The sequence below is a fragment of the Triticum urartu genome, chromosome 3 (genome assembly GCF_003073215.2).
Source record: "Triticum urartu cultivar G1812 chromosome 3, Tu2.1, whole genome shotgun sequence".
Taxonomy (NCBI): Eukaryota; Viridiplantae; Streptophyta; class Magnoliopsida; order Poales; family Poaceae; genus Triticum; species Triticum urartu.
Window position 1 is genome coordinate 612,101,640 of NC_053024.1, and position 72,089 is coordinate 612,173,728.

Consider the following 72,089-nt stretch of genomic DNA (forward strand, 5'->3'; position numbering starts at 1 on the left):
TGAACCGGGACAATAGGCCCTTTTTCTACTAGTGATGGAGACTATGACTCCCCCACAAGTCGGGATGAGACTCCGGATGAAAATAAATAAAAGAGGCGAAAGAAGCCCAAATAAAAAAAGAGAGAAAAGAGGCCAAAAAAAGAATAGAAGGCCCAAATAAAAAAATAAAAAATGAGAGAAAAAGAGAGAAGGGGCAATGCTACTATCCTTTTACCACACTTGTGCTTCAAAGTAGCACCATGATCTTCATGATAGAGAGTCTCCTATGTTGTCACTTTCATATACTAGTGGGAATCTTTCATTATAGAACTTGGCGTGTATATTCCAATGATGGGCTTCCTCAAAATGCCCTAGGTCTTCATGAGAAAGCAAGTTGGATGCACACCCACTTAGTTTCTTTTTGAGCTTTCATACACTTATAGCTCTAGTGCATCCGTTGCATGGCAATCCCTACTCACTCACATTGAGATCTATTGATGGGCATCTCCATAGCCGATTGATACAGTTGATGTGAGACTATCTTCTCCTTTTTGTCTTCTCCACAACCACCCTTCTATTCCACCTATAGTGCTATGTCCATGGCTCACGCTCGTGTATTGCGTGAAGATTGAAAAGGTTTGAGAACATTAAAAGTATGAAACAATTTGCTTGGCTTGTCATCGGGGTTGTGCATGATTTAAATATTTTGTGTGGTGAAGATGGAGCATAGCCAGACTATATGATTTTATAGGGATAGCTTTCTTTGGCCATGTTTTTTGAGAAGACATGATTACTTTGTTAGTATGCTTGAAGTATTATCATTTTTATGTCAATATGAACTTTTGTCTTGAATCTTTCGGATCTGAATATTCATACCACAATTAATAAGAATTACATTGAAATTATGCCAAGTAGCACTCCACATCAAAAATTCTGTTTTTATCATTTACCTACTCGAGGATGAGCAAGAATTAAGCTTGGGGATGCTGATACGTCTCCAACGTATCTATAATTTTTGATTGCTCCATGCTATATTATCTATAGTTTTGAATGTTTATGGGCTTTATTATATACTTTTATATCATTTTTGGGACTAACCTATTAACCCAAAGCCCAGTGCCAGTTTCTGTTTTTACCCTGTTTTAGGGTTTCGAAGAAAAGGAAAATCAAACGGAGTCCAATTGACCTGAAACTTCATGGAACTCATTTTTGGAAGGAAAGAAGCCCAGAAGACATGGAGTGCATGTCGAGGAACCTACGAGGAGGTCACGAGGCAGGGGGGCGCACCTACCCCCCTGGGTGCGGCCTCCACCCTCGTGAGCCCCTCGTGGCCCCTGACGTACTTCTTCTGCCTATATATCTCCATATACCCTAAAAACATCCGGGGGCGCAGTAGATCGGGAGTTCCGCCGCCAGAAGCCTCCGTAGCCACCGAAAACCAATCTAGACCCGTTCCGGCACCCTGCCAGAGGGGGCAATCCTTCTCCGGTGGCCATCTTCATCATCCCGGTGCTGTCGATGACGAGGAGGGAGTAGTTCACCCTTGGGGCTGAGGGTATGTACAAGTAGCTATGTGTTTGGTCTCTCTTTCTCGTGTTCTTGATTTGGCACGATCTTGATGTATCGCGAGCTTTTCTATTATAGTCGGATCCTATGTTTCTCCTCCCCCTCTTCTGTCTTGTAATGAATTGAGTTTCCCTTTTGAAGTAATCTTATCGGATTGAGTCTTTAAAGATTTGAGAACACTTGATGTATGTCTTGCGTGGCATACCCGTGATGACAATGGGGTATTCTATTGATCCACTTGATGTATGTTTTGGTGATCAACTTGCGGGTTCCACCCATGAACCTATGCATAGGGGTTGGCACACGTTTTTGTCGTGATTCTCCGGTAGAAACTTTGGGGCACTCTTTGAGGTCCTTTGTATTGGTTGAATAGATGAGTCTGAGATTGTGTGACGCATATCATATAATCATACACACGGATACTTGAGGTGACATTGGAGTATCTAGGTGACATTAGAGTTTTGGTTGATTTGTGTCTTAAGGTGTTATTCTAGTACGAACTCTAGGGTTGTTTGTGACACTTATAGGAATAGCCCAACAGATTGATTGGAAAGAATAACTTTGAGGTGGTTTCGTACCCTACCATAATCTCTTCGTTCGTTCTCCGCTATTAGTGACTTTGGAGTGACACTTTGTTGCATGTTGAGGGATAGTTCTGTGATCCAGTTATGTTATTATTGTTGAGGGAACTTGCACTAGCAAAAGTATGAACCCTAGGCCTTATTTCCACACATTGCAATACCGTTTACGCTCACTTTTATCATTAGTTACCTTGCTGTTTTTATAATTTCAGCTTACAAATACCTCTATCTACTATCCATATACCACTTGTATCACCATCTCTTCGCCGAACTAGTGCACCTATACAATTTACCATTGTATTAAGTGTGTTGGGGACACAAGAGACTCTTTGTTATTTGGTTGCAAGGTTGCTTGAGAGAGACCATCTTCATCCTACGCCTCCTACGGATTGATAAACCTTAGGTCATCCTCTTGAGGGAAATTTGCTACTGTCCTACAAACCTCTCCACTTGGAGGCCCAAAAACGTCTACAAGAAGAAGGTTGTGTAGTAGACATCAGGTACCGCGAATCGAAGGCGAGCAAGCGCTTCGTACGCAGCAGCTTCTATGGCCATTTGCGGAGTCGGCATAGATTCCCCCACGGAGGAGACTTTCGTTGGGTCTTGGTTTAGGTTTGCGGGAGGGATGTGCACAACTGCTCAATATTTCGAGGTGGATGGGGTGATCCTCGATTTGAGCAACTTGTACTGGGGTGGATGGGTAGAACTCATGGTACTGCAGGTAAATCCCAATATATTTTAACAAAACTACATGGGTTTGCATCTGGAGTTCTCAGATAAATACTAGGGCTTGGCATGGCAAAGAAATGGCTGTGAGAGTTGTGCACAAGGTGAGGGATACTTGGTAAGGTCACGAGGTGGACTTTTATATAGCATCTGGGCTGGGTCATTTATCGTGGTGAGGGGCAACTAGTTTGTCGGTTCTGCTCTATGGGGTCGGGGTCAATGCCACAGATACACATATCTCACAAAAGTGACGTATAACTGTGGGTGTCGTCGGGGGTGGTTTTTGGTAGCTACGTCCGGAATTAAAAATGCAACTATACACCAACATACTTATGCATGGCTATTATTTAAAATAGGGGCGCACAAGCAGACATCATTTAATTATGGCGATACAAGATCACACAATTACAGGGCGTGGACATACTAAGACTCGGTACTACTCGAGTGACTTAGTCTACCTCGTTAATATCTAAGCGGGCGTGCCTTGTGGACGTCGAGGCTTCTCCACGGGTTTCACCGTCGGGGTTAGCTGGATGGAGTTGAGGAGCTGCATGGTCGGGGTAGCGATGATGACCATCGCGGGGGTTGTTGGCCACAATCCCGTTGGAGCGTGTTCCCAAAAGGCGACGAAGCACTTCTGGGGACACCAAAGCATTTTGGTCGATGGCTGGGGCAGACCTCAAGGACTCGATCGGTTGTCTGAACAGCACGACTGGGTTGTCAGCATCGGGCTCATCCCCTCCTCTTGCCGGGGCTCGGCGAACCAGTTCTCCACGAGCTGCGATCAGATCAAGGGTGATTTGATCGAACAGTTCCTCTAGTGCACTTACATAGCGCACCAGATGCAACAATGCAGGATCTGTTTCGTGATCTCCGTTGGCAACCTGGGGTGGCCTACCATACCCGTCACAGCTGGGGTAGTAGTAGAACGAGCAACAGTTAACTCTGGGCGACAAGTGCCGGAGTTGAACTACAGCCTCTCGAGCAGCTAGTTGGATAGCTTGTGGCTCAAAGGAAGTTGTCCTTCCGGTGAACCTGTAGGGGTGTTCTGGCGATAGACCCCGGCCATAGACGTGCATAGTGGCCCAGAATTGATGGCTCTCACCGCTCATGGGCCGTTGGTACACAACATACTCTGGGGGCTCTTCTAATGCAAAGGCACGGCGGGTGAGGTTTGCTAGCATGGTCACAAAACCTCTAAGGTTGGTTGCTGTGGTCTCATTGTGCACAATGGGGCCAGGCATTATGGTTCGGTTTGGGGAAGAGGCTATGCTGTGCTGGGTTGACGCTAGCATGCCCTTTTTATAGAAAAATGGGACGGAGTCTTCCTGCGCACGCTTGCGAAAGAGACTATTTAGGTGTCGGTCACTGGCGCGTGATCGACAGGCTAGGCTGATAGGTTGGGCACCGACTGCCAAAAGGTGTCCGGGTCACTGCGTGGCTATCTTACACGAGAAGCTTGGCTGGGGCTAGGTTAAGGTCTGGTGGATTGGTTAATCTAGGTTTATTGACCGGGCCAAGATAGGATTAGCCAATGGTCAGCCTGGCTCTGACACCAAGGTTGTCGTGACCGGATTTTCAGGATATATTTCCCAGAAAATGGTCCTTGTGCCCACCAGCCCCAGGATTACTGGTAGCTGATGAGGCACCAACTTGATACAGAAATTCCAAGCAAAATACAAAATATGTAGTACAAGACCATTCTGGCCTATGAGTGCAACACAAGGTTTCTAGTGGCTGATGGCGGAAGCGGTTTGTGGTTCATCAGTGTCTATGGGACTCCATTTCCCACAGGAACAGCTGACATGGATAACTCCTATCTTCGCAAGGCTGCTATCACCATTGCATAGGTTCCGGGGCTGTCATCGCAACGCTCCTCTCCATGCAAGAAATCTAGCCAAGACAATAGCCAGGGACAAGCCAGTGAGTACTTTGAATGTACTCGCAAACATTATGAACTCAGGTATAATATAACAAATGAAAGTCATGCTCTGAAATATTCCATGATCACAACGTCAGTCACGAAGTAAAAATCCATGATGCACGCAAGCAGGTTATTCATGTCAAACATGAATATGCAATCAGAGAGTAGAATTAGGATGCACCGATCGGGTGTCTGAAGCGACGCCTCGAAAGGATAATAATGTAAAGCATGCCTCAGTCGGGCGTCTGAGCGACACCACATAAAGGGCTTACAAATAAAATAAATAACAAGCATGCCACAGTCGAGCGTCTGTGCGACACCACATAAAGGGCTTATAAGTAATTTAAATAACAAGCATGCCACAGTCGGGCATCTGAGCGACACCACATAAAGGGCTTATAAGTAATTTAAATAGCAAGCATGCCACAGTCGGGCGTCTGAGCAACAGCACATAAAGGGCTTATAAATAATTAAATAGCAAGCATGCCACAGTCGGGCGTCTGAGCGACACCACATAAAGGGCTTATACGTAATTTAAATAGCAAGCATCCCACAGTCGGGCGTCTAAGCGACACCACATAAAGGGCTTATAAATAATTAAATAGCAAGCATGCCACAGTCGGGCGTCTGAGCGACACCACATAAAGGGCTTATAAGAGAATAATCACAGTGAATATCCAGGAGGTAGAACCGCTCTAGGGATACTCAATAATTCAAATAATACCAATGGTTAGGCTATAGTAATAATAATCATAATCATCATATGTCCCAAGTCATGATCAATGTTCTGGTTTAGCAATTTTTCCTCCGAAGACCGACACTTGACCCATCCCAGACTGTAGTCCTTAACTACGGACACGGTTATCCGATTAGATATAACCTCTGCAGAGGGTGTACTCTTTACCCACGAGTAACGGATTCCTTTAGTCCATCGGGGCTAATTCCGTCTACGGTCTTTTAATTGAAAACACACCTGACCGCACACACCGGCCTAACTTACCGGTGTCTGGAATCACCCATGAAACCCGTTAAGCGAAACTCTAAGTGGGGCGGCTACAACCTCCACTAGCATGGGATCACAAAATTTATAACGCGCGCAAACTAGGGTTGCTTCCCCCTCGGCTCCAACCGGAAACACCCATGCCCACGGACCAGGTGGCATGTCTACCGGATGCAGCCGGTATCTTCCACCATGGCCTCTCTGTATGGTGTGTGCTAGGAAGGGGTTGGCAACTTACTGAACCATACCCTACCTATGGCAGGGACTAGTGGTAGTACGAAACAAGTATGGGGGTTACTGGAACAAGACTCGATCTACAGTCGACTCAGGATATTAAGGTATTCCCTGTAGGATTAGTATAACAAATATATTTCACACCAACAAACAGAATCACCACTCATCATACCTCACCATGCCTTACCGGACATAATCGTCTCAATGAATTATTAGAGACAAGTTCGTGTCTACCCAAGACAGAGACTTTCCCGGATTCCTCCCGATAGGCATGAAAGGCATACGAGGGTGATTACTATCAGAAGCATATCAAATGCCAACAGCAAGGAATCATCATTATGCACTCATGAATATGATCATAACACCACATAAAATACCGGACCCTTCATGTCAAGGTGGTGTCGTATTAGCATCGAACAACACACAACAAATCTTATGTCGGGGCTCAGAATGCTTGCCTTCAAGAGTATGCAAGTGGGGGTGCACTTTTTGAAAGTTGCTTCCTTCTTCAAAATCCTATTTTAAGAAAATTTAAATTAACACATAGTTTCAAAACAGTACAAAAAAGTTGTTTGGAAAATTTTCAAATAAATATGGAAATAAACTAGTTGAAATTTGGGAAACAAAAAAATCAGGTCAAACGGAGTTATATTTAAAAAGTTATAGCTAGTCAAAGTTTCAGTCAAAATCTGTTTTTAAATTAAACAGAAAAGCAAAACGGTTCGAATAAGAATACGCTTTCGAGACAGAGAAGACGTACGCATGTGTTTTACGTTTCCACTTAAAACACGTCGGTAGAGCTGGGGTCACTGGCAGGTGGGGTCGTCGGGACCACTGGTCATGTTTGACCAGTCGCCCGCGCCCTCCTTCCTTCTCTGGCCGAGCGGTGGTGGGGCCCCAGCGATTGCCGCCGACGAATGGCGGCTCCCCGCGGGATTCTGAGGGCGGGGATGGATCCGCTGGTCCAGGGCGGTCCTCCAAGTGGTCGATAGGCTGGCGGGGGTGGAGGGGGTCGCTGGCGGCGAGCTCCGCGACGGACGGTGGTTTCGGGTGGATCGAAGTCTCGAGCTATGGTGGCTCCCGATCGGGCTAGAGAGGTGGGGCGGCTCCGCACGGTTGAGGGTAGTCGGATGTTGGTGCTGGAAGATCTGGGGAGGCCCTGTTCGCGACGTACGGCACCGGAGCATGGCGGCGGCCGAACTGGCCGGAGACGAGGCAGACGGCTTCCCTCCATCGATTGCTGGCTATGGGAGCACTAGGGAGATGGCCTGAGGTTGCCTGAGGGTCTGGACGAGCTCGGGGGCTCCTTTTATAGGTGGTCGAGGTCGGTTCCCGCGGCTGCGGATAAGAACGCCGGTGAACCGCCATTCTGTTGCTGGCAGGGCGACGTGGCGGCGACGGGCGCTAGCGGACGGGCTCATGGATGAGCTCGAGCTGTTCCAGAGGGCAGCTGGCGGGCGGTTGTGGCTTGGGCGGCGCTGCCATGGCAGGGGCGTGTTGCGGACACCGGCGTGCCGCCAAGAGGGCTCTGACGGCGGTGCTGTAGGGCGCCAGGGGCGGCTTGGAGGGTTCTGGCGAGCGGACGGGAACGGGGCGCGGCCCTGCGGGCGAGCAAAGGCCAGGGGCAAGACGCGGCGGCTCGGTTGCGCGCGTGTGCAAAACGTGCGCTCTGGGCGCGCCCAGACCACGCACGCTACATGCTCGACAGAAAGCCAGGGTGGCCTAGAGGGCTTGGGTGAGGCTGGCAATTAACATGTCTAGCTTAGAGGTGGCTAGGAGATTAGTGGACATGGTTGTTAGGTCAGGGGATCATGTTCACAACGCAAACTAAAAACTAAGCCAAAACTGGCCATGCCCACAAGGTGCTCGACAGAATGCCATGGGCTTCTAGGCATCTCTTCTGGTGGCCCAAATCTCCAGGTTGGGATCTCTTTAGGTGCAAGTGATGATGGCAAGGCTATTTGGGCAAAACCAGAAACTTGTTAGTGCAAGTTTTGCAAATCTTCAGTTCTGGACAGAAAGTGAAGGGCATTATTGCATGGACCAAAAATACTCCAATGGGTCCAATCTCCTGGACTTAAGGGTTTGGTAGGCTGGTCTATAAGCAGGAGAAAAATCAAGGGTAATATGGCAAGATAAAACATGGTTGCAGTACAAAACACCAAACTGGACCAAAATGAAGATGAGGATGATTGCTCAAATTTTTCAAAGAACACCAATGGGTTTTTGCATAAAGTTGAATTATACACTACTACTAACATCCCCCAATTTTGGTGGAATTTTTAAAGAAATATTTAAATAGGTTGTAGTGCAAATGGAACTCTAAAACTTATGAAAAAAATCATTTTTTAAAGAAATAAAGCTCAGGAAAATAATTGTAGAAATAATTCCACTGATAAAAAGAAATGGTCTTGGGAAGATATACAAGTCCAACAATATTTTTTAAAGGTTTCCACCTAGAAGGAAAGAAACTAAAAAATTCAGAGGGATAGAGTGATCTGAAATTAAAAGATAAAACCAGGAAATAAAAAAAATTCCTGGCAAAATTTTAATTAATAAATCAAGGTCAAAATTTTGGGGTATTACAATCCCGGTGACCAGGCATTTTCTCGTGAGTGAGGAGCGGAGTCCACTCCTCTTGAGAATAACCCGCCTAGCATGGAAGATACAGACAACCCTAGTTGACACATGATCTATTCGAGCATACAAAACAGAATTTCATTTGAAGGTTTAGAGTTTGGCACATACAAATTTACATGGAACGGCAGGTAGATACCGCATATAGGAAGGTACGGTGGACTCATATGGAATAACTTTTGGGGTTTATGGAATTGGATGCAGAAGCAGTATTCCCGCTTAGTACAAGTGAAGGCTAGAAAGAGACTGGGAAGTGACCAGCTAGAGAGCGACAACATTCATGAACATGCATTAAAATTAATCAGCACTGAATGCAAGCATGAGTAGGATATAATTCACCATGAACATAAATATCGTAGATGCTTTTCAACTACATGCGTGAACATGTGCCAAGTCAAGCCACTCGAATCGTTCGAAGGAGGATACCACCTATCATACCACATCACAACCATTTTAATAGCATGTTGGCACGCAAGGTAAACCATTATAAACTCCTAGCATATTAAGCATGGCATGAGCAACTATAATCTCTAATTGTCATTGCAAACATGTTTCATACATAATAGTCTGAATCAGGAATGATGAACTAATCATATTTAAAAAAACAAGAGAGGTTGAGTTCATACCAGCTTCTCTCATCTCAACCAGTCCATCATATATCGTCATTATTGCCTTTCACTTGCACAACTGAATAGTGTGGATAATAATAATAATAGTGCACGTGCATTGCACTAAGCTGGAATCTGCAAGCATTCAATTCAAGGGAGAAGACAAGGTAATATGGGCTCTTTGTTAGATCAACAATAATGCATATGAGATCCACTCAACATTTTCATCATGGTCTTCTCCTCTTGGCCCCCCAAAGAAAAAGAAAAGAAACAAAACTATTTACACAGGAATGCTCCCAATCAAGCAACATAAGAACGAGAAATCTTTTTTGGGTTTTCTTTTTAATTACTACTACTACAGGCATGGAAAGTAAACTAGCTAAAAGCTACAACTAATTTTTTGTTTTTCTTAAGGTTTTTCAAACACACAAGAAGAACGCTTAAAAAGAAAATAAACTAGCATGGATATTACAATGAAAAAGTATGAGCACCGACAACTGGCATGAGTATGTGAACATGAATGTAATGTCGGTGAGAAATACGTACTCCCCCAAGCTTAGGCTTTTGGCCTAAGTTGGTCTATGCCCACGGATCAAAGTTGTTATTATGGATAAAAACATCATAAATAACAGTAAGAAAACATGAGGCAAAATGGACGTATCACTATGCAGAGTGTTTCCGCAGTAACAAGACAACCCTTAGCCGACGTCTCGGTGCCCGGAGGTGATTGTGTTAGCGGAAACAAGGCAATCAGATATGCGGGCTTTATAACTTTAGCTTAGTCATAGGAGCTTCAAGTTGGGAGGCTAGTTACTAGCCCTAGGTTAGTGTTCAGCGTCAGTCAAGGTCAAGCCGTTAACACTTCGGCCAATGTTATGAACGGCCCGTCATTTATCACGGGTGACCTCCATCGATCTTATAGTTTAACACAATCATCGGATCGCTGACCAGTTTACGCTTATTGTGACAGTCAGTTTTCGGCTTTCTCCACTGAGGCGCTTAACCGTGCGAGCTGGAAGCACAATTGCAGTGGTTCTCCCTTTCCACACCGAGCCAAACAAGCGAAACATAGGAGGCAAGCACAGGAGCCGGGCAATCCAACTGTTGACTGAAGACACAATTCAAAACGGATGCATATAAAGCAATGTCTGCGGATGCTTTACCGAGTACTCCATGGGGTACCTTGGTTTTGGTGGTTCGGCTGTAGTCTCAGCCCCCCGTTAATATTGCCAATGCTTGAAATGCGTTTGGCATTGCACTTCTCAGGAACTAGTCCCGATATGGCGTGCATTTTGTCCACACTGAGGTGTAGTTTGTCGAGAAAGATATCGACCTGTGGGTCAGAAAAGATCTCCCGAGTTGAATTAGAATGCAGGGCACCTCGGTCATGAGGATGTCCCGCTTCCTGAAAGAAAAACATACAAATAGCTAAACAAGTAACATAAGCTCAAAATCCAAAGAACTTATGTAAAAGCTTGACGTCCGAACTAATCAAGTCATTTGGTGCCTATCCGAAAATTGGTCTTAAAATTTTTGTGCTTCTGTCGTGCATTAATATGACACATCCGATCTCAAGACTTCAATCGGGCCAGCCTACGGCTGCAACCTCCTATCCCGAAGGCGGAGTACTTCTCATTATGCCATTTTAGCGAACTAAAAGCGTCTTTGAGAGAGAAACTAGGATCGCCGGCTATTGACCACACACTCACATCGAAAAAGGAGTGATAGAAAAAGACTTGCAACGACTAAGAAGAAATAATTTATCATAAAACGACTCATCTAAATTTAAGAGCCCCCAGTTAACTTGGGTAGAGAAATGTTTTTAAGAAATAACATTTTTAACAAACTAAGTTTTTTGTTTAACACAAATATAATGCTTGGTCAAACCGAACAAAAATTAAACATTAAAAAAATTGAGCATGAAAGCGACTTAGCTAGTTAATGTACTCGGTATAGATGATGCGGTCCGAGCTTACGGCGGGATGAGGTCCCAACGCCCAAGCCGGTCCCGAGGTGACGGAGTGAAGAGCTGTGCACTCCAAAGTGGCGATATAGCACGACCAATGCAGGCTGGCAATGTGACACCGAAGTCCCCGGTGTGGGTTAATGAAGTGATGACGAAGCCCCCGGTCCAGCCGAGGTGACGTGGTACGTTGGTACGCTGAGGTGACAACACTGCCCGACCCGGATCATTTACTTGTGCACAGAAAATAGTGCAAGCCGGAGATAATAGTAATAATAATAAATTAAAAAAATTTGTTGCATAATTAATAATTTATGCAAAGTGAGTAATAAAAGAAATATGGCCCGTGTGTCGAACACCCGATGAGGTAGAGCTCTTTCAGCGATGCTGAAGTCCCCGAGGCAATAGAACATGTCGGTATGGCAATTCGACCCACAAGGTGATCATGCGGGCCGATTTATGCCGATTGGGACGATGACGTCGGCTTGCCGAAGAGACCGCGTGACGCAGTCGAAGTCGATAACCTACACATATAACATAGAGCAGTCCAAAAAATAATAATATAAATACATATAAAAAATCCTCGCATAATTAATTTACGCAAAATATTTTTTAAACAGATGTGGCCTGGCGTCGAAGCTAATGTTGATGCGGGGCATCGGTGTGACAAAGCCTGAATTCACAGGGCGATCCGAGTCCCTGATGAGGCGTTCGCCGAACTGCGGATGGGAAACTGACCGAACCATCATGCAACCATCGTTAATGCGGCAACCATTTGATAGTCCTGTGTACAGAAGATGGAACAAACCAGAGTAATAATTTCTCAGGAAAAATAAACCCAAGCAAGCAAAAATTACTAGGATTAATAGCTCCTAGTTTATTTGTTGTAGCCATACGAAGAGACACATGTGGGTGCTCATGGATTTGCATCTAGGAATAGTACTAGTACCAGTGCGCTAGCTCCATGGTGTCCTCGGGCTGAGCATCGCTGGTCGGACTGCATTTTCTTTTTCCTTGGGTTTGGCCCATGTATAGCAAATCTAGTTGGCTACCTACATTTGCACCTCATCTGGAACCCTTCGGCTAGGACGACGACATCAGCTTGAGGAGTCGACGGCATGGTGCGGCCACTGTTAATGCTAGGATGCCAGATCGTTGAGATATGTTGGCCGCAGTAGTCTACATACAGAAAAGAAAGCACACCAGCAAAAAGGATATACTCTGGACCAATAATCCATACAGAGTAATTAACTGGAACCATGGCACCTAATGATTCATCTGCTAACAGGTATAGCGGATTTGGAGCCGACAGCATCACGTAAGCACACATCAAGTCAAACCGGACTAGCACACGTGAAATGTACACGTAGAGACAACTACCCAAAAGTGTAGCCTCCCTCCAAGCATATAATTTAATATGGTAAATAACAAAGTAGAGGAAGGAAAGATGGAATCCATGTCGGTTAGAATCCATGTCGGCCAACCCACCTTTACATAGCAAATCCTCCAAAACTAGGCTATTGCGTGCTTCTTCTAACCCACCATGGCCATGCAAGTGTAGTTCGTCGTCATCGGTTAGGTCTGCTACTAGTAGCTCCATAACAGCTCGGATCTGTCGTACCGCGGATCGTTGGGCATGACCGCTAGAAGTTTTTTTGATTTTGATCTAGCACTGCGAACAAATAGTACGAGGCGACAACAATAATCTATAGAAAAGATAATTTACATAGAATAGATCTGACTGAAAATATATCACCTGATCATCCCATCGATCCATGGCTATCACCCAACAGGCTCTCAATGAAAGCACCAATGTCGGTGTCAAATACGGCATATCTCATAGTAGGGGTCCTAAGCTAGGCGTCTTGGAACGATGGTAACATGGACACAGGATTTTACCCAGGTTCGGGCTCTCTTGAAGAGATAATACCATACGTCCTGATTTTGATTGTATTCATATAGGGTGTAGTACAGAGTACATGTATCTACCACGCGATTGATCTAATGAATATGGGATTATCTATTGACTAGCCTGGCCTTGGTTTATATAACACACTGGAGGCCTAGGGTTTAGGAGAGTCCTTGTCCTGGTCGCCAAGTCCTTGTGGAATCTCCCTTGTATGCGGCATGGGTTGCCCGAACTGGCCCAATAGTGAACCGCCATGGGGGTCCTCGGCCTAACCCACTGGTCGGGAGACGACGTGGTGAGTACCCCCTTGTCCAGGACACTGTCAACTATACCACCCCACTCCGAAAATAGGTAACTCTACTATCAACACCACAAATGTCATTGTAGTTGCACCAAACACATAAAATTCCCAGAATGCAAGTCTTGCTCATCCTCCTACCAACACAACTATGGAAGCTGAATGGAAGGTCACCGTTCACCAGATGCAGTTGTTGCAGCGCTGCGACAGGGCATTACCCTTATTGGTGTTGACGTTCATCATAGACTATTCAATCATCTTCTCTAACAGATGTGAAAGAAATCATGACCACACGTGTTACCATCTACACGCACACATTAACTGTTTTAATACTTGGCAATTAGGTTGTTGCAAGCAATTGGCAAATGGTGGTAAGTGTAGGATGGTTTTTTTCCTAGAAAAGGAGGATCACCCTTGGACTCCAATGCACATAGCTCAAGAGTATGAGGGTTGATGATCGCCGTCACAGTTGGCCAACCAAGGAGAACAACTAAAGGCTAGTCAGACTCTCAAGAAGCGAGCCATGATGGTGGGGATAGGATATTGACTTCTTCAGCATTGCAATGGGTGACTACCGTCAAGTCTCACGGGATCCCACGTAACCATTGATTTGAATAACACAAATTTCACTAGATGTAAACATTACTTAAATGCTTAAATTTCACTGACGCAGCAAAGTGTGCCTACGTGAGTAATGTGTGTCAGCTCCACTTCTTCATAAGCAAACAAAGGAGAAGACTCCTACACACACATCCGAAATGCACCACACACATAGCATCGCATCATAGTAAAGCACGAGCGCACATCAAAATATTGCTAATTTTCTTTTGTTCCATCTGTCTAAAGTTTCTAACAAACCCATCATTAGCTATAAATAGTAATAACAAAGCAAGTTCACTTGCTTGACTAGATAAACACTGACATTTGGGTTGTTCTGGGTTTTAGGTATTACTAATAAATTGCTATACCACCCCCCTTCAAAAAGAAAAGGTAACTACTAAATTTTCATTGTAGTTGCATCAAACACACAAAATGGCCAGAATGCAGCTCCTCCTCATCCTCCTACCAACACAACAATGGAAGCAAAATGGCGTGTCACAATTCTCTAGAAACAGCTGTCGCAATGCCGCAATAGGGCACCACCCTTCTTGGTGTTGACATTCTCCTTGGACTCTTTCATCATCTTCAACATCGGATGCAAAAAAATCACGACCACATGGTGTTACCATAAACACACACCCGTTTACTATTTTAAGACTTGGCTATTGGGTTGTTGCAAGCAATTAGAAAACGATGGTAATTGCATGAGGGTTTTTTTCTTAGAAAAGGAGGATCACTCCTAGCCTCTGATGCACTATGTGACTAAACTCAAGTCGTGTGTCATCTCCACTTCTTCAGAAGATAACAAAGGCAAAGACACCAACATAAACCGAAAATGGACCACACACATAGCATCACATCGTATTAAAGCGCGAGTACACAAGACGTAGAATATCTAGTCCCGACCTCATATCCTCTCTAGGTTCAAACTTTGACAAATGTTTTCATGCTTGCAAATTTCATCCCAAAATAACATTCACGAAAGTCATGCCAAAAAATTGAATGTTATTTCGGGATGAAATTTACAAGCAGTGAGAACATTTGTCAAAGTTTACACCAAAAAAAATCAGAGTTTATTGACGTATTTTCATTTTGTTTAATTTACCGTTCATCCTGGGCTCAATTAAGCTCAGAAGTAGAAGGGGACTTTCGGAGTACACATCAACATATTGCTAATTTTTTTCCATTTGTTTGAAGTTTTTCTCACAAACCCATCATCACCTACAAACAGTAACAACAACACAAGTTCACTTGCTTGACTAGATAAATGTTGATATTTGGGTCTTTATGGATTTTAGGTACCACTAGTAAATTAATATATCATCCCTCTTTGCAAAGAAAACGTAACTGCTATCATCACCACCATTGTTGTTGTAGTTGCATCAAACACACAAGACAACCAGATTCAAGGCTATGGAAGTTGAATGGTGGGTCACTGTTCACCAGATGCAACTACCGCAACAGGGCGACACCCTTCTTGGCATTGATGTTCTCCTTTGACTGTTCCATCTTCTTCACCATCTGTAAAAATATCTCGGCCATAGGGTATTACCATCAACACACACATTAACTGTTTTCAGACTTGGCAATTAGGTTCTTGCAAGTAATTCGCAAATGTTGGTAAGTGTAGGAGGATTTTTCTGAGAAAAAGAGGATCACCGTTGGCCTCCGATGCATAGTCGTAAGAGTATGAAGGTTGATGATCGACATCATGGTTGGCCAACCGGGAAGCGCAACTCAAGGCTATCCGGACCGTCAAGCAGTGAGCCACGATGGAGGGGAAAGGGAATCGACTACCCAAGTGTTGCGAACGGGGATCATCGTCAAGTCTCATGGGATCCCATGTGACCACTTATTTGAATAGCTCAAATTTCACTGGATTTAAAAACTATTTGAATGGCTCAAATTTCACCGATGCGAAAAAGTGTGCCTACGTGACTAAACTCAACTCGTGTGTCATCTCCAAATCTTCAAAAAAGAAGAAAGGCGATGACCCCATCAGAAATGGACCACACACATTGCATCACATCATATTAAAGTGCTAGTACACATAAACATATTGCTAACTTTCTTTTGTTCCATTTTCCTGAAATTTCTGACAAACCTACATACCTATAAACAGTAACAACAACATATGTTCACTTGCTTGACCAGAAAAACACTGCATTTGGGTCCTTATGGGTGTTAGGTACTGTTGAAGAACGTAGTAATTTCAAAAAATTTCCAACGCACACGCAAGATCATGGTGATGCATAGCAACGAGAGGGGAGAGTGTGATCTACATACCCTTGTAGATCGACAACGGAAGCGTTTGGTTGATGTAGTCGTACGTCTCCACGGCCCGACCGATCAAGCACCGAAACTACGGCACCTCCGAGTTCTAGCACACGTTCAGCTCGATGACAATCCCCGAACTCCGATCCAGCAAAGTGTCGGGGAAGAGTTCCGTCAGCATGACGGCGTGGTGACGATCTTGATGTACTACCATCGCAGGGCTTCGCCTAAGCACCGCTACAATATTATCGAGGACTATGGTGGAAGGGGCACCGCTCACGGCTAAGAATATGATCACGTGGATCAACTTGTGCGTCTAGGGGTGCCCCCTGCCCCCATATATAAAGGAGCAAGGTGAGGAGGCCGGCCGGCCCTATAGGCGCGCCAAGGAGGAGTCCTCCTCCTAGTAGGAGTAGGACTCCTACTAGGAGGGGGAAGGAAGTGTGGAGGGAGAGGGAAAGGGGGGCGCCGCCCCCCTCTCCTAGTCCAATTCGGACTAGGGGGAGGAGGAGCGCGGCCCACCTTTGGCTGCCCCTCTCTCTCTCTCCACTAAGGCCCACATGGCCCATTACTTCTCCCGGGGGGGTTCCTGTAACCCTCCGGCTCTCCGGTTTTCTCCGAAATCACCCGAAACACTTCCAGTGTCCGAATATAGCCGTCCAATATATCAATCTTTATGTCTCGACCATTTCGAGACTCCTCGTCATGTCCGTGATCACATCCGGGACTCCGAACTAACTTCGGTACATCAAAACTCATAAACTCCTTCGGTACATCAAAACTCATAAACTCATAATATAACTGTCATCGAAACCTTAAGCATGCGGACCCTACGGGTTCGAGAAAAATGTAGACATGACCGAGACACGTCTCCGGTCAATAACCAATAGCGGAACCTGGATGCTCATATTGGCTCCTACATATTCTACGAAGATCTTTATCGGTCAGACCGCATAACAACATACGTTGTTCCCTTTGTCATCGGTATGTTACTTGCCCGAGATTCGATGTCGGTATCTCAATACCTAGTTCAATCTCGTTACTGGCAAGTCTCTTTACTCGTTTCGTAATACATCATCTCGCAACTAACTCATTAGTTGCAATGCTTGCAAGGCTTATGTGATGTGCATTACCGAGAGGGCCCAGAGATACCTCTCCGACAATCGGAGTGACAAATCCTAATCTCGAAATACGCCAACCCAACATGTACCTTTGGAGACACCTGTAGAGCACCTTTATAATCACCCATTTATGTTGTGACGTTTGGTAGCACACAAAGTGTTCCTTCGGCAAACGGGAGTTGCATAATCTCATAGTCATAGGAACATGTATAAGTCATGAAGAAAGCAATAGCAACATACTAAACGATCGGGTGCTAAGCTAATGGAATGGGTCATGTCAATCAGATCATTCACCTAATGATGTGATCCCGTTAATCAAATAACAACTCCTTATTCATGGTTAGGAAACATAACCATATTTGATTAACGAGCTAGTCAAGTAGAGGCATACTAGTGACACTCTGTTTGTCTATGTATTCACACATGTATTATGTTTCCGGTTAATACAATTCTAGCATGAATAATAAACATTTATCATGATATAAGGAAATAAATAATAACTTTATTATTGCCTCTAGGGCATATTTCCTTCAGTCTCCCACTTGCACTAGAGTCAATAATCTAGATTACCAAGTAATGATTCTAACACCCATGGAGCCTTGGTGCTGATCATGGTTTGCTCGTGGTAGAGGCTTAGTCAACGGGTCTGCAACATTCAGATCCATATGTATCTTGCAAATCTCTATGTCTCCCACCTGGACTAGATCCCGGATGGAATTGAAGCGTCTCTTGATGTGCTTGGTTCTCTTGTGAAACCTGGATTCCTTTGCCATGGCAATTGCACCAGTATTGTCACAAAAGATTTTCATTGGACCCGATGCACTAGGTATGACACCTAGATCGGATATGAACTCCTTCATCCAGACTCCTTCATTTGCTGCTTCCGAAGCAGCTATGTACTCCGCTTCACATGTAGATCCCGCTACAACGCTTTGTTTAGAACTGCACCAACTGACAACTCCACCGTTTAATGTAAACACATACCCGGTTTGCGATTTAGAATCGTCCGGATCAGTGTCAAAGCTTGCATCAACGTAACCTTTTACCATGAGCTCTTTGTCACCTCCATATATGAGAAACATATCCTTGGTCCTTTTCAGGTATTTCAGGATGTTCTTGACCGCTGTCCAGTGATCCACTCCTGGATTACTTTGGTACCTCCCTGCTAGACTTATAGCAAGGCACACGTCAGGTCTGGTACACAGCATTGCATACATGATAGAGCCTATGGCTGAAGCATAGGGAACATCTTTCATTTTCTCTCTATCTTCTGCAGTGGTCGGGCATTGAGTCTTACTCAACTTCACACCTTGTAACACAGGCAAGGACCCTTTCTTTGATTGATCCATTTTGAACTTCTTCAAAACTTTGTCAAGGTATGTGGTTTGTGAAAGTCCAATTAAGCGTCTTGATCTATCTCTATAGATCTTAATGCCTAATATGTAAGCAGCTTCACCGAGGTCTTTCATTGAAAAACTCTTATTCAAGTATCCCTTTATGCTATCCAGAAATTCTATATCATTTCCAATTAGTAATATGTCATCCACATATAATATCAGAAATGCTATAGAGCTCCCACTCACTTTCTTGTAAATACAGGCTTCTCCAAAAGTCTATATAAAACCAAATGCTTTGATCACACTATCAAAGCGTTTATTCCAACTCCGAGAGGCTTGCACCAGTCCATAAATGGATCGCTGGAGCTTGCACACTTTGTTAGCTCCCTTTGGATAGACAAAACCTTCTGGTTGCATCATATACAACTCTTCTTCCAGAAATCCATTCAGGAATGCAGTTTTGACATCCATCTGCCAAATTTCATAATCATAAAATGCGGCAATTGCTAACATGATTCGGACAGACTTAAGCATCGCTACGGGTGAGAAGGTCTCATCGTAGTCAATCCCTTGAACTTGTCGAAAACCTTTTGCGACAAGTCGAGCTTTGTAGACAGTAATATTACCGTCAGTGTCAGTCTTCTTGAAGATCCATTTATTCTCAATTGCTTGCCGATCATCGGGCAAGTCAACCAAAGTCCATACTTTGTTCTCATACATGGATCCCATCTCAGATTTCATGGCTTCAAGCCATTTTGCGGAGTCTGGGCTCACCATCGCTTCTTCATAGTTCGTAGGCTCATCATGATCTAGTAGCATGACTTCCAGAACAGGATTTCCGTACCACTCTGGTGCGGATCTCACTCTGGTTGATCTACGAGGTTCAGTAGTATCTTGTTCTGAAGTTTCATGATCATCATCATTAGCTTCCTCACTAACTGGTGTAGGTGTTACAGAAACAGTTTTCTGTGATGCACTACTTTCCAATAAGGGAGCAGGTACAGTTACCTCGTCAAGTTCTACTTTCCTCCCACTCACTTCTTTCGAGAGAAACTCCTTCTCTAGAAAGTTTCCGAACTTAGCAACAAAAGTCTTGCCTTCGGATCTGTGATAGAAGGTGTATCCAATAGTCTCCTTTGGATATCCTATGAAGACACATTTCTCCAATTTGGGTTCGAGCTTATCAGGTTGAAGCTTTTTCACATAAGCATCGCAGCCCCAAACTTTCAGAAACGACAACTTTGGTTTCTTGCCAAACCACAGTTCATAAGGCGTCGTCTCAACGGATTTTGATGGTGCCCTATTTAACGTGAATGCGTCCATCTCTAGAGCGTATCCCCAAAATGATAGCGGTAAATCAGTAAGAGACATCATAGATCGCACCATATCTAGTAAAGTATGATTACGACGTTCGGACACACCATTACGCTGTGGTGTTCCGGGTGGCGTGAGTTGCGAAACTATTCCACAATTTTTCAAATGTACACCAAACTCGTAACTCAAATATTCTCCTCCACGATCAGATCGTAGGAATTTTATTTTCTTGTTACGATGATTTTCTACTTCACTATGAAATTCTTTGAACTTTTCAAATGTTTCAGACTTGTGTTTCATTAAGTAGATATACCCATATCTTCTTAAGTCATCTGTGAAGGTGAGAAAAATAACGATATCCGCCACGAGCCTCAATATTCATCGGACCACATACATCTGTATGTATGATTTCCAACAAATCTGTTGCTCTCTCCATAGTACCGGAGAACGGTGTTTTAGTCATCTTGCCCATGAGGCATGGTTCGCAAGTACCAAGTGATTCATAATCAAGTGGTTCCAAAAGTCCATAAGTATGGAGTTTCTTCATGTGTTTTACACCGATATGACCTAAACGGCAGTGCCACAAATAAGTTGCACTATCATTATCAACTCTGCATCTTTTGGCTTCAACACTATGAATATGTGTGTCACTACTATCGAGATTCAATAAAAATAGACCACTCTTTAAGTGTGCATGACCATAAAAGATATTACTCATATAAATAGAACAACCATTATTCTCAGATTTAAATGAATAACCATCTCGCATCAAACAAGATCCAGATATAATGTTCATGCTTAACGCTGGCACCAAATAACAATTATTTAGGTCTAATATTAATCCCGAAGGTAGATGTAGAGGTAGCGTGCCGACTGCGATCACATCGACTTTGGAACCATTTCCCACACGCATCGTCACCTCGTCCTTAACCAATCTTCGCTTAATCCGTAGTCCCTGTTTCGAGTTGCAAATATTAGCAACAGAACCAGTATCAAATACCCAGGTGCTACTGCGAGCATTAGTAAGGTACACATCAATAACATGTATATCACATATACCTTTGTTCACTTTGCCATCCTTCTTATCCGCCAAATACTTGGGGCAGTTCCGCTTCCAGTGACCAGTCTGCTTGTAGTAGAAGCACTCAGTTTCAGGCTTAGGTCCAGGTTTGGGTTTCTTCTCTTGAGTAGCAACTTGCTTGCCGTTCTTTTTGAAGTTCCCCTTCTTCTTCCCTTTGCCCTTTTTCTTGAAACTAGTGGTCTTGTTGACCATCAACACTTGATGCTCCTTCTTGATTTCTACCTCCGCAGCTTTCAGCATTGCGAAGAGCTCGGGAATAGTCTTATTCATCCCTTGCATATTATAGTTCATCATGAAGCTCTTGTAGCTTGGTGGCAGTGATTGGAGAATTCTGTCAATGACGCAATCATCTGGAAGATTAACTCCCAATTGAATCAAGTGATTATTATACCCAGACATTTTGAGTATATGCTCACTGACAGAACTGTTCTCTTCCATCTTGCAGCTATAGAACTTATTGGAGACTTCATATCTCTCAATCCGGGCATTTGCTTGAAATATTAACTTCAACTCCTGAAACATCTCATATGCTCCATGACGTTCAAAACGTCGTTGAAGTCCCGATTCTAAGCCGTAAAGCATGGCACACTGAACTATCGAGTAGTCATCAGCTTTGCTCTGCCAGACGTTCATAACATCTGGTGTTGCTCCAGCAGCAGGCCTGGCACCCAGCGGTGCTTCCAGGACGTATTCTGTGCAGCAATGAGGATAATCCTCAAGTTACGGACCCAGTCCGTGTAATTGCTACCATCATCTTTCAACTTTGCTTTCTCAAGGAACGCATTAAAATTCAACAGAACAACAGCACGAGCCATCTATCTACAATCAAGCATAAACAAGCAAGATACTATCAGGTACTAAGTTTCATGATAAATTTAGGTTCAATTAATTTTCTTAAAGAACTCCCACTTAGATAGACATCCCTCTAATCCTCTAAGTGATTACGTGATCCAAATCAACTAAACCATGTCCGATCATCACGTGAGATGGAGTAGTTTCATTGGTGAACATCACTATGTTGATCATATCTACTATATGATTCACGCTCGACCTTTCGGTCTCCGTGTTCCGAGGCCATATCTGTATATGCTTGGCTCATCAAGTATAACCTGAGTATTCCGCGTGTGCAACTGTTTTGGACCCGTTGTATTTGAACGTAGAGCCTATCACACCCGATCATCACGTGGTGTCTCAGCACGAAGAACTTTCGCAATGGTGCATACTCAGGGAGAACACTTCTTGATAATTAGTGAGAGATCATCTTATAATGCTACCGTCAATCAAAGCAAGATAAGATGCATAAAAGATAAACATCACATGCAATCAATATAAGTGATATGATATGGCCATCATCATCTTGTGCTTGTGATCTCCATCGAAGCACCGTCGTGATCACCATCGTCACCGGTGTGACACCTTGATCTCCATCGTAGCATCGTTGTCGTCACGCCAATCTTATGCTTCCACGACTATTGCTACCGCTTAGTGATAAAGTAAAGCATTACACACAGTCAAAAAAAAGTAAAGCATTACAACGCGATTGCATTGCATACAATAAAGCGACAACCATATGGCTCCAGCCAGTTGCTGATAACTCGGTTACAAAACATGATCATCTCATACAATAAAATTTAGCATCATGTCTTGACCATATCACATCACAACATGCCCTACAAAAACAAGTTAGACGTCCTCTACTTTGTTGTTGCAAGTTTTACGTGGCTGCTACGGGCTTAAGCAAGAACCAATCTTACCTACGCATCAAAACCACAACGATAGTTTGTCAAGTTGGTGTTGTTTTAACCTTCGCAAGGACCGGGCGTAGCCATACTCGGTTCAACTAAAGTTGGAGAAACTGTCAAACGCAAGCCACCTATGTGCAAAGCACGTCGGGAGAACCGGTCTCGCGTAAGCGTACGCGTAATGTCGGTCCGGGCCACTTCGTCCAACAATACTGCCGAACCAAAGTATGACATGCTGGTAAGCAGTATGACTTATATCGCCCACAACTCACTTGTGTTCTAATCGTGCATATAACATCAACATATAAAACCTAGGCTCTCATACCACTGTTGGAGAATGTAGTAATTTCAAAAAAATTCCAACGCACACGCAAGATCATGATGATGCATAGCAATGAGAGGGGAGAGTGTGATCTACGTACCCTTGTAGATCGACAACGGAAGTGTTTGGTTGATGTAGTCGTACGTCTCCACGGCTCGACCGATCAAGCATCGAAACTACGGCACCTCCGAGTTCTAGCACACGTTCAGCTCGATGACGATCCCCGGACTCCGATCTAGCAAAGTGTCAGGGAAGAGTTCCGTCAGCACGACGGCGTGGTGACGATCTTGATGTACTACCGTCGTAGGACTTCGCCTAAGCACCGCTACAATATTATCAAGGACTATGGTGGAAGGGGGCACCGCACATGGCTAAGAATATGATCACGTGGATCAACTTGTGTGTCTTGGGATGCCCCCTGCCCCCGTATATAGAGGAGCAAGGGGAGGAGGCCGGCCGGCCCTATAGGCGCGCCAAGGAGGAGTCCTCCTCCAAGTAGGAGTAGGACTCCTACTAGGGGGGGGAAGGAAGTGTGGAGGGAGAGGGAAAGGGGGGCGCCGCCCCCCCTCTCCTAGTCCAATTCGGACCAGGGGGAGGAGGCGCGCAGCCCACCTTTGGCTTCCCCTCTCTCTCTCCACTAAGGCCCATATGGCCCATTACTTCTCCCGGGGGGTTCCGGTAACCCTCCGGCTCTCTGGTTTTCTCCGAAATCACCCGGAACATTTCCGGTGTCCGAATATAGCCGTCCAATATATCAATCTTTATGTCTCGACCATTTCGAGACTCCTCGTCATGTCCATGATCACATCCGGGACTCCGAACTAACTTCGGTACATCAAAACTCATAAACTCATAATATAACTGTCATCGAAACCTTAAGCGTGCGGACCCTACGGGTTCGAAAACAATGTAGACATGACCGAGACACATCTCCGGTCAATAACCAATAGCGGAACCTGGATGCTCATATTGGCTCCTACATATTCTACGAAGATCTTTATCGGTCAGACCGCATAACAACATACGTTGTTCCTTTGTCATCGGATGTTACTTGCCCGAGATTCGATCGTCGGTATCTCAATACCTAGTTCAATCTCGTTACCGGCATGTCTCTTTACTCGTTTCGTAATACATCATCTCGCAACTAACTCATTAGTTGCAATGCTTGCAAGGCTTATGTGATGTGCATTACCGAGAGGGCCCAGAGATACCTCTCCGACAATCGGAGTGACAAATCCTAATCTCGAAATACGCCAACCCAACATGTACCTTTGGAGACACCTGTAGAGCACCTTTATAATCACCCATTTACGTTGTGATGTTTGGTAGCACACAAAGTGTTCCTCCGACAAACGGGAGTTGCATAATCTCATAGTCATAGGAACATGTATAAGTCATGAAGAAAGCAATAGCAACATACTAAACGATCGGGTGCTAAGCTAATGGAATGGGTCATGTCAATCAGATCATTCACCTAATGATGTGATCCCGTTAATCAAATAACAACTCCTTGTTCATGGTTAGGAAACATAACCATCTTTGATTAACGAGCTAGTCAAGTAGAGGCATACTAGTGACACTCTATTTGTCTATGTATTCACACATGTATTATGTTTCCGGTTAATACAATTCTAGCATGAATAATAAACATTTATCATGATTTAAGGAAATAAATAATAACTTTATTATTGCCTCTAGGGCATATTTCCTTCAGGTACTACTAGTAAATTACGATACCACCCTGCTCTAGAAAGGAAAGGTAACCATTATTCATTCTCATCCTCCTGCCAGCACGACTATGGAAGCTGAATGGTGGGTCACCTATAACCAGATGCAGCTACCGCAGCGCCGCGACAGGGCGCCACCCTTCTTGGCGTTCACATTTTCCTTGGACTGCTCCATCATCTTCTCCACTAGCTGTAAGAAATAAAAGATCCCAGCCACAAGGTGTTTTCATCAGCACACACACATTGACTGTTTGAAGACCTAGCATTTAGATTGTCACAAGAAATTGGCAAGTGATGGCGAGTGTAGGAGGACTGCCACATGATGGTGGGAAAATGTACATACCATTTGTTTCTTGGTCAGCAAAATCGTCTTCTGCAACAAAACGGTGAAACAGTTTAGTAACGGTAAGAACTGAAAAGACTAAGAAAACTGACTTTTCTCATGGTTTTCATTGGTAAGCAAATTCGTACCTCCTTAGTTTTCAGACGAGAGTTCTCCTCCTTGAGGTGGTTTAGTTCGGCTTCAAGCTCCTTGGTATAAGCCTGTCCGGTTAAGAAAGACAGAGAGTGTATGTGTCACCAACCTTGTTACCAGTCACCACCATTGCAGAAATGGCATTGCATAAAGCCAACAATTTTGGCAGCCAAGTAAGTACCTGCTTCCTACCACGCGATTGTGCGGCTGACTCACGGTTCTTGATCATGCGGTGGTTGCGGCGCTCGATGCTCCCCTCACAGTACTGATCCTCCGGAGCGCCGCGCTTCCACGCGCCGCTGTTCTCCATCATCGTTCTGTCGCCCATACAGTTCATCATGTCAACCTCCATCATGGTGCTCCTCCCGTCCGACGACCCTGGGCTCACGATACCCACCCCAACTTGACGAGGTGGTGGTGGCGGCACCACGACCATCCCTGCGTACCCGTTGGGGATGAACACCATGCCATCGCCCATCACCTAGAACATGCCGTTGGCCGGTGCAGGGTTCATCTGTCCATGGACCATGCCGACCGGCACAGGCACTTGGCTGCCAGTGCCAGATCCCCGGACCACACCAACCTTTTGACAAGAAATTGTTCTAGCGTCATCTCTCCAAGCGTCCCCCGCTGTTCATTCACCGCGACCCCACCACCATTCCCTGCCGGTGGTTCGACGGGAATCAATGGCGAGGGCTGCGTGGACTGAGGCTGGGAATGCACCGGGCGGGTCTCCCTATTGATCTCAGCCCACACCTACTCCACCATCTTCCGGCATAGCGGGGGAGGCAAGGAGAACGACTCCTGTCGAGCTAGGTTGCTTCCTCCTGCATCTTCGCCACCTCGGCCTCCATCAGCACCCACCACCGGAGCCACCTCCATGCCCACCAAGACACCACCGGTCGCCTCTTGGAACTCCTTGGCATTCCATATGTTGCTCATGAACTCGTCCATGTTCATGGACCCAAAGTTGTGCCCTGCCTCACACATAGAGTATTGTAGCTCGTCCAACGTTGGCGTGAAGATGGAAGACTGCCGTGCCGGTGCAACTGTCTGCTCCTCACCTTCGAGAACGCGCGGGCATGAGGTGACTTCTTCCTCGGAGAAATTCACGTCCTTGCTCATGTCCGACGCCATCCTATCTCTCCTCGCCACTTTGGTCTCGCTCTACCTACTCTTGCTTGTGGGTTCTGGTGTGTGGTCCAGTCTTGTGCCGCTCCCCCTATTTATAGCATGCAGCATGCAAGAGATAAGAATCAATTAAAGCATTAGATAGCTATTAAATTCATGTCATTGATGAAAAAGGTGGGCTATAGATAGATAGATAGATAGATAGATACATTAGTAGATAGTTCGTCTCATACTGGATAGATAGGGCACTGCCAAAGCGCCAAACGTGGCCACGAGTTAAGCCTGGTATATGAGACAAACTCGGGGGGTGTGCTGGTTCCATTCAATAGCTACCCGATGATGGTTGCCGCTGAGACGCCTCAGTACCAACGACTGAGCATTATGCACGTTAGCGTGGGAGATAAGTATATGAGTAAACCGCGTGTGGCCGTTTGCCACTGCCTACTACTGCCAAGATCGCCATTTCTAATTTGGTGGATGGATTAGTACAAGGAGTCTTATAGCATGATGCTCTTCAATTCATAGAGGTGACAAATGTGGTGTCATCAAAAATGGAAAAAATAGATAGGTGACAAAAGGTAAAGTCATTCTACACGCAAAAACAGCGAGACATGCATTTTTTTGGAGAAAGTGAGACATGCATGTTAAAATGCATGTCTACCTTTTATTTTTTGGCCTGGAGCCATGGATCATCTAGAGGGAATCTAGGCCCAGAATTTGTCATGCACTAGTGGGCCTCTAAGGACCACAACTACACCAATATAGTTAAAACAATTGTGGCATATACTGATCTCATACCCTTTTTTACGAGACATCTCATACTGACTCTTGTGTGTTCAACAAAAATGTGATACTAACTCTTGTGTGTTCCAGAAAAATGTCATATTGTCCCTTCAAGGAGTGGAAAATCAACAAAAAATTGGAGGATTAGAAAAACCGTAGGGGGTCAACAAGGGGGGTTCAGATAGAAATAATGGCTAGATGATACCAAGACGCATTTCTGCTTGCCCTAGCACTTCCACCAACCACTGCACAAACATGCATCATCTCGTGTCTCATGTTCCACTAACTCTACTTATTCACAAACACACCTTTACCAAACTAGAACCTGAAGACTGGGCCACTTTGCTTCCCAAATCGACAATAGTTTCATCATGTGGGGTCAGATCCCGCATCCTCCCACCCCACCCCTCCCCGACCAAACCTTAGCCCCCAAAATCCTTGTTGTGGCGAGCACACATATGAAATCAATGAATCATAATAACAAAAAATTAAAGTATGCTGGACCACCAAGGGTGGGAGGGGGGTCCAGATGGAAATAATGGCTAGAGGATACCAAGATGCATGTCCACCCGCCCAAGCACTTCCCCGAACCACCGCACAAACATGCATCATCTTGTGTCTCTTGTTCCCCTAACTCTACTAATTCACAAACACATGTTTACAAAACTAGAACATGAAGACCGAGCCACTCTGCTTCCCAATCGACAACAATTTCATCATGCGGGGTTAGATCCCGCATCCCCCCACCCCACCCCTCCCCGACCAAACCTTAGCCCTCGAAATCCTTGTCGAGGCACGAGCATACAGATGAAATCAATGAATCATAATATCAAAAATTAAAGTGCGCCTCACCACCTGACAGAAATTGAACTTGTATTCTCCCTTAAAACCACTTATATCCTAGATCGGCTTCGCAGATTTCGCAAAAATCTATCATTAATACAACGCACATCAAACATGTCTAAGATTAGGACGACGAGGAAAAGAGTGGGTGGATCCATGATTCCTACCTCGTATGAGTGCGAGAGCGGACGGATTCCGGCGAAGGCGATGCGGCGGCGAGCCAAACCGGCTAAAAACTCGAGGGCGAGGAGATCTGGTGTGGGTAAGAGGAGAGACAGTGCGTGTGGTGTAAATGCAGCTCATGGCAAGCCTGGTTTTAATGGGGAAAAGGTCGTGGTTCCCTAAAATAGTGAAACTGTGGACCCTAGTCCACCCACACCCCTATATCATCTCCTCCCTTCATTTTGTAACATATGGCTATCAATATGTCTCACCAAAAAGGATACAACACGGACGCTCTATGTCAGATCGCGCTATATTGCCAACATGTGTGGTCAATGCAACATCATTGCATTAGGCCAGGAGATTTGTGAGGGGATTGATTTTTTCTAAGAAAACCTATGCTTATTAGCCTCTAGCTAAATATTGTCTAGGAATTTTCTTGATGGTTGACGTGTTTGCACTATTTGAATTCACCTAGAGAGTCAAGGACCCTATGGCCAGATTGAAACCTTTGTTTGAAATTTGGGAGAAATAGAATCAACCCTACAAGGTTTAGGGAATAAATCAGAATCCCAATATAGGTTGAAAATTAAAATATTTATTTGGGCATAAGGCTATCCTAAATAAGACCCAGCTGATATTCAAGCGCTAATAAATTTTCCTAAATGATTGGAGGGGATTGGTTGGAATCAATTCAAAAATCAAATGGGGATTTTTATGAAAAGGGGCTTGCATTTATTTAGCAAGAGAGTGAATCCCATATGTCCAAATAATAGGCTTGACCTTCTGCCAAATTTTCCATTGGATTTCAAACATATTTGGGTTTAAACCAAATTGAAATTGAAGATGGAAAATAAAGTGCAGAAAACGTATGCTCAAAACAGCCAAATAAAATGTTGGCATAAATATTCATATTTGAAATTAGGGAAAGTTTTATTTGGATAGAAAAATCAAATCAAATTCAAATGAAAAGGCAAAGACAAAACAAAAAACAAAAAATGGAAAAATAAAAATGCCCAGCCGAGCAAGCTAGCCAGGCTAGCCCAGTTAAGCCAGCTACAACCCAACCCCACGCACACCCTCTCTCTCTCCCTAAGTTGCTGACCAGTGGGTCCCACTAGTCAGGGTCACCCCCAACCTCCAACTGCCCACGCGTGCACACCGACCATGATTTCCACCTCGCGCGCATACTGTCCATGCCAGCTCCTACCTCCATGTCCATTAAATAGCCCCAGACACTCTCACCACTTCCCCTCTACATCCCCCTCACAACGCCACCAGGCTCCTCGCCGGTGAACCCCCGAGCTCTGCGACTAACCTAGAAACTCCAGCGTCGATTCCGGTGAGTACAGTCACCCCGAGACCAACCACCGCCACCACTCGACTCCCCGCACAACGGTGGATCCCCTGGACATCTTTCGCGGTGACATGAACTTCCTCTATGCCCGACTTCGACGAAGCCTGAGCCTCGCTGCTGTTATGACCTCAACTCCAGCGACACCATGAGTGTCTTGCCCCACAACCTTCTCCATCGTGTTCACCTTGATCACGTGCGTCGTCTAATCCGTTTGGTTCATCATTAGGCACTCAATCTCGAGCACCGCTTCATCATCCGAACCCCCGCCGACGCAACCGAACTTCAGTGAGCTCGCCCCGCGAGTCTCCGTCACCCTCGAGGCCAGCCGATGCCACCTTCGATCTCCCCGAGCAACACCGAGCATGTTTGTGCCCTCTCCTACCCTGGAAACCCCCTGGAACTCCATATCTGACAACTCCCGAGCATAGCGCCCCCATGCGCCTGTTTTCTAGCGACTCTTCGGCGAGATTGTGGTGAACCACTGAAACACTAACCATTAGATCTAATTTGGACTGTTAGATTTTGATCGCACGCACCATAGCAGTCCACTTAAACCGAATCGGTATCAGCCAATAGGAAACTGCCACGCCACCCGCCTTATCCAAAACATTATCCACTCGAATTTCTCCTAAATTGAATTAAACGGTAGATTTTCAAAAAAAACCTAGAACTTCAAACACTCACAACTTTTTATCTGTAAATCCAAATTGACAAATTCTTTTGCAATATCATCCTCAATAAATACACTTTCACATAGTCCATTAATATTTAATTCAAATTCAAACAACATGAATTCAAATTTCAATAGGGTGTAACTTGCAATTTATAAATCCAAATGAATTGATTATTTTTGTAGAATGAACCTAGTGAAATATAGTTTGAAGTTAGCCATTGTAGTTCAATTTTAAAATAATTTAATATTGACATTAAATATATTTTAGCAGAAGCTATACTTCAAACAATATTTGAACCTAAAGAGCTTATTAGGGTAATTAAGTTCAGAAACTTAAAATGAACTTTAGCAAATGTTTTGGGGTTATTATTGACTTTAGGGATTTTAATTAATTTGAACCAAATTCAAACTAGATTGTTTATAACTTTGAAGCCTTAGGGTTAAATCTAATAGACTTTTGCAATACTAGTACAAATGCCTGTGCGTTGCAACGGGCCAAAAAATAGCAAAATCTGCTTTCTGCGTGCCATTGCACAACATTTCTTATATGCAATTCTAACTATCTCTTTTCGGAGTTTGAAGTGTGGATGTGAAGAAGCCACCTTAACATCCGTCATGTGATGAAAGAGTAGTTGTGCATGGAATAATTTGTCAATCGTCTTTTTACCTTTTGAGAGAACATGAATATTTAACTTTTAAAAAGTAACATTATTTATTTCTTTATCATTTTTATAAAAATGGGATTTTTTAAGATTCACATTTTAACACAAGACTTTTAAAAACAATTTTGATTTATTATTTTCAGAATATTTTTAAATGCAAACATTTCAAAAAAGGGTACATTTTTTAGAAATATTGAATATAAAAATGGTGAACACATTTTAAAATGTTCATATTTTTTGAAATAAAAAACAAGTAGAAACAGTCTTTCTCTTAAAAAACCACACGCTCTGTGTCCACACTAAAAAAAGAACGTTGGTATTTGGACCACGTAGTATAGAGTTGAGGAAGTCATAGTCATGTCCCTCGATGGCGCGTCCTTTCACTTATCACTATGACCGGGTGAAAGCGAAGTGGTGGATGTGTTCTAAGTAGGATAGACAGACGGTGAAATTGTTATATACAATTTAAAAGTTTAATAACTAATCAAACGGTTTTTTAGAATTTGCAAAAGATAATGAATGCAAAGGGATCTATAAGATGTTGAATACTTTTAGAGATAATGTTTTATTTTCATTATTTGGGCTTGGCCCAAACAAAACACTTCATGCACACACAAAAAACAAAAAAAATAATACAATACACACGCTCTTTCCCTAAAATACATGCACACACGAACTCATCTCACTTCCTCTCCCTATGGTCTAGTCTCCCTATTGCTTGAAGTGATAAGTGCTGCCGCCACCTGCTCGTTTCTCCTCGTCGTTCTCGGGATACAAAGCACTTTTGTCGCGTTCTTCCACCATGGCCATCAAACTATATTTTCTAGAACGAAACGGGCAACCGAACCGTTGCGGCTGTACCTGGTTGGACCGACGGTTCATCGATTTGTTCGTGACAAAAAATCCAAGTTATTAAAAATAACCTTAGATCAAAGAGTATACATAATATTCTATTTGAACATGAGTTAATATTGGATGTAATACAAACATAATCAAGCACACACCCATTTACTATTTTAAGACTTGGCTATTGGGTTGTTGCAAGCAATTGGCAAATGATAGTAATTGCATGAGGGTTTTTTTCTTAGAAAAGGAGGATCACTCCTGGACTCCGATGCACTATGTGACTAAACTCAACTCGTGTGTCATCTCCACTTCTTCAGAAGATAACAAAGGCCAAGACTCCAACATAAACCGGAAATGGACCACACACATAGCATCACATCATATTAAAGCGCGAGTACACAAGACGCAGAGTATCTAGCCCCGACCTCATATGCTCTCTAATGAACAGTAAAATCAAAAAATAAAAAATATAAATTATTCCAGGTTCAAACTTTGACAAATGTTTTCATGCTTGCAAATTTCATCCCGAAATAACATTTGCGAAAGTCATGCCAAAAAACTGAATGTTATTTCGGGATAAAATTTACAAGCACTGAGAACATTTGTCAACGTTTACACCCAAAAAATGCAGAGTTTATTGAAGTATTTTAATTTTGTTTAATTAACCGTTCATCCTGAGCTCAATTAAGCTCGGAAGTAGAAGGGGTCTTTCGGAGTACACATCAACATATTGCTATTTTTTCCATTTGTTTGAAGTTTTTCTCACAAACCCATCATCACCTACAAACAGTAACAACAACACAAGTTCACTTGCTTGACTAGATAAACACTGATATTTGGGTATTTATGGATTTTAGGTACCACTAGTAAATTAATATATCATCCCTCTTTGCAAAGAAAACGTAACTGCTATCATCACCACCATTGTTGTTGTAGTTGCATCAAACACACAAGACAACCAGATTCAAGTCCTCTTCCTCCTGCCAGCAAGGCTATGGAAGTTGAATGGTGGGTCACCGTTCACCAGATGCAACTACCGCAGAAGGGCGTCACCCTTCTTGGCATTGATGTTCTCCTTTGACTGTTCCATCTTCTTCACCATCTGTAAAAATTTCTCGGCCATAGGTTATTACCATCAACACACACATTAACTGTTTTCAGACTTGGCAATTAGGTTCTTGCAATCAACTAGCAAATGTTGGTAAGTGTAGGAGGATTTTTCTGAGAAAAAGTGGATTACTGTTGGACTCCGATGCATAGCCGTAAGAGTACGAAGGTTGATGATCGACATCATGGTTGGCCAACCGGGAAGCGCAACTCAAGGCTATTCGGACCCTCAAGCAGTGAGCCACGATGGAGGGGAAAGGGAATCGACTACCCAAGCTTTGCTAACGGGGACCACCGTCAAGTCTCATGTGATCCCATGTGACCACTTATTTGAATAGCTCAAATTTCACTGGATTTAAAAACTATTTGAATGGCTCAAATTTCACCGGTGCGAAAAAGTGCGCCTACGTGACTAAACCCAACTCATGTGTCATCTCCAAATCTTCAGAAAAGAACAAAGGCGATGACCCCATGAGAAATGGACCACACACATTGCATCACATCATATTAAAGTTCTAGTACACATAAACATATTGCAAACTTTCTTTTGTTCCATTTTCCTGAAGTTTTTGACAAACCTATATACCTATAAACAGTAACAACAACATAAGTTCACTTGCTTGACCAGAAAAACACTAACATTTGGGTCCTTATGCGTTTTAGGTACTACTAGTAAATTATGATACCACCCTGCTCTAGAAAGGAAAGGTAACCATTATTCATTCTCATCCTCCTGCCAGCACAACTATGGAAGCTGAATGGTGGGTCACCTATCACCAGATGCAGCTACTGCAGCGCCGCGACAGGGCGCCACCCTTCTCGGCGTTCACATTTTCCTTGGACTGCTCCATCATCTTCTCCACTAGCTGTATGAAATAAAAGATCACAGCCACAAGGTGTTTTCATCAGCACACACACATTGACTATTTGAAGACCTAGCATTTAGATTGTCACAAGAAATTGGCAAGTGATGGCGAGTGTAGGAGAATTTCCACATGATGGTGGGAAAATGTACATACCATTTTTTCTTGGTCAGCAAAATCGTCTTCTGCGACAAAACGGTGAAACAGTTTAGTAACGGTAAGAACTGAAAAGACTAAGAAAACTGAATTTTCTCATGGTTTTCATTGGTAAGCAACTTCGTACATCCTCAGCTTTCAGACGAGCGTTCTCCTCCTTGAGGTGGTTTAGTTCGGCTTCAAGCTCCTTGGTATAAGCCTGTCCGGTTAAGAAAGACAGAGAGTGTAAGTGTCACCAACCTTGTTACCAGTTACCACCATTGTAGAAATGGCATTGCATAAAGCCAACAATTTTGGTAGCCAAGTAAGTACCTGCTTCCTGCCACGCGATTGTGCGGCTGACTCACGGTTCTTGATCATGCGGTGGTGGCGGCGCTCAATGCTCCTCTCACAGGACTGATCCTCCGGAGCGCCGTGCTTCCGCGCGCCACCGTTCTCCATCATCGCTCTGTCACCCATACAGTTCATGCACAAACACTCTAGCATCTATCAAGCAATTGGGGATGACTAGGTCATCTATATATGAGTATATTGACTTAGGAGTCAAATGAGAACATTTGATCATAGGTCATACTCATCGTTTAATCACAAGTGGGGTTACCACTTTTACATAAAGCATTGTTGTGTTCACACCATTAGAGTTGCTTTAGCTCAATTGATTAGAGTAAAGCTCTAGATGTGTTATCCCCCTTAAGAGAGATCAACTAACCTTGGGTTTGTCGATGATGACTTCATGTAGGTGTTGAAGGTGTGGATGCTCAATGCTGATGTAGATCATTTGGAGCAATCCTTTGGAGTGAGTTGCACTTTCAATACCTACATGGGTTAGTCCCACAAGGAACAAACAAGGATATCCATAGACATAGAGTGATGTGTACACAAGATGGTTACCATGGAAGCATTAGGTTACCTTGTCCCTTGTCTTACCAACAAGAGGGTTTGTGACTCCTTGAACTAGTGCAAGATATGGAAGTTGTTTGCACTTGTCCTCGCCAAAATGATATGAGTGAAGTATGTTGGTGGAGTCACCCTCAAGAACTGTCTAGTTCTTGTTCTTCGGGATCCACACCATCTTGATGAGAATCATTGTAGTTGTAGTCATACTTGATGAAGTAGAACTTGATGTAGTCTTGGGAACCCACTTGACCAAGGCTTTGCGAGCTTCCTCGAATGCATCAATCTCCTCTTGAAGCTTGTCCTTCCCTTTTTGCTTGTGGTCTTGTGGTGGAGGATCATCTTGAGATTGTGTTCCTTTGAAAGAAGTAGGATCATACTTCTCTTGTTGAGGAACAAACTTCGTCTTGGGGTATTGATCTTCTTCCCACTCAACTCCATTGGCATTGAACTTTCGTTCGAAACCAACACCTTGATTCTTCCGATGTCTTCCTTGCTTGCGTACAATTTCCTCAAATTGCTTACTTCTGGCAAGGCTCTTGTAAACACCTTTCTCTATAATTCCCATCAATAAGCTATTTTCTTGCTCAAGTGTAACTTGGCTAAGAGAATAATTAGTGGAATCTAGAGAGCTACTAGAAGCAACAACATTGGATTTAACATGATTGTTGTTACTACTAGATGAAGAATCTTTCTTGTTCTTGTTACAAGATTTAACTTGTGGCATGTAAGTAGACAAGAGTAAACGCCTGGCAATGTAAGAAAAACTTTTCTTGCGAAGATCATCATTGATTGCCTTTAAAAACTCATGTTCTTGCTCAAGGTTGAGCTTTTCAAAGCGTAGCTCGTCATGAGTCTTTAAAAGTTCTCGATGATCTTCCAAGGTAGTTTCATGAGCTAACTTAAGAGTGTTTAGTTCTTTAGTTAGACGCTCAATCTCCTTCTTATCATCGTCATTCGTTTTATCTTGATTATCATGATTAATAGCAAGCTCATCATAGTTTTCATAACTAGAGTTGTCAACAAGTAAATCATCATCTCCTAGCAAATCATCTTCATCACTATTGAAATCAACATACTCGGGGTGTGTTACCTTTGGACCTTTAGCCATGAAGCATCTCCCAATTCCTTCGTTTGCTGAATCAAATATGTCGTAGGAGTTGGTTGTCCCAAGTGCTAGTCTGGCAACACCTTCATGTTGAGTATATTCGGAGTCGGAGTGATAACTTCTTTCGGAGTGATCGTCAGAGTTGGAACTGGATACCCATTCACCAACATGAGCTTGAAGTCTTCTTTTTATGTAGCTCCTTGATGACTTGTCCTTCCTTTCCGAGTCCTTCCTTCTCCGAGAGGGTCTTCGTTCATAACGATCATTTCTACTCCTTCTTTCTCTTGATGGTGATTCTTCTCTTCTACTTCTTCTTTTGTAGGGAGAATCTTCTCTTCTTTTGTAGGGAGCCATACACTCATTGGAATAGTGTCCGGGTCTTCCGCAATTGTAGCAATTGCGCTCATGACTAGAAGATCTTTTGTCATTTTAGGACCATGACTTGGAACTTTTTTCCATGCTTATACTCTTGTAGAACTTGTTGAAGTTCTTCACCATTAGACTCAATTCTTCATTGAAGGTTTGATTCTCACTTGATGACGTGGGAGCATCACACAAGGCTTTGTAAGCACCACTTGACTTGTTGTGAAGTTCTTCCTTATCCTTGAGTAACATCTCATGAGCAACAATTCTTCCAATAACTTCTGTTGGCTTGAGAACTTTGTAATTGGGCATCATTTGGATCAATGTGCACATGGTATCATATTTTCCATCCAAGGCTCTTAGGATCTTCTTTATAATGAATATATCGGTCATCTCTTCACTTCCTAAGCCGGCAATCTCATTTGTGATGAGAGCAAGCCTAGAGTACATTTCAGCGACGCCTTCACCATCCTTCATTTTGAACTTGTCAAGCTGACTTTGAAGCACATCCAATTTGGATTCCTTGATAGATTCGGTGCCTTCATGCATATCAATCAAAGTATCCCAAATTTCCTTTGCATTCTCAAGACGGCTGATTTTTTTGAATTCTTCGGGGCATAATCCGTTGAAGAGAATATCACAAGCTTGAGCATTGTATTGTAGCATCTTCAACTCTTCCGCGGTAGCTTCACGGTTTGGTTCTCTCCCATCAAAGAATTCACCTTGCAAGCCAATACACACAATAGCCCAAACGGCGGGGTTATGTCCAAGAATATGCATTTTCATCTTATGCTTCCAACTAGCAAAATTTGTATCATCAAAGTAAGGACCTCTACGGTCGTAATTTCCCTTGCTAGACGCCATACTCTCCTAGGTTGTGAAACCAAGGCTATGACCACCAAAAGCTATGGAAATCAAAGCAAATGGAGACCAAAGCTCTGATACCACTTGTAGGATCGAAAGTATGTCTAGAGGGGGGGTGATTAGACTACTTGACCAAATAAAAATCTAGCCTTTCCCAATTTTAGTTCTAGGCAGATTTTAGCAACTTAGCACAAGTCAAGCAATCAACATACACATGCAATTCTAAGAGTATAGCAGCGGAAAGTAAAACAATTGCACATGAAGGTAAAGGGAGGAGTTTGGAGTGTGCAAACGCAATTTGAGACACAGAGATTTTTGGCATGGTTCCGATAGGTGGTTCTATCGTACATCCACGTTGATGGAGACTTCAACCCATGAAGGGTAATGGTTACGCGAGTACACAGAGGGCTCCACCCACGAAGGGTAAATGAAGAAGCAACCTTGTCTATCCCACCATGGCTGTCGCCCACGAAGGACTTGCCTCACTCGGGTAGATCTTCACGAAGTAGGCGATCTCCTTGCCCTTACAAACTCCTTGGTTCAACTCCACAATCTTGACGAAGGCTCCCAAGTGACACCTAACCAATCTAGTAGACACCACTCTCCAAGATGTAACGAATGGTGTGTTGATGATGAACTCCTTGCTCTTGTGCTTCAAATGATAGTCTCCCCAACACTCAACTCTCTCTCACAGGATTTGGATTTGGTGGAAAGATGATTTGAGTGGAAAGCAACTTGGGGAAGGCTAGAGATCAAGATTCACGTGGTTGGAGTGGAATATCTTGACCTCAACACAAGTGTAGGTGGTTCTCTCTCAGAATATGTATGTTGGAATTGTAGGCATGTTCTGATGGCTCTCTCCATAAATGAAGAGTGGGTGGAGGGGTATAAATAGCCTCCACACAAAATCTAACCGTTACACACAAATCACCAAACTCGGTGGGATCGAATCATGAAACTCGGTCAGACCAATTTAGTTCAAAAAGTGAACGTTAGGAATTTCGGTGGGACCGACATGTCAACTCGGTGGGACCGATTTTGTTAGGGTTAGGGCATAACGTAATCTCGGTGAGAACGTTTACACAAACTCGGTGAGACCGATTCTGGTAATGGACTAACAGAGAGTTGGTCAGGCAAACTCGGTGGGACCAATTCGCTCATCTCGGTTGGACCGAAGTGTTACGAAAGGGAAAAAGAGAGTTTGCATTGCAATCTCGGTGGGACCGATAGCTCATCTCGGTTTGACCGAAACACTATGAAGGGAAACAGAGAGATTACAATCCCATCTCGGTGAGACCGAGATCCCTATCGGTGAGACTGGAAAGACTAGGGTTTCTGGCAGTGGCTATGTCAACTGAACTCGGTGGTGCCGGATAGAAAATTTCGGTGGGGCTGAGTTTGACTTTTGGTTTGGGTCATATGTGGATGTGAGAAAGTAGTTGAGGGCTTTTGGAGCATATCACTAAGCACTTTGAGCAAGTAAGCCATTAGGCAACACCTTATCCCCTCTTAATAGTATTGGCTTTTCCTATGGACTCAATGTGATCTTGGATCACTTAAAATGAAAAGATGTAGAGTCCTGAACCTTGAGCTTGAGCTAATCCTTTGTACTTAGAATTTTGAGGGATCCACTTTTCTCATCCATGCCATGCCAATCACTGAGCTTTCCTGAAATGTTTATCTTGAAATAGCATTAGCTCAATGAACTATATGCTGTTAGGAATTACCAAAACCACCCAGGGATAGTTGCACTTTCAAATGTTTCCGTTTCCTGAAAAACAACTTCCACATCCATTTGTGCGTAATGCCAAGGAAGTGTTGGAGGGTTCGTGGTCCTTCCGGATTGAACTCCCCCATGCTGAGAGGCCTACGCTAGCATGGCAGAGCTCGGCAGACTAGCATTACTTGAATCACGTCGACAAGATCTATGTCCTTCTCAAGGAGGGTTCAGATGCGGCTCTGTAGGGTCTGCACTTCATCAACTGATCCCCGGTCCAGCCCCTTATTGATCCATGATGCAAGCTATAACGAAGGACCAGAACGGAATGCAGGTATAGCTGCCCACTTGGTGCTACGGGGTTCCGTGATGTAAAACCACTCTCGCTGCCATTGGTTGAAAGTCTCTGTGAAGGAGCCTTTTGGCCAGGGAGTGTTGGTAAGCTTGCTTACTATAACACCGCCACACTCCGCCTGTTCCCCGTCGACTACCTTCGGCTTCACACTAAAGGTCTTGAGCCATAGGCCGAAGTGTGGGGGGATTCGGAGGAAGGCCTCGCACGTGATGATAAACGCCGAGACATGGAGGAAAGAATCCGGAGCTAGATCGTGAAAATCTAGTCCGTAATAAAACATTAGCCCCTGGACAAAGGGGTGGAGAGCGAACCCTAGCCCTCGGAGGAAGTGAGATATGAATATGACCCGCTCGCCGGATCTGGGGGTCGGAATAACCTGTCCTTGAGCAGGAAGCCTGTGGGGGATCTCCGTGGTCAGGTATCTGGCCGCCCGAAGCTTTGCGATATCCTCCTCTGTAATGGAGGAGGCCACCCATCTACCTTGAGGGCTGGGTCCGGATATGATGGGGAAGCTTGGAGTTATGGAGTCGAACCTTGGGTGCTAGAACTTGAGGTTGGAAAGGCTGAGGAGAGGTTTGGCGTAAAAAGACGGCCCTTGGTTCCTTTATAAAGGTATCGGGTATTGAACACCTCCTCCTGAGCCTGAAGACTTGCCTATTCCTAAGGAATCTTTCCAACAGAACGGTTGCGTTACCCACGCTCGCATTGATGAGAATCCCGCAATAAGGGGACACGATCTCTGCTTTGACAGGACGTGCCAATAACAACCACACCTCGAAACATGGAACAGTGGGATAGGAAACAGTTCGAAATGAATAACCCGGCGAGCATGATGTCACGTTATAAAAATTATCAGCAGATTGGACTCGTAAAATACTATGCTCTATGGCTGTGGTACTTATGTTACAGGTCCGGACACGATCATTATGTCCGTAGACTATCTTGGAGTTCGGAAGGAGGAACCCGCCTTGCAATGCCGAAGACAGATCTACGCGTCGGATACCTTGTCATTGAAGCCAGGTTCAGGGGCTGCTGAGGGAGTCCTGGACTAAGGGGTCCTCGGGTGTCCGGCCTGTTAGCCATGGGCCGGACTGATGGGCTGTGAAGAACACAAAGACTGAAGACTGCACCCATGTCCGGATAGGACTCTCCTTGACGTGGAAGGGAAGATTGGCGACGAACTATGTAGATTCCTTTCTTTGTAACCGACCTTGTGTAACCCTAGATCCTTCCCGTGTCTATATAAACTGGAGGGCTAGGTCCGTAGATAGGCCGAATCCTCATAATCATAGCTAGACTAGACTTTTAGAGTTTAGTCATTACGATCTCGTGGTAGATCAACTCTTGTAATAATCATATTCATCAAGATCAATCAAGCAGGACGTAGGGTATTACCTCCATAGAGAGGGCCCGAACCTGGGTAAACATCGTGTCCCCTGTCTCCTGTTACCATCAACCTTAGACGCACAGTTCGGGACCCCCTACCTGAGATCCGCCAGTTTTGACACTGACACCAGCGTCACACACACCCACCCACCCCCCACACACTAAGACTCCATCTCTCTCTCACACACGCACACACCCACCCCCACCCCCCAGACACACACGCACACACTAAGACTCCATCTAACACACACATGCTTTAGGCAGAGCATTTGTTCCTACCACCCTTCGTCCAACCTTACCCGTATGATAAACAATCACCTTAATTTACTTGTATAACATGGACAAATTCCACTTTACTTTAGTAGTTAGAAAACTTATCATCTCTACTCTTATAAAAAAAATGAGTTGGTGATGATGGTGTGCCTCCCATCTTGTAATATAAACCGTACGATCTATATCTGACGTATAGAAAGAAAACTATGATAATTTTTCAAAAGATACCCACACCTCTCTCCACATCCTTATCTCCCACAACCTCATTGCTGAGCAATTAAAAAAGGAAGTCTCTGGAACAATCTAGCACGGTGGCCGCTACCGCCTGCCAGCGCCATCCATCCCCATGCCTCCGCCCAGTCCGACCACCAGTCACCACCATGCTCCACTCCTCCTCACCTTATCTCCCATCTTTCATTTTTTGATGAAATTCTCGAGATACCAGTTTTCCAATAAAATTCTCGAGATATCATTAGTTTTTACACATGGGATTACTCCTGCATGGGTCAATCACAATAGGTGTTTTGTAAAAAATGCATATTGATGTTCTGTGTAATGCACGAGCATCTTGCTTGTAATTATATAGCACAAATCACGAGCAGGAAGTGACATTTTTTACACAACCATGTTAACATGGCCACGTAAATCACTAGCTAAAGTGTAATACCATTATACTTATATCCCGATGCAAAAGGTTGAGTACATGTCCGAAGAGTAGAGTCGCACACACGCACTCTGTCTCTCAGAATCTCTCTCACACACCAGTTACGTGACGCCCACTTAAGCAGACACGTATGTTACAATTTGTGCACCCGTGGGTACACATGATGGTGCACATTTATTTAAGCCGGATGGCGAACCCAAACAGTACCTGCATTCATTCCCCTCCTGCCGCCTCTTCTCTGGTCGCTGTTGCCCGATAGCCATGGCCCGGCCGAAGGTAACGACATGGCGCTTTAATCTGGAAATTTTATTGGTCATGCATGCATCTTTTTGTGCTAGCACTCCTATATAAGGGTTGACCGGTTGCTTCCCGTTGACATGTGTTGGCGGTGGAAGAGGAAGGAGAAGGTAAGCGGGCTATGGAGTAACATTTTTACTACAATTTCTTAGGAAACTGAGTGCAATAAGTGAGTAGTTTTGCAAACTACTAGTACTACACCTGAAACGGTTAAAAACCAATACTCCCTTGCCGAGCGCGCTTCCCGCATGAAATGGACAGCGTTGCCCTGGAGCGTCAGTGCCGCATTAATGCCCGGCCAGAGCAAAGGCGACCTCTCACTGGCGCCGACTTTGAAGCAGCGCGACGGCCGAGAGAGCGTTGCTTCCCGGTAAACCCGACTACTCCGCATCGAGGCTGGCCATAGTTTGGATGAGTCTCCATCGTGGGGAGCCACACTAACTGCGATGATATGGATCGTTCCATCTATGAAGAACACGCGGGACTAGAACTACGAGACGGACATGTACCCAGGAGTGGACGTACGAACCTGAGTAATGTAGCGCAGTAAGTGAAGTAGAAAGGCACAAATAGTATGAACATGCGTGGCATATAGGCATTTATCTCTTACTATGTACCACTAAATGTTGAACGTGCAATGCACGGTGATGTTATGGAGTACGTGCCTAAGTACTCTACTACTACTATATTAATTGGAGGCACATATTAGGTTTATATTTGTTTACATGTATGCCCCGAGACCTTCCAACTAGACGTGTCTTTCTCTCCGGGTCGCACTTTGTATCGTTCATACCACTAGTACTACTACGTGTGGTCTCCGACCCAGAAGTGGAAGAAGTGGAGACGCTCGACCACGCTGTTCATGTCCCACTCCTTTCGCTGATGTGTGGGACATCCAACACGTGCCGTGTTTGGCACTCCTTCGTCGTAAGAGTTGAAACGCTAGCATTCATCAGAAAAAAACATAAATCAGCAGTGATACTATACCACGCGGTTTCCTTGCTCCTCGATATCGGAAAGAATACTTTCGTTCACCAACATGTGGGACGTCGACCATCTTGGTCCACTTGCCATGCACGCAGAACTCCAAGGGAGAGTCACCCCGGTCGTCATGCCGCAGTAATAATGACTAATGAGCCGTCAAATCACAGGCCCAACCTTTCCCACTGTGAAGTTGCTTGGACGAAGGAACCATCATGGCTTCGCTAAATTCCACTTCTTGAAGAAAACTACTGTACCAGCAGTACTGCTAGCTACAGTAGTTACTCCAGCAGAGGCCTCCTTTCATTCACAGGATAGGAATTTTATAGCAATATGAAAATCATAGGAAGTGAGATGACATGCATCTCAATTCCTATAGAGAAAGAGATGCCATTTGATGCATAGGATAGGAATTTTTCCATTGAGTCTAGGCTAATGTACTGGTAATTTGTTCTAAAAACTACAGTAGTAAATAGTAGTACTGGTACATGCTCATACTCAGACACAGACACAGACACACACACTAACTACTAGTACTACTACTTCTCACATGCTGGCCAGACGCCGTCGTTCTCCTTCTCGTCTTTGTCGGCGACACCCCACCGTGCTTGGATCTCCGTCGACCTCTCCGCAGCAGCGCGTGCGTCCTCTTCTTTCTTGCGGCGGTGGGCCTCCCTTTTCTTGAGTGCTTTCTGACTTCTCCGCTCCCTCTGTGTGGCTCTGGCCGCCTCTTGCTCTACCGCCCATTCGGCCTTGGCACCTTCAAATTCCGCCCACGTAGGTGTGAGGTCGCGAGCGGCGATGAACTCGGCATGGCGGGATGCCATCGCTTCCCTACCATTTTGTGTGTGGTCGTGGGAGGCGAGGAACTCGGCGCGGCGGGATGCCATCGCTTCCATACCGGTTAGTGTGCGGCGCGGTGGCATGAACGCGCTTGGTGAGAGCTATGGGGTGGAGTGACCGGACAACCGTATAGTGCATTGGTTTGTCAAGAGCTCAAGGACAGAAGACGAAGGAAATTTGGATTCCCCTTCAATCCTGGTCATTTATTACCGAGTAAAATGCATTGGCGATCATCGAACTTGTGTTGATAGCTCACTTTGATCATTATATTATACGTGATGCACACATTAGCGCACACCGTCCATAGAGGCAAGTAGCATGTACACGTGCAGACACTCATGCTCAGCTGTCAAACCATGCATGCTAATGCATGCACGTCGCCCTCTCAATCAAAGTCCTGCTCATGGTGCAGCGCAAATGGCAAGCCCGTCACCTGCGCGCCCCGGCGGTGCCTGACATTACTATTTAGAAATTTGATGGAGGCCTCCGCGAACTCCGAGCATGTATTCACCTGGCTCAACACCAATGGTCATACTCGGGACTCAGCGCCTTGCTCATGTATATCGTCCATCACAACGACAATATATAAAACAACCTAACTAGAGAGGGTACTATGGTATGGAGTATGTACTATTGTGAGCGACCGATCATAGTGCCACTGCACACGAGTGTGTGTCTGATCGATTCGTCCATTATTCGTAAGTTATGCATGCTTGTGTGGTGTCTAATGGTGGTCGTCGAAGGCTAGCTGGCGACAAGACTGGTTGCATGGACGCCTGGTTGTCAATACATGCCGCATACACTTCAAAGGCTCGTCATCCATGAGTTCACATTTTACCACCACGCCAGGGTCTGACCGCCTTGGACTACCGAAACCCCTTCCATCGCTAGCGCACGCTTCCCGCCTGAAACGGTCACCGTCTCTCCAGAACTTCAATGCCACATTCACCGGACTTAACAACAGGCGCAGTTGGTGTGTCACTGACATGCGGGCCAGCTGCCCATTGGGCCCACATGTCAGTGACCCAACGTACCTGCAGTTAAGTCAGTAAGCAGCGTCCGCATTCACACCTCACAAACCTACTCTGGCGCCAGCCGTCCTTCCATCTGCCGCGGCTCATTGCCATTCGCCCGCTATATTAACTTGAGCCCCAGCTCCCAGCCATAGCCAAAGACCCACACTCATTCTCCTCCGGTCCCTTCCTTCTGTCGGCACCACTCCAACCATGGCCTCCTGGCGCTCCAAAGCTCTCTTGGACGTACTATCGCAGGAGCAGACGAAGGACATTGGTGGTTCCGCTCCGGGCGGGCTCCAAAGCTCTCTTGGACGTACTGTCGTAGGAGCAGATGAAGGAGATTGCCGGCTCCCACCAGGCCGCCCTCTGCCGCCACTACCATGAAGCCAGCATGCGTGCGCGGGCGCAGCCGACAGCGAGGAAGAGTAGTACACGGTAGGTCGCCACCGCTCAGGTCCCAGGAAGGCCACTGCTCCTCCACTCAATCAACGCCAAGCTTGGTGGGATAAACATCGGTGGCCGATTAGCCGCTTGACAGCAACGTGGAGGCGGAAATCTTCAAAACCTTGTGCTCCGAAGGAGGAGGTTATCAAGGCAGATGAGGAGGAGGCAAAGGCAATAGCCGGCTTTCTCAGGTTCATGGCCGGACATGGTGGTCGGGCAACGACTATCATTTAGATTAGGTTTACAGTAGGTTTTAGTATGGTTTGTGCGAAATATGTAATGGATTTCGTCCAGTTTGTAGGAAAAGTTTTCGAAATGTAATGAATTTCATCCGGTTAATTTGAAATTTGCTTTGTTTGCATGAATTTCGTCCGGTTAGTTCATATAGTTGTCGAAAGATATGCGGGCAACATTGGATGGCATCCATCAGTGTCCTCAGACAGATGCCGGTGTAAATTTGTGGGCCAGTGTTGGGGAACACAGTAATTTCAAAAAAATTCCTACGCACACGCAAGATCATGTTGATGCATAGCAACGAGAGGGGAGAGTATTGTCTACGTACCCTTGTAGACCGTAAGCGGAAGCATTATGACAAAGCGGTTGATGTAGTCGTACGTCTTCACGATCGACCGATCCTAGTACCGAAGTTACAACACCTCCGCGATCTGCACATGTTCGGCTCGGTGACATCCCACGAACTCACGATCCAGCAGAGTGTCGAGGGAGAGATTCGTCAGCACGACGGCGTGATGACGGTGATGATGATGCTACCGGAACAGGGCTTCACCTAAGCACGGCTATGATATGACCGAGGTGGATTATGGTGGAGGGGGGCACCGCACACGACTAAAAGATCAATGATCAACTTGTGTGTCTATGGGGTGCCCCCTCCCCTATATATAAAGGAGTGGAGGAGGAGGGAGGGCCGGCCCTCTATGGCGCGCCCTGGAGGAGTCCTACTCCCTCCGGGAGTAGGATTCCCCCCTTCCCCAGTTGGACTAGGAGAGAAGGAAGGGGAGATAGGGAGGAAGGAAAGGGGGCGCCGCCCCCTTCCTAGTCAAATTCGGACCAGAGGGGAAGGGGGTGCGCGGCCTGCCCTGGCTGTCTCTCTCTCTCTCTCTCTCTCTCTCCACTAAAGCCCATTAGGGCCCATATACTCCCCGGGGGGTTCCGGTAACCCCCCGGTACTCCGGTACATGCCCGAACTCACTAGGAACCTTTCCGATGTCCAAACATAGGCTTCCAATATATCGATCTTTATGTCTCGACCATTTCAAGACTCCTCGTCATGCCCGTGATCACATCCGAGATCCCGAACAATCTTCGGTTCATCAAAACACATAAACTCATAATACCGATCGTCACCGAACGTTAAGCGTGCGGACCCTACGGGTTCGAGAACTATGTAGACATGACCAAGACACGTCTCCGGTCAATAAACAATAGCGAAACCTGGATGTTCATATTGGCTCCCACATATTCTACGAAGATCTTCATCGGTCAAACCGCATAACAACATACGTTGTTCCCTTTGTCATCGGTATGTTACTTGCCCGAGATTCGATCGTCGGTATCTCAATACCTAGTTCAATCTCGTTACTGGCAAGTCTCTTTACTCGTTCCGTAATGCACCATCCCGCAACTAACTCATTAGTCACATTGCTTGCAAGGCTTATTGTGATGTGCATTACCGAGAGGGCCCAGAGATACCTCTCCGATTGACGGAGTGACAAATACTAATCTCGATCTATGCCAAATCAACAAACAACATTGGATACACCTGTAGAGCATCTTTATAATACCCAGTTATGTTGTGATGTTTGATAGCACACATGGTGTTCCTCTTGTATTTGGGAGTTGCATAATCTCATAGTCAGAGGAACATGTATAAGTCATGAAGAAAGTAGTAGCAATAAAACTGAACGATCATTATGCTAAGCTAACGGATGGGTCTTGTCCATCACATAATTCTCTAATGATGTGATCTCGTTCATCAAATGACAACACATGTCCATGGCTAGGAAACTTAACCATATTTGATTAACGAGCTAGTCAAGTAGAGGCATACTAGGGACACTCTGTTTGTCTATGTATTCACACATGTACTAAGTTTCCGGTTAATACAATTCTAGCATGAATAATAAACATTTATCATGATATAAGGAAATATGAATAACAACTTTATTATTGCCTCTAGGGCATATTTCCTTCAGTCTCCCACTTGCACTAGAGTCAATAATCTAGTTCACGTCGTCATGTGATTTAACACCAATAGTTCACATCTTTATGTGATTAGTTCACATCTCCACGTGACTAACACCCAAAGGGTTTAGAGTCAATAATCTAGTTCACATCGCTACGTGATTAACACCCAAAGAGTGATAATGTTTTGCTTGTCAGAGAAATTTAGTCAACGGGTCTGCCACATTCAGAGCCATAAGTATTTTGCAAAATTTTTTGTCTATAATGCTTTGTACGGAGCTACTCTAGCTAATTGCTCCCACTTTCAATATGTATCTAGATCGAGACTTAGAGTCATCTAGATCGGTGTCAAAGCTTGCATCGATGTAACTCTTTACGACGAACTCTTTGTCACCTCCATAACCGAGAAACATTTCCTTATTCCACTAAGGATATTTTTGACCGATGTCCAGTGATCCACTCGTGGATCACTATTGTACCCTGTTGACAAACTTATGGTGAGGTACACAATAGGTCTGGTACACAACATAGCATACTTTGTAGAACCTATGACTGAGGCATAGGGAATGCCTTTTCATTCTCTTTCTATTTTCTGCCGTGGTCGGGTTTTGAGTCTTTACTCAACTTCACACCTTGCAACACAGGCAAGAACTCCTTCTTTGACTGTTCTATTTTGAAATACTTCAAAATCCTTTCAAGGTATGTACTCATTGGAAATATATCAAGCGTCATGATCTATCTCTATACATATTGATGCTTGATAACCCACAAGTATAGCGGATCGCAACAGTTTTCGAGGGTAGAGTATTCAACCCAAATTTATTGATTCGACACAAGGGGAGCCAAAGAATATTCTCAAGTATTAGCAGCTGAGTTGTCAATTCAACCACACCTGGAAAACTTAATATCTGTAGCAAAGTATTTAGTAGCAAAGTAATATGATAGTAGCAGTAATGGTAGCAAAAGCAATAGTTTTGGTTTTATAGTGATTGTAACAGTAGCAATGGAGAAGTAAATAAGCGAAGATCAATATGTGAAAAGCTCGTAGGCAATGGATCAGTGATGGATAATTATGTCGGATGCGATTCCTCATGCAATGGTTATAACATAGGGTGACACAGAGCTAGCTCCAGTTCATCAATGTAATGTAGGCATGTATTCTGAATATAGTCATACGTGCTTATGGAAAAAACTTGCATGCCATCTTTTGTCCTACCCTCCCGTGGCAGCGGGGTCCTATTTGAAACTAAGGGATATTAAGGTCTCCTTTTAATAGAGTACCGGACCAAAGCATTAACACTTAGTGAATACATGAACTCCTCAAACTACGGTCATCACCAGTAAGTATCCCAATTATTGTCACTTCAGGGTTAATGGATCATAACACATAATAGGTGACTATAGACTTGCAAGATAGGATCAAGAACTCACGTATATTCATGAAAACATAATAGGTTCACATCTGAAATCATGGCACTCGGGCCCTAGTGACAAGCATTAAGCATAGCAAAGTCATAGCAACATCAATCTCAGAACATAGTGGATACTAGGGATCAAACCCTAACAAAACTAGCTCGATTACATGATAAATCTCATCCAACCCATCATCGTCCAGCAAGCCTACAATGGAATTACTCATGCACGGTGGTGAGCATCATGAAATTGGTGATGGAGGAAGGTTGATGATGACAATGGCGACGGATTCTCCTCTCCGGAGCCCCGAACGGACTCCAGATCATCCCTCCCGAGAGAGATTAGGGCTTGGTGGCGGCTCCGTATCGTAAAATGTGATGAATCCTTCTCTCTGATTTTTTTCTCCCCGAACATGAATATATGGAGTTGGAGTTGAGGTCGGTGGAGCACCAGGGGGCCCACGAGACAGGGGGGGCGCCCTGGTGGTAGGCGCGCCCCCACCCTCGTGGACAGGGTGTGTGCCCCCTGGCCTTGATTCTTTTGCCAGTATTTTTTATATATTCCAAAAATATTCTCTATTGATTTTCAGGTCATCCCAAGAACTTTTATTTCTGCACAAAAATAACACCATGACAATTCTGCTGAAAACAGCGCCAGTCCAGGTTAGTTCCATTCAAATCATGCAAGTTAGAGTCCAAAACAAGGGTAAAAGTGTTTGGAAAAGTAGATACGATGGAGACGTATCAACTCCCCCAAGCTTAAACCTTTGCTTGTCCTCAAGAAATTCAGTTGATAAACTAAAAGTGATAAAGAAAAACTTTTACAAACTTTGTTTGCTCTTGTTGTTGTAAATATGTAAAGCCAACATTCAAGTTTTCAGAAAAGATTATGAACTAACCATATTCACAATAACATTTAGGTCTCATGTTTACTCATATCAATGGCATAATCAACTAGCGAGCAATAATAATAAATCTCGGATGACAACACTTTCTTAAAACAATCATAATATGATATAACAAGATGGTATCTCGCTACGCCTTTTTGAGACTGAATGGAAATTGTAATTCATGGTAAAAGAGATCCAGTCACAGTCATACTCAATGTAAACTAATAATAATACATGCAAATGACAGCGATGCTCTCCACCTGGTGCTTTTTAATAAGAGGATGATGACTCACATAAAAGTAAGGAGATAGGCCCTTCTCATAGGGAAGCAGGGATTTGTAGAGGTGCCAGAGCTCGGTTTTGAAATAGAGATGAATAATATTTTAAGCGGTATACTTTCATTGTCAACATAACAACCAAGAGATCTTGATATCTTCCATGCTACACACATTATAGGCGGTTCCCAAGCAGAATGGTAAAGTTTATACTCCCCCACCACCAACAAGCATCAATCCATGGCTTGCCCGAAACAACAGGTGCCTCCAACTAACAACAATCATGGGGGAGTTTTGTTTGCAATTATTTTGATTTGGTTTGAGCATGGGACTGGGCATCCCTGTCGTGACCGGATTTTCAAGATATATTTCTAAGAAAATGGTCCTTGTGCCCACCAGCCCCAGGATTACTGTTAGCTGATGAGGCACCAACTTGATACAGAAATTCCAAGCAAAATACAAAATATGTAGTACAAGACCATTCTGGCCTATGAGTACAACACAAGGTTTCTAGTGGCTGATGGCGGAAGCGGTTTGTGGTTCATCAGTGTCTATGGGACTCCTTTTCCCACAGGAACAGCTGACCTGGATAACTCCTATATTCGCGAGGCTGCTATCACCATTGCGTAGGTTCCGGGGCTGTCATCGCAACGCTCCTCTCCATGCAAGAAATCTGGCCAAGACAATAGCCAGGGACAAGCCAGTGAGTACTTTGAATGTACTCGCAAACATTATGAACTCAGGTATAATATAACAAATGAAAGTCATGCTCTGAAATATTCCATGATCACAACGTCAGTCATGAAGTAAAAATCCATGATGCACTCAAGCAGGTTATTCATGTCAAACATGAATATGCAATCAGAGAGTAGAATTAGGATGCACCGATCGGGTGTCTGAAGCGACGCCTCGAAAGGATAATAAGGTAAAGCATGCCTCAGTCGGGCGTCTGAGCGACACCGTGCTACGTCTTGAGCTTGCGTTGGTTTTCCCTAAAGAGGAAGGGATGATGCAGTAGAGTAGTGTAAGTATTTCCCTCAGTTTTTGAGAACCAAGGTATCAATCCAGTAGGAGCCCACGCTCAAGTCCCTCATACCTGCACAAAGCGATAGCTACTCCCAACCAACGCGATTAGGGGTTGTCAAGCCCTTCACGGTCACTTACAAGAGTGAGATCTCATAGATAGAATATTTTTGGTATTTTTGATATAAAGATGCAAAGTAAAAAAGTAAAAGCAAAGTAAATAGCAAAGCAATATAAAAGTGATGGAGATTGATATGATGAGAATAGACCCGGGGGCCATAGGTTTCACTAGTGGCTTCTCTCAAGAGCATAAGTATTCTACGATGGGTGAACAAATTACTGTTGAGCAATTGATAGAATTGTGCATAATTATGAGAATATCTAGGCATCACGTCCGTGACAAGTAGATCGAAACAATTCTGCATCTACTACTATTACTCCACTCATCGACCGCTATCCAACATGCATCTAGAGTATTAAGTTAACCAATCATGCATAAAATAATTCAGAGAAGATTCAAATATTATTCATAGATAGACTTGATCATAAACCCACTATTCATCGGTCTCAACAAACACACCACAAAAAGAAGATTACATCGAATAGATCTCCACGAGAGAGGGGGAGAACTTTGTATTGAGATTCAAAGAGAGAGAAGAAGCCATCTAGCTACTAACTATGGACCCGAAGGTCTAAGGTAAACTACTTACACTTCATCGGAGGGGCTAGGATGATGTAGAAGCCCTCCGTGATGACGACCCTCTTCCGGCGGAGCTCCGGAACAGGCCCCAAGATGGGATCTCGTGGATACAGAAAGTTGTGGCGGTGGAATTAGGGTTTTGGCTCCTGTTCTGATCATTTGGGGGTACGTGTGTATATATAGGAGGAAGGAGTACGTCGGTGGAGCACCGAGGGGCCCACGAGGCAGGGGGCGCGCCCTAGGGGGGGCGCCCCCACCCTCATGACCACCTCTTTGGTCCCTTGTAGTAGGGTCCAAGTCTCCTGGATCACGTTCGGTGAGAAAATCACGTTTCCGAAGATTTTATTCCGTTTGGACTCCGTTTGATATTCTGTTTATCCGAAACACTGAAATAGGAAAAAACAGCAATTCTGGGCTGGGCCTCGAGTTAATAGGTTAGTCCCAAAAATAATATAAAAGTGGAAAATAAAGCCCAATATGGTCCAAAACAGTAGATAATATAGCATGGAGCAATCAAAAATTATAGATACGTTGGAGACGTATCAGGCATCCCCAAGCTTAATTCCTGCTCGTCCTCGAGGAGGTAAATGATAAAAGGAGAATTTTTGATGCGGAGTGCTACTTGGCATAATTTCAATGTAAATCTTCTTAATTGTGGTATGAATATTCAGATTAGAAAGATTCAAGACAAAAGTTTATATTGACATAGAAAATAATAATACTTCAAGTATACTAACAAAGCAATTATGTCTTCTCAAAATAACATGGCCAAAGAAAGTTATCCCTACAAAATCATATAGTCTGGCTATGCTCCATCTTCCCCACACAAAGTATTTAAATCATGCACAACCCCAATGACAAGCCAAGCAATTGTTTCATACTCTAACTTTTTCAAAACTTTTTCAATCTTCATGCAATACATGAGCGTGAGCCATGGATATAGCACTATAGGTGGAATAGAATGGTGGTTGTGGAGAAGACAAAAAGGAGAAGATAGTCTCACATCAACTAGGCATATCAATGGGCTATGGAGATGCCCATCAATAGATATCAATGTGAGTGAGTAGGGATTGCCATGCAACGGATGCACTAGAGCTATAAATGTATGAAAGCTCAACAAAAGAAACTAGTGGGTGTGCATCCAACTTGCTTGCTCACGAAGACCTAGGGCAATTTGAGGAAGCCCATCATTGGAATATACAAGCCATGTTCTATAACGTAAAATTCCCACTAGTATATGAAAGTGACAACATATGAGACTCTCTATATGAAGAACATGGTGCTACTTTGAAGCACAATATATTAGACTTGCTATATCATGGTGCTACTTTGAAGCACAAGTCTGGAAAAAAGTATAGTAGCATTGCCCCCTTTTTTTGGGCCTTCTTTTTTTCTTTGGCCTTTCTCTCTTTTTTGGGACAATGCTCTATTGAATGATGATCATCACACTTCTATTTATTTACAACTCAATGATTACAACTCGATACTAAAACAAAGTATGACTCTATATGAATGCCTCCGGCGATGTACCGGGATATGCAATGAATCACGAGTGACAAGTATGAAAGTGAACGGTGGATTTGCCACAAATACTATGTCAACTACATGATCATGCTAAGCAATATGACAATGATGGATATGTCATGATGAACTAGATGGTGGAAAGTTGCATGGCAATATATCTCGGAATGGCTATGGAAATGCCATAATAGGTAGGTATGGTGGCTGTTTTGAGGAAGGTATATGGTAGGTGTATGATACCGGCGAAAGTTGCGCGGTATTAGAGGGGCTAGCAAGGGTGGAAGGGTGGGAGTGCGTATAATCCATGGACTAAACATTAGTCATAAATAACTCATATACTTATTGCAAAAAATTTAGAAGTTATCAAAGCAAAGTATTACGCGCATGCTCCTAGGGGGATAGATTGGTAGGAAAAGACCATCGCTCGTCCCCGGCCGCCACTCATAAGGAAGGCAATCAATAAATAAATCATGCTCCGACTTCATCACATAACGGTTCACCATACGTGCATGCTACGGGAATCACAAACTTCAACACAAGTATTCTTTAAATTCACAACTACTCAACTAGCATGACTTTAATATTATCACCTCCATATCTCAAAACAATTATCATGCTTCAATCTTTTCTTAGTATTCAACACACTCAAAATAAAGTTTCACAAATCTTGAATACCAAGCATATTATTATTAGGCAAATTACCATGCTATTAAGAGACTCTCAAATTAATTTAAGTGAAGCATGAGAGATCAATAGTTTCTTTAAAACATATCCACCACCATGCTCTAAAAGATCTAAGTGAAGCACATAGAGCAAAATTATCTAGCTCAAAATATATAAGTGAAGCACATAGAGCAAAATTATCTAGCTCAAAAGATATAAGTGAAGCACATAGAGCAAAATTATCTAGCTCAAAAAGATATAAGTGAAGCACATAGAGCATTCTATCAAATCTTAATTCATGTATGGCTCTCTCAAATGGTGTGTACAGCAAGGATGATTGTGGAATACTAACAAACAAAGGCACAAATAATACAAGACGCTCCAATCAAAACACATACCATGTTGGTGAATAAAAATATAGCTCCAAGTAAATTACCGATGGAAGTGGACGAAAGAGGGGATGCCTTCCGGGGGCATCCCAAAGCTTTGACTTTTTGGTGTCCTTGGATTATCTTGGGGGTGCCATGGGCATCCCCAAGCTTAGGCTCTTTCCACTCCTTGTTCCATAATCCATCACAAGAGTTCACCCAAAACTTGAAAACTTCACAACACAAAACTTAAAGTAGAAACCTCGTGAGCTCCGTTAGTGAAAGAAAACAAAAGACCACTTCAAGGTACTGTAATGAACTCATTATTTATTTATATTGGTGTTAAACCTACTGTATTCCAACTTCTCTATGGATTATAAATTATTTTACTAGCAATAGATTCATCAAAATAAGCAAACAACATACGAAAAACAGAATCTGTCAAAAACAGAAAAGTCTGTAGTAATCTGTAGCTAGCGCAAGATATGGAACCCCAAAAATTCTAAAATAAATTTCTGGACGTTAGGAATTTATCTATTAATCATATGCAAAAAGAATTAACTATATATCACTGTTCAAATAAAAATTGCAGCAGTTCTTGTGAGCGCTAAAGTTTCTGTTTTTTACAGCAAGTTCAACAAGACTTTCCCCAAGTCTTCCCAACGGTTCTACTTGGAACAAACACTAATTAAACCCAAAAAACACAACCAAAAAAGAGTCTAAATAATTTATTTATTACTAAACAGGAGAAAAAAGCAAGGAATAAAAATAAAATTGGGTTGCCTCCCAACAAGCGCTATCGTTTAACGCCCCTAGCTAGGCATAACGAGCAAGAATAGATCTAGGTATTGCCATCTTTGGTAGGCAATCCATAAGTGGCTCTCATGATAGTTTCATATGGTAATTTTATTTTCTTTCTTGGAAAGTGTTCCATGCCCTTTTTAATGGAAATTGGAATCTAATATTCCCTTCCTTCATATCAATAATCGCACCAACCATTCTAAGGAAAGGTCTACCAAGAATAATAGGGCAAGAAGGATTGCAATCTATATCAAGAACAATGAAATCTACGGGCACATAATTCCTATTTGCGACAATAAGAACATCATTAATTCTTCCCATAGGTTTCTTAATAGTGGAATCCGCAAGATGCAAGTTTAGAGAGCAATCATTAAAATTACGGAAATCTAGTAAATCACACGAACTCTTGGGAACAGCAGAGACACTAGCACCCAAATCACACAAAGCATAAAACTCATAATCTTTAATTTTAATTGTAATAGCTTGCTCCCACTCATCATAGAGTTTTCTATGGATAGAAACTTTCAACTCAAGTTTTTCTTCATAAGATTGCATCAAGGCATCAACAATATGTTCGGTGAAGGCTTTATTTCGACTATAAGCATGTGGAGAATTTAGCACGGATTGCAACAAGGAAATACAATCAATCAAAGAGCAATTTTCATAATTAAATTCCTTGAAATCCAATATAGTGCGTTTAGCAACATCTAGATTTTTATTTCTTTCAATCCCACTTTCATCAATTTCATCATTAAGATCTAAACACTCCGAATTTTTAGAACGCCTTCTAGGTAAAGGAAGATCATATTAAGTTTCATCAAGATTCATATTGCAAAATAAAGATTTAATAGGAGACACATCAATAACTTTTAGATCTTCATCTTGATTTTCATAGGAATTGGAAGAACACGCTTTAATAAAGGCATCTTTGGAGGCACGCATCCTAGCGGTTCTTTCTTTACACTCATCAATTCAAATTATCATGGCTTTTCAAGACTCATTAATATCATTCTTAGGTGGAATAGATCTAAGTTTCAAGGCATCAACATCAAGAGCAATTCTATCAATGTTCCTAGCCAAATCATCAATCTTAAGCAATTTTTCTTCAATCATAGCATTAAAATTCTTTTGTGAAGAAATAAATTCTTTAATATTAGATTCAAAATCAGAGGGCATCTTATTATAATTTCCATAAGAGTTGTTGTAGGAATTCCCATAATTATTAGAAGGATTACTAGGATATGGCCTAGGATTAAAATTCCCTCTATAAGCGTTATTACCAAAATTATTCCTACCAACAAAATTCACATCCATAGATTCATTGTTATTCTCAATAAAAGTAGACAAAGGCATATCATTAGGATCAGAAGAAACACTCTTAGTAGCAAATAATTTCATAAGTTCATCCATCTTTTCACTCAACACATTAATTTCTTCTATCGCATGCACCTTTTTATTAGAAGTTCTTTCAGTATGCCATTGAGAATAATTAACCATAATATTATCTAGGAGTTTAGTAGCATCTCCTAAAGTGATTTCCATAAAAGTGCCTCCCGCGGCCGAATCTAAAAGATTTCTAGAAGCAAAATTCAATCCAGCATAAATTTTTGTATAATCATCCACAAATTTAAACCATGAGTAGGGCAATTACGTATCATTAATTTCATTCTCTCCCAAGCTTGTGCAACATGTTCATGATCAAGTTGTTTAAAGTTCATTATATCGTTTCTAAGAGAGATAATCTTAGCGGGAGGAAAATACTTAGAGATAAAAGCATCTTTGCATTTGTTCCATGAATCAATACTATTCTTAGGCAAAGACGAAAACCAAGCTTTAGCACGATCTCTAAGCGAAAAAGGAAATAGATTCAATTTAACGACATCATTATTGACATCTTTTTTCTTTTGCATATCACATAAATCAACGAAGCTATTCAGATGAGTAGCGGCATCTTCACTAGGAAGGCCTACGAATTGATCTTTCATAATAAGATTCAACAAAGCAGTATTAATTTCACAAGATTCAGCATCGGTAAGAGGAGCAATCGGAGTGCTAAGGAAATCATTATTATTGGTATTGGTGAAGTCACACAATTTGGTAGCATCTTGAGCCATCGCGACAAACAAGCAATCTAACACACGGGCAAACAAAAAGAAAGTGGACGAAAAGAGGCAAATAGAGAGGGAGGATGGAGAGAGAGGGCGAATAAAACGGCAAGGGTGAATTGGGGGAGAGGAAAACGAGAGGAAAATGGCAAATAATGTAATGCGAGAGATAGGGATTGTGATGGGTACTTGGTATATGACTTTTTGCGTAGACTCCCCGGCAACGGCGCCAAAAATCCTTCTTGCTACGTATTGAGCTTGCGTTGGTTTTCCCCGAAGAGGAAGGGATGATGCAGCAGAGTAGCGTAAGTATTTCCCTCAGTTTTTGAGAACCAAGGTATCAATCCAGTAGGAGCAACCGCTCAAGTCCCTCTTACCTGCACAAAGCGATAGCTACTCACAACCAACGTGATAAGGGGTTGTCAAGCCCTTCACGGTCACTTGTGAGAGTGAGATCTCATAGATAGAATATGTTTGGTATTTTTGATATAAATATGCAAAGTAAAAAGTAAAAACAAAGTAAATAGAAAAGTAATATAAAAGTGATGGAGATTGATATGATGAGAATAGACCCGGGGGCCATAGGTTTCACTAGTGGCTTCTCTCAAGAGCATAAGTATTCTACGGTGGGTGAACAAATTACTGTTGAGCAACTGATAGAATTGTGCATAATTATGAGAATATCTAGGCATGATCATGTATATAGGCATCACGTCCGTGACAAGTAGATCGAAATGATTCTGTATCTACTACTATTACTCCACTCATCGACCGCTATCCAGCATGCATCTAGAGTATTACTCCACTCATCGACTACAAGATTACATGATGTAGAGAGATAAATTCATGCAATATGAAATAAACGCCATCTTGGTATCCTCGATGGCAACGATACAATACGTGCCTTGCTGCCCCTTCTGTCACTGGGTAAGGACACCGCAAGATCGAACCCAAAGCTAAGCAGTTCTCCCATGGCAAGAACTACCAATCTAGTTGGCCAAACCAAACGGATAATTCAAAGAGACTTGCAAAGATAACCAATCATGCATAAAAGAATTCACAGAAGATTCAAATATTATTCATAGATACAATTGATCATAAACCCACAATTCATCGGTCTCAACAAACACACCGCAAAAAGAAGATTACATCGAATAGATCTCCACAAGAGAGGGGGAGAACTTTGTATTGAGATTCAAAGAGAGAGAAAAAGCCATCTAGCTACTAACTATGGACCCGAAGGTCTGAGGTAAACTACTCACACTTCATCGGAGGGGCTAGGATGATGTAGAAGCCCTCCGTGATGACGGCCCTCTTCCGGCGGAGCTCCGGAATAGGCCCCAAGATGGGATCTCGTGGATACAGAAAGTTGCAACGGTGGAATTCGGGTTTTGGCTCCTGTTCTGATCGTTTGGGGGTACGTGTGTATATATAGGAGGAAGGAGTACGTCGATGGAGCACCGAGGGGCCCACGAGGCAGGGGGCGCGCCCTGGGGGGCGCCCTAGGGGGGCGCCCCCACCCTTGTGACCACCTCTTTGATCCCTTGCAGTAGGGTCCAAGTCTCCTGGATCAAGTTTGGTGAGAAAATCACGTTTCCGAAGATTTTATTCCGTTTGGACTCCATTTGATATTATGTTTATCCGAAACACTGAAATAGGCAAAAACAGCAATTCTGGGCTGGGCCTCCGGTTAATAGGTTAGTCCCAAAAATAATATAAAAGTGGAAAATAAAGCCCAATATAGTCCAAAACAGTAGATAATATAGCATGGAGCAATCAAAAATTATAGATACATTGGAGACGTATCACACCACATAAAGGGCTTACAAATAAAATAAATAACAAGCATGCCACAATCAGGCGTCTGTGCGACACCACATAAAGGGCTTATAAGTAATTTAAATAACAAGCATGCCACAGTCAGGCGTCTGAGCGACACCACATAAAGGGCTTATAAATAATTAAATAGCAAGCATGCCACAGTCGGGCATCTGAGCGACACCACATAAAGGGCTTATAAGTAATTTAAATAGCAAGCATGCCACAGTCGGGCGTCTGAGCGACACCACATAAAGGGCTTATAAAAAATTAAATAGCAAGCATGCCACAGTCGGGCGTCTGAGCGACACCACATAAAGGGCTTATAAGAGAATAATCATAGTGAATATCCAGGAGGTAGAACTGTCCCAGGGGTACTCAATAATTCAAATAATACCAATGGTTAGGCTATAGTAATAATAATCATAATCATCATATGTCCCAAGTCATGATCAATGTTCTGGTTTAGCAATTTTTCCTCCGAAGACCGACACTTGACCCATCCCAGACTGTAGTCCTTAACTACGGACACGGCTATTCGATTAGATATAACCTCTGCAAAGGGTGTACTCTTTACCCACGAGTAACGGATTCCTTTAGTCCATCGGGGCTAATTCCGTCTACGGTCTTTTAATTGAAAACACACCTGACCGCACACACCAGCCTAACTTACCGGTGTCTGGAATCATCCATGACACCCGTTAAGCGAAACTCTAAGTGGGGAGGCTACAACCTCGACTAGCATGGGATCACAAAATTTATAACGCGCGCAAACTAGGGGAGCTACCCCCTCGGCTCCAACCGGAAACACCCATGCCCCCGGACCAGGTGGCATGTCTACCAGATGCAGCCGGTATCTTCCACCATGGCCTCTTTGGACGGTGTGTGCTAGGAAGGGGTTGACAACTTACTGAACCGTACCCTACCTATGGCAGGGACAAGTGGTAGTACGAAACAAGTATGGGGGTTACTGGAACAAGATTCGATCTACGGTCGACTCAGGAGATTAAGGCATTCCCTGCAGGATTAGTATAATAAATATATTTCACACCAACAAACAAAATCACCACTCATCATACCTCACCATGCCTTACCGGACATAATCGTCTCAACGAATTATTAGAGACAAGTTCATGTCTACCCATGACTTTTCCTGGATTCCTCCCGATAGGCATGAAAGGCATACGAGGGTGATTAGTATCAGAAGCATATCAAATTCCAACAGCAAGGAATCATCATTATGCACTCATGAATATGATCATAACACCACATAAAATACCGAACCCTTCATGTCAAGGTGGTGTCGTATTAGCATCGAACGACACACAACAAATATTATGTCGGGGTTCAGAATGCTTGCCTTCAAGAGTATGCAAGTGGGGTGCACTTTTTGAAAGTTGCTTCCTTCTTCAAAATCCCATTTTAAGAAAATTTAAATTAACACATAGTTTCAAAATAGTACAAAAAAGTTGTTTTGAAAATTTTCAAATAAATATGGAAATAAACTAGATGAAATTTGGGAAACAACTAAAAAAGAATCAGGTCAAACGGAGTTATATTTAAAAAGTTATAGCTAGTCAAAGTTCCAGTCAAAATCTGTTTTTAAATTAAACAGAAAAAGAAAAACGGTTCGAATAAGAATACGCTTTCAAGACAGAGAAGACGTACTCTTGTGTTTTATGTTTCCACTTAAAACACGTCGGCAGAGTTGGGGTCACTGGCAGGTGGGGCCGTCGGGTCCACTGGTCAGGTTTGACCAGTCGCCCGGGCCCTCCTTCCTTCTCTAGCCGAGCGGTGGCGGGGCTCCGGCGATTGCCGCCGACGAACGGCGGCTCCCCGCGGGATTGTGAGGGCGGGGATGGATCCGCGGTCCAGGGCGGTCCTCCCAGTGGTCGATAGGCTAGCGGGGGTGGAGGGGGTCGCCGGCGGCGAGCTCTGCGGCGGACGGTGGTTTCGGGTGGATCGGGGTCTCGAGCTATGGTGGCTCCCGATCGGGCTAGAGAGGTGGGGCGGCTCCGCACGGTTGAGGGTAGTCGGACGGTGGTGCTGGAAGAACTGGGGAGGCCCTGCTCACGACGTACGGCACCAGAGCGTGGCGGCGGCCGAACTGGCCGGAGAGGAGGCAGATGGCCTCCCTCCATCGATTGCTGGCTATGGGAGCACTAGGGAGATGGCTTGAGGTCGCCTGAGGGTCTGGATGAGCTCGGGGGCTCCTTTTATAGGTGGACGAGGTCGGTTCCGCGGCTGCGGATAAGAACGCCGGGGAACCGCCATTCTATTGCTGGCAGGGCGACATGGCGGCCATGGGCGCTAGTGGACGGGCTCGTGGATGAGCTCGAGCTGTTCCAGAGGGAAGCTGGTGGGCGGCTGAGGCTTGGGCGGCGCTGTCATGGCAGGGGCGTGTTGCGGACGCCGGCGTGCCACAAAGAGGGCTCTAACGACGGCCATGTAGGGCGCCAGGGGCAGCTTGGAGGGTTCTGGCGAGCGGACGAGAATGGGGCACGGCCCTGCAGGCGAGCAAAGGCCAGGGGCAAGACGCGGCGGCTCGGTTGCACGCGTGTGCAAAACGTGCGCTCTGGGCGCGCCCAGAGCACGCACGCTACATGCTCGACAGAAAGCCAGGGTGGCCTAGAGGGCTTGGGTGAGGCTGGCAATTAACAGGTCTAGGTTAGAGGTGGCTAGGAGATTAGTGGACATGGTTGTTAGGTCAGGGGATCATGTTCACAACGCAAACTAAAAACTAAGCCAAAACTGGCCATGCCCACAAGGTGCTCGACAGAATGCCATGGGCTTCTAGGCATCTCTTCTGGCGGCCTAAATCTCCAGGTTGGGATCTCTTTAGGTGCAAGTGATCATGGCAAGGCTATTTGGGCAAAACCAGAAACTTGTTAGTGCAAGTTTTGCAAATCTTTATTTCTGGACAGAAAGTGAAGGGCATTATTGCATGGACCAAAAATACTCCAATGGGTCCAATCTCCTGGACTTAAGGGTTTGGTAGGCTGGTCTATAAGCAGCAGAAAAATCAAGGGTAATATGGCAAGATAAAACATGGTTGCACTACAAAACACCAAACTGGACCAGAATGAAGATGAGGATGATTTGCTCAAATTTTTCAAAGAACACCAATGGGTTTTTGCATAAAGTTGAATTATACACTACTACTAACATCCCCCAATTTTGGTGGAATTTTTAAAGAAATATTTAAATAGGTTGTAGTGCAAATGGAACTCTAAAACTTATGGGAAAAATCATTTTTTTAAAGAAATAAAGCTCAGGAAAAATAATTGTAGAAATAATTCCACAGATAAAAAGAAATGGTCTTGGGAAGATATACAAGTCCAACAATATTTTTGAAAGTTTCCACCTAGAAGGAAAAAAACTCAAAAATTCAGAGGGATAGAGTGATCTGAAATTAAAAGATAAAACCAGAAAATAAAAAAATAATTTCCTGGCAAAATTTTAATTAATAAATCAAGGTCAAAATTTTGGGGTGTTACAACACTAACCCCCTTAAGAAAAAATCTCGTCCTAGAGATTTGCTAAGGGCTGCTTGAAAAGAATTACTCCTACTATCTCAAAGTAATATCACAAAAATAACCATCCTACTCATGCAATAAAATGTGGCTACAGTGAGTGGGCAATTTAAGTGGTGTAAAACTACAATGTGGAATACTGGCGCTGCGTGGAAAAATCTATGGTTGGGGAAAAACGAGAAATTCCTAGTTTTGGTTACAGTGAACTTTGAATAAAATTTCTAAATTTCTAAAACATGCTGGTCGTACCCGAGAGCAAAGTGCTCTCTTTGGCTGATAGGTGGGCCCGGGGCCCACTGTCAGTCTCTTCTTCTACCTCTGGCTCTCTTTTCTTCCTCTCTCTCGCATGCTTTCCCGCGCTTTCTCCACCGGCGACATCTAGCGCGTAGAGCATCTAGGCCGTACTGCAGTAGTGCGCGGTGCGCTAGCTGCCGGTGCAGCGTGCACTCACCTTGCGGGCCAGTGTGCTGCCGGCACTGCTCGTGGATTCGCCTCCGAACACCGGCGATCGAGCGACGAGCAGCGCTGGTGGACTTCGCCCACCGTACACCGATCTCAAGCTATAAAATGACCGAGGTGCTCCTTTCTTCTTCCTCACACCTGGCCTCGCTTCTCCTTCTCCTTCCTTCTCCTCCATTTCTGTTTGCAGGAGCTCGAGACGACGCTCTAATGGCGGAGGTGATGCCGGACTGGTACATGATCCTGATGTGCAGAGGGTTGGCGGCATTGCTGGGGTTCTCCGTGCTCTTGTGCGTAATGATCCTCGATGATCGCCGTGATGCTGCCGCTCGAGTGTTAGCTCTTCGCGGAGGCGATGATCATGAGGATTAAGTGCGGTGTCGGGTGCTAACTATTGTCAGTGTGCTGGAGGCAACTTGCACACGAATAATTACCCACAAATCTCTCCTTCAGAGACTGTGGTGTGCTAGGGAGGTGATCAGTTAGGTGCAAAATGTGCACGTGGTCGAGTGGTTGTGGTTGTGAGTCTGCTGTCGTGGTGCTGCGTGAATAAAAATCTATGTCGTGAAGAGATATACGCTGCAACAACTCAGGGAAAAATCTCACTTCAGAATTTACCGAGAGTGATATTAGTTAATCAAAATTAACAGCAGTAAAAACTACTCACATTAATTGAAACCAAATATTTAATTCATCGCACAAATTTTAGGATACCACGCATAAGTTGCAACACATAACTAGATGCTGGGACAATAAACATGGCAGTGACGTCTACAATGAAAAAGGCAAATAGACAGGGTCCTGTGAAAACGTCTCTGGTACTGGGGCACACTCCTCTTCTATCGGGGGAAGCGGGTTGACTAGTCGAAGAACGCATCTCTCTTGGCCGGGCCTCAGTGGTCTGCCGATGGCGATATGAGGATTTAAATCAGCGAGGCTCTGGAGATAACCCATTACTCGTTGGGTCAAACGCTCTTGAGTGATGACATACTGGGCAAGGTTGGCCAGTACTGGGTCTCTCTCAATTCGTCCACCGGGAAAAGATGCTACTTCTCCGGGTGCTGCACGACTCGGGAAGTAATAATACCCTCGTTTGCTGGCATAGGGTATTGATACGTCTCCAACGTATCTATAATTTTTGATTGCTCCATGCTATATTATCTACTGTATTCAATGTTTATGGGCTTTATTATACATTTTTATATCATTTTTGGGACTAACCTATTAACCCAGAGCCCAGTGTCAGTTTCTGTTTTTACCCTGTTTAGGGTTTTGAAGAAAAGGAAAATCAAACGGAGTCCAATTGACCTGAAACTTCACGGAACCTCATTTTTGGAAGGAAAGAAGCCCATAAGACTTGGAGTGCATGTCAGGGAACCTACGAGGAGGTCACGAGGCAGGGGGGCGCGCCTACCCCCCTGGGCGCACCCTCCACCCTCGTGAGCCCCTCGTGGCCCCCTTGACGTACTTCTTCCGCCTATATATCTCCATATACCCTAAAAACATCCGGGAGCGCAATAGATCGGGAGTTCCACCGCCAGAAGCCTCCGTAGCCACCGAAAACCAATCTAGACCCGTTCCGGCACCCTGCCGGAGGGGGCAATCCTTCTCCGGTGGCCATCTTCATCATTCTGGTGCTCTCCGTGACGAGGAGGGAGTAGTTCACCCTCGGGGCTGAGGGTATGTACCAGTAGCTATGTGTTTGATGTCTCTTTCTCGTGTTCTTGATTTGGCACGATCTTGATGTACCGCGAGCTTTGCTATTATATTTGGATCCTATGTTTCTCCTCCCCCTCTTCTCTCATGTAATGAGTTGAGTTTCCCCTTTGAAGTAATCTTATCGGATTGAGTCTTTGAAGATTTGAGAAAACTTGATGTATGTCTTGTGTGGGATACCCGTGGTGACAGTGGGGTATTCTATTGATCCACTTGATGTATGTTTTGGTGATCAACTTGCGGGTTCCGCCCATGAACCTATGCATAGGGGTTGGCACACGTTTTCGTCGTGATTCTCCGGTAGAAACTTTGGGGCACTCTTTGAGGTCCTTTGTGTTGGTTGAATAGATGAATCTGAGATTGTGTGATGCATATCGTATAATCATACCCACGGATACTTGAGGTGACATTGGAGTATCTAGGTGACATTATGGTTTTGGTTGATTTGTGTCTTAAGGTGTTATTCTAGTACGAACTCTAGGGCTGTTTGTGACACTTATAGGAATAGCCCAACGGATTGATTGGAAAGAATAACTTTGAGGTGGTTTCGTACCCTACCATAATCTCTTCGTTCGTTCTCCGCTATTAGTGACTTTGGAGTGACTCTTTGTTGCATGTTGAGGGATAGTTATGTGACCCAATTATGTTATTATTGTTGAGGGAACTTGCACTAGCGAAAGTATGAACCCTAGGCCTTATTTCCACACATTGCAATACCATTTACGCTCACTTTTATCATTAGTTACCTCGCTGTTTTTATAATTTCAGATTACAAATACCTTTATCTACTATCCATATACCACTTGTATCACCATCTCTTCGCCGAACTAGTGCACCCATACAATTTACCATTGTATTGGGTGTGTTGGGGACACAAGAGACTCTTTGTTATTTGGTTGCAAGGTTGCTTTAGAGAGACCATCTTCATCCTACGCCTCCTACGGATTGATAAACCTTAGGTCATCCACTTGAGGGAAATTTGCTACTGTTCTACAAACCTCTGCACTTGGAGGCCCAACAACGTCTACAAGAAGAAGGTTGTGTAGTAGACATCAAGCTCTTTTCTGGGCCGTTGCCGGGGAGGTGAGTGCTTGAAGGTATATCTTTAGATCTTGCAATCGAGTATTTTAGTTTATTGTTTTATCACTAGTTTAGTTTATAAAAGAAAATTACAAAAAAATGGAATTAAGGTTACCTCATATGCTTCATCTTTTTAATATCTATCATAAAAAAAAGGATTTCGATAATTGTGCTCAAGTGCTAGAAGAAGAATGCATTAAAATGTTTGGCACAAAATATTTGAATGATGAGCATGATTGCAATGTTTTTAGTATGAATTCCTTTAATATCCATGATGCTAATGATATGCAAAGCCACAAGCTTGGGGAAGCTATGTTTGATGAAGATGATATTTTTTGTCCCCCAAGTTTTGATGAGCAAATTTATTATGATGAAAGCATGCCTCCTATCTATGATGATTATTGTGATGACACGTATGCTTTAAAGAACAATGATAACCATGAAACTTGTCATCTTGATCTTAATTTTCAATCACATGATAGTTATTTGTTGAGTTTGCTCCCACTATTATTCATGCGAAGAAATTTGCTTATGTGAAGAGTAGTAAATTTTCTATGCTTATAGATCATGAAAAGAATGCTTTATGTGCTGGTTATATTGTTGAATTCATTCATGATGCTACTGAAAATTATTATGAGGGAGGAACATAAGCTTGTAGGAATTGCAATAATATCAAGTTTCCTCTCTATGTGCTTAAAGTTTTAAAGTTATGCTTGTTTTGCCTTCCTATGCTAGTTGATTATTGTTCCCATAAGTTGTTTGCTCACAAAATCCCTATGCATAGGAATTCGGTTGGACTTAAATGTGTTAGTCATATTCTTATCTCTTATGTGAGCATCATTGAAATCATCATGCCTAGCTAGGGGCGTTAAACGATAGCGCTTGTTGGGAGGCAACCCAAATTTATTTTTATTTTAGTTCCTTACTTTTTGTTCATGTTTAGTAATAAATAATTCATCTAGCATCTGTTTAGATGTGGTTTTATGCTTTTAGTTAGTGTTTGTGCCAAGTAGAACCTTTGGGAAGACTTGGGGAAAGTCTTGTTGATCATGCTTTAAAAAAACAGAAACTTTAGCGCTCACGAGAATTGCTGCCATTTTTATTTAGAGAGTTATATTTAGTTAATTATTTTTGCAGATGATTAATAGATAAATTACTCAGGTCCATAAATTTATTTGATCATTTTATGAGTTCCAGAAGTATGCGTTTGATCCGGATTACTACAGACTGTTCTATTTTTGATAGATTCTGTTTTTCATGTGTTGTTTACTTATTTTGATGAATCTATGTCTAGTAAAATAGTTTATAAACCATAGAGAAGTTGGAATAGAGTAGGTTTAAAACCAATATAAATAAAGAATGAGTTCGTTACAGTACCTTTAAGTGGTGATTTATTTTCTTATACTAACGGAGCTCACGAGTTTTCTACTTTAAGTTTTGTGTTGTGAAGTTTTCAAGTTTTGGGTAAAGATTCGATGGATTATGGAATAAGGAGTGGCAAGAGCCTAATCTTGAGGATGAATAAGGCACCCCAAGGTAATATTCAAGGACAACCAAGAGCCTAAGCTTGGGGATGCCCCGAAAGGCATCCCCTCTTTCATCGTCGTTCATCGGTAACTTTACTTGGAGCTATATTTTTATTCGCCACATGATATGTGTTTTTCTTGGAGCGTCAATTTATTTTGTTAGAATTTTCTTTCTGTTATTTATAACAATGTTTTTCATCTTTTATTTCAATAAAAGTGGCATTGATAGCCCTTACTATGCCTATGTTACAAGTCCACATGTTGCTGTTTGAAAACAGAAAGTTTACCGCTGTTGCAATAATTCCCTAGAAAAGTCAGAATGTGATAAAATGTTGAAACCTTTGGCATATTAAGATCTGATAAATTTACTAAAGTGGGAATTTTCTTTCATAATTTTTGGAGTTAGGGAAGTATGGATCTAGCTGCATTCTTTACAGACTATCCTGTTTAGGCAGATTATTGTTATGCTTGCATTGTTTGCATATGTTTGTTTCTTTAATGATTCTATTTGAGGATAGGACTATTAAATATGCAGAGGCATTTAGTATGCAATGTTGAATAATAATTTTAGTGATTTGATACAGTAGAGTATGATAAGGTTTTTGGCAATGGTTTATACTAACTTATCTCATGAGTCCTTGTTGAGTTTTGTGTGGATGAAGCTTTCGAGATTTAGGGAGACCGTGATATGAGAGGAATTAAGGAGACACAAAAGCTCAAGCTTGGGGATGCCCAAGGCATCCCAAGATAATATTTCAAGAAGTCTCAAGCATCTAAGCTTGGGGATGCCCCGGTTGGCATCCCACATTTCTTCTTTAACAACTATCGGTTAGTTTCGGTTGATCCTAAGTTTTTGCTTCTTCACATGATGTTTGACATTCTTAGAATGTAATTTTATTTTGCTTTGCTTTCTTTTTGAATAAAATACCAAGATCTGAAATTATTAAATGTTAGAGAATCTTCACATAGTTGCATAATTATTCAACTACTCATTGATCTTCACTTATATCTTTCGGAGTAGTTTGTCGATGCTCTAGTGCTTCACTTATATCTTTTAGAGCATGGTGGTAGTTTTATTTTGAAGAAATAGATGAACTCTCATGCTTCACTTAGATTATTTTGAGAGTCTTAAATGGCATGGTAATTTGCTTAAAATCCTATTATGCTAGGTATTCAAGAATAATAAAATTCTCTTATGAGTGTCTTGAATACTAAGAGAAGTTTGATGCTTGATGATTGTTTTGAGATATGGAGATGGTGATATTAGAGTCATGCTAGTTGAGTAGTTGTGAATTTGAGAAATACTTGTGTTGAAGTTTGTGATTCCCGTAGCATGCACGTACGGTGAACCGTTATGTGATGAAATCGGAGCATGATATATATATTGATTGCCTTCCTTATGAGTGGCGGTCGGGGACGAGCGATGGTATTTTCCTACCAATCTATCCCCCTAGGAGCATGCGCGTAGTACTTTGTTTCGATAACTAATAGATTTTTGCAATAAGTATGTGAGTTCTTTATGACTAATGTTGAGTCCATGGATTATACACACTCTCACCCTTCCACCATTGCTAGCCTCTCTAGTACTGCGCAACTTTCGCCGGTACCATAAACCCACCATATACCTTCCTCAAAACAGCCACCATACCTACCTATTATGGCATTTCCATAGCCATTCCGAGATATATTGCCATGCAACTTTCCACCGTTCCGTTTATTATGACAAACTCCATGATTGTCACATTTCTTAGCATGATCATGTAGTTGACATAGTATTTGTGGCAAAGGCACTGTTCATAATTCTTTCATACTTGTCACTCATGAGTCATTGCATATCCCGGTACACCGCCGGAGGCATTCATATAGAGTCATATCTTGTTCTAAGTATCGAGTTGTAATTCTTGAGTTGTAAGTAAATAAAAGTGTGATGATCATCATTATTAGAGCATTGTCCCAGTGAGGAAAGGATGATGGAGACTATGACTCCCCCACAAGTCGGGATGAGACTCCGGACGAAAATAAATACAAGAGGTGAAAGAAGCCCAAATAAAAAAAGAGAGAAAAGAGGCCAAAAAAAAGAAGAGAAGGCCCAAATAAAAAATAAAAAATGAGAGAAAAAGAGAGAAGGGGCAATGCTACTATCCTTTTACCACACTTGTGCTTCAAAGTAGCACCATGATCTTCATGATAAAGAGTCTCCTATGTTGTCACTTTCATATACTAGAGGGAATCTTTCATTATAGAACTTGGCTTGTATATTCCAATGATGGGCTTCCTCAAAATGCCCTAGGTCTTCATGAGCAAGCAAGTTGGATGCACACCCACTTAGTTTCTTTTTGAGCTTTCATACACTTATAGCTCTAGTGCATCCGTTGCATGGAAATCCCTACCCACTCACATTGATATCTATTGATGGGCATCTCCATAGCCTGTTGATACGCCTAGTTGATGTGAGACTATCTTCTCCTTTTTGTCTTCTCCACAACCACCCTTCTATTCCACCTATAGTGCTATGTCCATGGCTCACGCTCATTTATTGCATGAAGATTGAAAAGGTTTGAGAACATTAAAAGTATGAAACAATTTCTTGGCTTGTCATCGGGGTTGTGCATGATTTAAATATTTTGTGTGGTGAAGATGGAGCATAGCCAGACTATATGATTTTGTAGGGATAGCTTTCTTTGGCCATGTTATTTTGAGAAGAAATGATTACTTTGTTAGTATGCTTGAAGTATTATCATTTTTATGTCAATATGAACTTTTGTCTTGAATCTTTCGCATCTGAATATTCATACCACAATTAAGAAGAATTACATTGAAATTATGCCAAGTAGCACTCCGCATCAAAAATTCTGTTTTCATCATTTACCTACTCGAGGACGAGCGGGAATTAAGCTTGGGGATGCTGATACATCTCCAACGTATGTATAATTTTTGATTGCTCCATGCTATATTATCTACTGTTTTGAATGTTTATGGGCTTTATTATACACTTTTATATCATTTTTGGGACTAACCTATTAACCCAGAGCCCTATGCCAGTTTCTGTTTTTACCCTGTTTTAGGGTTTCGAAGAAAAGGAAAATCAAACGGAGTCCAATTGACCTGAAACTTCACGGAACTCATTTTTGGAAGGAAAGAAGCCCAGAAGACTTGGAGTGCACGTCGGGGAACCTATGAGGAGGTCACGAGGTAGGGGGGCGCGCCTACCCCCCTGGGTGCGCCCTCCACCCTCATGAGCCCCTCGTGGCCCCCCTGACATACTTCTTCCTCCTATATATCTCCATGTATCCTAAAAACATCCGGGAGCACAATAGATCGGGAGTTCCGTCGCCAGAAGCCTCCATAGCCACCGAAAACCAATCTAGACCCGTTCCGGCACCTTGCCGGAGGGGGCAATCCTTCTCCGGTGGCCATCTTCATCATCCCGGTGCTCTCCATGACGAGGAGGGAGTTGTTCACCCTCGGGGCTGAGGGTATGTACCAGTAGCTATGTGTTTGGTCTCTCTTTCTCGTGTTCTTGATTTGGCACGATCTTGATGTATCGCGAGCTTTGCTATTATAGTTGGATCCTATGTTTCTCCTCCCCCTCTTCTCTCTTGTAATGAATTGAGTTTCCCCTTTGAAGTAATCTTATCGGATTGAGTCTTTAAAGATTTGAGAACACTTGATGTATGTCTTGCGTGGGATACCCGTGGTGACAATGGGGTATTCTATTGATCCACTTGATGTATGTTTTGGTGATCAACTTGCAAGTTCCACCCATGAACCTATGCATAGGGGTTGGCACACGTTTTCGTCGTGATTCTCCGGTAGAAACTTTGGTGCACTCTTTGAGGTCCTTTGAGTTGGTTGAATAGATGAATCTGTGATTGTGTGATGCATATCGTATAATCATACCCACGGATACTTGAGGTGACATTGGAGTATCTAGGTGACATTAGGGTTTTGGTTGATTTGTGTCTTAAGGTGTTATTCTAGTACGAACTCTAGGGCTGTTTGTGACACTTATAGGAATAGCCCAACGGATTGATTGGAAAGAATAACTTTGAGGTGGTTTCGTACCCTACCATAATCTCTTCGTTCGTTCTCCGCTATTAGTGACTTTGGAGTGACTCTTTGTTGCATGTTGAGGGATAGTTATGTGATCCAGTTATGTTATTATTGTTGAGGGAACTTGCACTAGCGAAAGTATGAACCCTAGGCCTTATTTCCACACATTGCAATACCGTTTACGCTCACTTTTATCATTAGTTACCTTGTTGTTTTTATAATTTCAGATTACAAATACCTTTATCTACTATCCATATACCACTTGTATCACCATCTCTTCGCCGAACTAGTGCACCTATACAATTTACCATTGTATTGGGTGTGTTGGGGACACAAGAGACTCTTTGTTATTTGGTTGCAGGGTTTCTTGAGAGAGACCATCTTCATCCTACGCCTCCTATGGATTGATAAACCTTAGGTCATCCACTTGAGGGAAATTTGCTACTGTCCTACAAACCTCTGCACTTGGAGGCCCAACAACGTCTACAAGAAGATGGTTGTGTAGTAGACATCAGGTACTGTGAATCGAAGGCGAGCAAGCGCTTCGTACGCAGCAGCTTCTACGGCCATTTGCGGAGTCGACATAGATTCCCCCACGAAGGAGACTTCCATTGGGTCTTGGTTTGGGTTTGCGGGAGGGATGTGCACCACTGCCCAATATTTCGAGGTGGATGGGGTGATCCTCGATTTGAGCAACTTGTACTGGGGTGGATGGGTAGAACTCATGGTACCGTAGGT

The 72,089-nt window shown here is 43.5% G+C and overlaps 2 pseudogenes; both read right to left on the reverse strand.

Moving 5' to 3' along the window:
• Window positions 1-24,937: 24,937 nt before the first annotated feature.
• LOC125548843 lies at window positions 24,938-26,636 on the reverse strand (annotated as a pseudogene).
• Window positions 26,637-33,497: 6,861 nt separating this feature from the next.
• Window positions 33,498-34,469, reverse strand: LOC125547021 (annotated as a pseudogene).
• Window positions 34,470-72,089: the final 37,620 nt, after the last annotated feature.